The following is a 72,089-nucleotide window of genomic DNA, read 5'->3' as shown; positions in this document are numbered from 1 at the left end:
ATTCCAGATGAATTTGCAGATTGCACTTTCTAATTCGTTGAAGAATTGAGTTGGAATTTTGATGGGGATTGCATTGAATCTGTAGATTGCTTTTGGCAAGATAGCCATTTTTACAATGTTGATCCTGCCAATCCATGAGCATGGGAGATCTTTCCATCTTCTGAGATCTTCTATAATTTCTTTCTTCAGAGACTTGAAGTTTTTATCATACAGATCTTTTACTTCCTTAGTTAGAGTCACGCCAAGATATTTTATATTATTTGTGACTATTGAGAAGGGTGTTGTTTCCCTAATTTCTTTCTCAGCCTGTTTATTCTTTGTGTAGAGAAAGGCCATTGATTTGTTTGAGTTAATTTTATATCCAGCTACTTCACCGAAGCTGTTTATCAGGCTTAGGAGTTCTCTGGTGGAATTTTTAGGGTCACTTATATATACTATCATATCATCTGCAAAAAGTGATATTTTGACTTCATCTTTTCCAATTTGTATCCCTTTGATCTCCTTTTGTTGTCGAATTGCTCTGGCTAGGACTTCAAGTACAATGTTGAATAGGTATGGAGAAAGTGGACAGCCTTGTCTAGTCCCTGATTTTAGAGGGATTGCTTCAAGCTTCTCACCATTTACTTTGATGTTGGCTACTGGTTTGCTGTAGATTGCTTTTATATTATTTAGGTATGGGTTTTGAATTCCTGATCTTTCCAAGACTTTTATCATGAATGGGTTTTGAATCTTGTCAAATGCTTTTTCTGCATCTAACGAGATGACCATGTGGTTTTTGACTTTGAGTTTGTTTATATACTGGATTACGTTGATGGATTTCCGTATATTGAACCATCCCTGCATCCCTGGGATGAAACCTACTTGGTCAGGATGGATGATTGTTTTGATGTGTTCTTGGATTCGGTTAGCAAGAACTTTATTGAGGATTTTTGCATCAATATTCATAAGGGATATTGGTCTGAAGTTTTCTATCTTTGTTGGGTCTTTTTGTGGTTTAGGTATCAGAGTAATTGTGGCTTCATAGAATGAGTTGGGTAGAGTACCTTCTGTTTCTATTTTGTGGAATAGTTTGTGAAGAACTGGGATTAGATCTTCTTTGAAGGTCTGATAGAACTCTGCACTAAACCCATCTGGTCCTGGGCTTTTTTTAGTTGGGAGACTATTAATGACTGCTTCTATTTCTTTGGGGGATATAGGGCTGTTTAGATCATTAACCTGATCTTGATTCAACTTTGGTACCTGGTATCTGTCTAGGAACTTCTCCATTTCATCCAGGTTCTCCAGTTTTGTTGAGTATAGCCTTTGGTAGAAGGATCTGATGGTGTTTTGGATGTCTTCAGGATCTGTTGTTATGTCTCCTTTTTCATTTCTGATTTTGTTAATTAGGATGCTTTGCCTGTGCCCTCTAGTGAGTCTGGCTAAGGGTTTATCTATCTTGTTGATTTTCTCAAAGAACCAGCTCCTTGATTGGTTGATTCTTTGAATAGTTCTTCTTGTTTCCACTTGGTTGATTTCGCCCCTGAGTTTGATTATTTCCTGCCGTCTACTCCTCTTGGGTGAATTTGCTTCCTTTTGTTCTAGTGCTTTTAGGTGTGTTGTCAAGCTGCTAATGTGTGCTCTCTCTAGTTTCTTTTTGGAGGCACTCAGAGCTATGAGTTTTCCTCTTAGAAATGCTTTCATTGCGTCCCATAAGTTTGGGTATGTTGTGGCTTCATTTTCATTGAACTCTAAAAAGTCCTTAATTTCTTTCTTTATTCCTTCCTTGACCAAGGTACCATTGAGAAGAGTGTTGTTCAGTTTCCACGTGAATGTTGGCTTTCTATTATTTATTTTGTTATTGAAGATCAGCCTTAGTCCATGGTGATCTGATAGGATGCATGGGACAATTTCAATATTTTTGTATCTGTTGAGGCCTGTTTTGTGACCAATTATGTGGTCAATTTTGGAGAAGGTACCATGAGGTGCTGAGAAGAAGATATATCCTTTTGTTTTAGGATAGAATGTTCTGTAGATATCTGCCAGATCCATTTGATTCATAACTTCTGTTAGTTTCACTGTGTCCCTGTTTAGTTTCTGTTTCCATGATCTGTCCATTGGTGAAAGTGGTGTGTTGAAGTCTCCCACTATTATTGTATGAGGTGCAATGTGTGCTTTGAGATTTACTAAAGTTTCTTTAATGAATGTGGCTGCCTTTGTATTTGGAGCATAGATATACAGGATTGATAGTTCCTCTTGGAGGATTTTACCTTTGATGAGTATGAAGTGCCCCTCCCTGTCTTTTTTGATGACTTTGGGTTGGAAGTCAATCTTATCAGATATTAGAATGGCTACTCCAGCTTGTTTCTTCATACCATTTGCTTGGAAAATTGTTTTCCAGCCTTTCATTCTGAGGTAGTGTCTATCTTTTTCTCTGAGATGAGTTTCCTGTAAGCAGCAAAATGTTGGGTCTTGTTTGTGTAGCCAGTTTGTTAGTCTATGTCTTTTTATTGGGGAGTTGAGTCCATTCATATTAAGAGATATTATAGAAAAGTAATTGTTGTTTCCTGTTATTTTTTGTTGTTAAAGTTGGCATTCTGTTCTTGTGGCTGTCTTCTTTTAGGTTTGTTGAGGGATTACCTTCTTGTTGTTTCTAGGGCGTGGTTCCTGTCCTTGTATTGGTTTTTTCCTGTTATTATCCTTTGAAGGGCTGGATTCGTGGAGAGATAATGTGTGAATTTGGTTTTGTCGTGGAATACTTTGGTTTCTCCATCTATGTTAATTGAGAGTTTGGCTGGGTATAGTAGCCTGGGCTGGAATTTGTGTTCTTTTAGTGTCTCTATAACATCTGTCCAGGATCTTCTGGCTTTCATAGTCTCTGGTGAAAAATCTGGTGTAATTCTGATAGGCTTGCCTATATATGTTACTTGGCCTTTTTCTCTTACTGCTTTTAGTATTCTATCTTTATTTAGTGCATTTGTTGTTCTGATTATTATGTGTTGGGAGGTATTTCTTTTCTGGTCCAGTCTATTTGGAGTTCTGTAGGCTTCTTGTATGTTCATGGGCATCTCTTTCTTTAGATTTGGGAAGTTTTCTTCTATAATTTTGTTGAAGATGTTTGCTGGTCCTTTGAGTTGAAAATCTTCATTCTCATCCACTCCTATTATCCGTAGGTTTGGTCTTCTCATTGTGTCCTGTATTTCTTGGATGTTTTGAGTTAGGATCTTTTTGCATTTTACATTTTCCTTGATTGTTGTGCCGATGTTCTCTATGGAATCTTCTGCACCTGAGATTCTCTCTTCCATCTCTTGTATTCTGTTGCTGATGCTGGTATCTATGGTTCCAGATTTCTTTCCTAGGGTTTCTATCTCCAGTGTTGCCTCATTTTGGGTTTTCTTTATTGTGTCTACTTCCCTTTTTAGGTCTAGTATGGTTTTGTTCATTTCCATCATCTGTTTGGATGTGTTTTCCTGTTTTTCTTTAAGGACTTCTACCTGTTTGATTGTGTTATCCTGTTTTTCTTTAAGGACTTCTACCTGTTTGATTGTGTTATCTATTTTTCTTTAAGGACTTGTAACTCTTTAGCCATGTTCTCCTGTAATTCTTTAAGTGAGTTATTAAAGTCCTTCTTGATGTCCTCTACCATCATCATGAGATATGCTTTTAGATCCGTGTCTAGCTTTTCCGGTGTGTTGGGGTGCCCTGGACTGGGCGAAGTGGGAGTGCTGGGTTCTGATGATGGTGAGTGGTCTTGGTTTCTGTTAGTAAGATTATTACGTTTACCTTTCGCCATCTGGTAATCTCTGGGGTTAGTTGTTATCGTTGTCACTGTTTAAAGATTGGAGCAGACTCTGTGTTCCACTCACCCGAAGTCTCAAAATCCTGTGGTGGGTGTCCTGGGTAGCTGGCGGGTGTCAGCCGACCCTGCGCTCTAGCTACCCCGGTGCTGGTCAGACCGGATGAGGCTTGTGGCCCTACTCAGGCCGGATTTCTGCCTCCCCAACCAAAGCAGTCTCAGGTCCCGCGCGATTGGACTGGAGCAGAAGCTGTGTTCCACTCACCAGAAGTCTCAAAATCCTGTGGCGGGTGTCGTGGGTAGCTGGCAGGTGTCAGCCGACCCTGCGCTCTAGCTACCCCGGTGCTGGTCAGGCGGGAAGAGCAGCTTGATTCTTAAGATGATGCTATTGGGAAGTGTGTGACCTTGGAAAGGTGGGGCCTGATGGGAGCATTTTTGGGCATTTAGCCTTTAAGGGAAGTTTGGGATCATAGATGTCTCTCCAGTTCTTACTGCCCTCACAAGAGCTCAAATGAATGGGGTCTAGACTTTCATACCTCCCAAACTTAACTAAGTAAACCTTTTCTCTTTATAAATCTCCGACTTGCCACAGGTGGTTTATCTTAATGACAGAATGCTGACTAGGTCAGGGCTGCTGGGGTATTTCACTATGCCCACTCTGCATAGATGAACCCTGCAGCAGCAATGAGGTCAATGCTGAATGAATAATTAAGACATGGAATCTCAGAACCCACCTTTAGGGATCTATCACGGCTCCAGATCTTTGAGAACTTTAAACACAGAGTATAAAAAAGATAACCAACTAAATAATGCAGAGAGAACTGTCAGCAAGAAAATGGTCACTGCCCACTCAGAAAGGAAGGGCAGGCCCGGCCAGGATGTCGGTGTTTCACTCAGGATGTTCCCAGAGTGTACATGTGGAGTGTGGCATGAAACCTTCCACATTAAGGTGATCACCAAACAAGGGCACCCCTACACTGTGCCAAAGCAGAGTATTAATTATAAACTTTAAATTTCAGAAATGTGTTTTAGTAAATCATGATCTACAAAAAGAAAAAAGAAGGGCCCTGTGATATTTTGGAATAAACATTGCATAAAATATAATATGTAGGCACATGTAGCCACAACCAATCTTTCTACCATATTTAAAGCATGGAATGTGGTTCATATGTATGGCTCTATGATGGTCTGATGTGTGACAAAGCTTTTCCAGGGGAGATGCAACATACATGTCTGCTCATCTCAAATAGGGAGCCCAGAACAGACCAAAGTATAAATGCCACCAAAGTCCCACTTGGTGAACCATGAGTTTTATTGTGGCTACTTACAGGTATGTGGGTGAGAGGTTACTTACAGGAGCAGAAATAACTGGAAATCAGCCCACCCCAGAATGGGTGACAACTCACAAAGTTGGGAACCTGGATCACAAGGAACAGCCTATAGGCAGCTTGAAGAGTGTCCTTCAGATGTTGACACAGGTTGAAGAGTGTCTTTCCAGGTGTTTCAGTTGGCCTAAACCTCTTCCAGGGTGGCTGTTTTTTTACTTCTTCCAGGCAGCTGGTCTGGTTTCAGTGTCTCTATAGCTGGGCTTGTAGAAGAGTCTTCTTTGCAGCTCAGCTGAGCTCCATCTAAGAGAGACCCTAGGTGTTAGGGAATGGGGGTGGGGGTGGGGAGTGGGGCAAGCTAATGAGTCTGGTCCGTTTCAGGAACTTCCTGAATGTATTTTGAGTTGTTTACCTTCCTGCTTAAGGAGTTTTCCTGGCTGATTGAATGTTTCAATTCAGAGGGAACTGTTGTACAGCTTGGCTACGAGGCTTGCATCAGGTGGTAGGTCTGTGTGGCCCCCACAGCACCACACTGCCTCAAGGAAGTCCTTCAGACTCTCCAGAACCCAGCTCAGCCCCTGTGGCATGAGAATCTTGCACAGAGGAAGCACCTGCTCCTGTTTTGAGTCCTTGAAGTCCTTTTAAGAGCAAGGCATCCAAATGTCCTTAGGTCTTAGAACTGTGCCTCTACTTCCCCAGCAGGCAGAAGCAGATAGATCTCTTGATTTCAAGGCCAGCCTTGTCTACAGAGTTCCAGGACAGCCAGAGCTATCATAGAGAGACCCTGTCTCAAACACACACACACACACACACACACACACACACACAGAAGAGAAGAGAAGAGAAGAGAAGAGAAGAGAAGAGAAGAGAAGAGAAGAGACGAGACGAGACGAGACGAGACGAGACGAGACGAGACGAGACGAGACGAGACGAGAGAAAAAAAAGCAGACATGGGAGCAAGCCAGTAAGCATCATTGCTCTGTGGCCTATGCCTCAGCTCCTGCTAACCATTCCTTGACACCATCATTAGTCACCAATGGGCCATATATGAATGGGCACATTTCAGAGCCTTATTCTTCCCCACTGATCTGTCTAGACTGCTATAACTTTATACTAAGTCACAAAGCCAGTGTAAATCTTCTTATGAATTCCAAACAGCAATTTTGGGTCTCTGTGAGGTAAGTACAATGCTGGCTCTTTTCTTTCGTGGGGAAGGGTAGTTAAGCTCTCCCAAAGGTCCCCAGCCTGTTGCTAGTGTGTAGCACTCCTAATGTGGGCTCTAGCTCAATCTCTTTTACTCCTAGAACCAACTAGCTTTTGCTATCAGTGGTACCTTTCATGTCCTTTCTCCTGAGCCCCTGGCTGATCAAGTAGGTCTTGGAACTGGAGATCAAAATCAGTGGTAGGATGGTCGACTTAGTTTCTCAAGTGTCAATCATAGGATGCTTGCCCACCCAGTCTCTCAAGTTTCCTTGCTTTCTTCCAAGCCAAAGATGAGTGGCATGTTACACACACACGCACAGACATCTATCTACCAAGGAATAAGAAGCCAATGTGTTCTTTATGCATCTAAGACCACACTCTGAGACTACATTTTGTTCCCCTTGTCAACAAGAAAGTGTCCCTCTACCCCCAGCCTGTACCCACAGGCTGTTGAGGGAAGCCTCTACAGCTCCCCTGCCCCATCTGTCCTCAGAGTTCCAGTTGTGAGAGACTGAAGACAGCACAATGCCAGCTGGGAAGACAGGGATGGGTCTGCAGCTCTTCGATAAGCAATGAGGGGGGTGTTACTGTGTTGGGTTCAGAATGGAATACTAAAGATCTCTAGGTCTTCACCCTTGGCCCTGGCTCATTATTCCCAGGGTAACAGGAAAAAGCCCTTTAAACACTCCAGTTACACACAATTCTGTTCTTGTTTGTTTTATCAAACAAGGTCATGCTTTAATATGTGGTCTAGGCTGGCCTCAGAGCTTCTGAGTGCTGGGAACGTAGGTGTGAGTCACCACACCCAGACTGTGACCCACCGTTCCAGTGATCAGTGATGATCACACCACAGCAGCCCACAGCACTCTCCAGGCAGTGCACCCGTGTCTCTACACCATCCACCCGTTCAGCCCGCCCTCCGCAGTGGCGTTCTGAATCTGGATCACTAGACTTTCCAGCCGAGGAGACCACGGAGGAAGAAGTAAGTACCTATGTTCTCCAGCTAAGGAACCAGCAGACTTTAATTTGACTCTGCAAACTCAGGCTTGGGTTCATCCTGCTGGACACACTGGGCATATCCCAGAGGTGAGGCAGAATCCTCATGGGACGTTACCACAACAGCCCTGGTTTTGCTGCATATTTGAAACTAAACAGGAGCAAGCAAAGATCAGGAGTGAAAAGGTATGAATGTCAGCTCATCCCTCTGTCTTACAAGCCAGCATACTGACATACACACTCCCTTCCTGCCCTTAGCACTCAATGGACGCCCCTCCTATAGCTGACCTACCACCATCTGCCTACCTAGCACTACCTCCCATGACCTAGTGTAAGGGGCTCAGCCTCCCACCTCGCACCTTGAATCCTACGTGGGACACCCCTCCACCTCCCCCCACCATCCTCCCACCCCCACATAGGATGAGTTCTCCTGAGGCCACATGGCTAAGCCTAATAATCTAAGACATATGTGTGACAAGAGAGTCAGGGAGTCAGGTCATGCGCCTGAGCAGAGGCTAGCCTGTGGGTAAGCCTGAGCTTGCGCTCCACTGCTATTCAATCTAGTCAACACGCAGCCAAGCAGGCACACAGCTGCCATCAGGGTAGCAACCCAGCTTGGCTCGGCTGTGGACAGAGAATTGTTACAGTCCACAAGTATGGATGGGACCAAGTGCTCTAGAGCTGGATGGACCGAGGTCCACTTGGGAAACCACTCCCAGTCTTTAAGCCCCACTTTCCCCTGCCAAGTGCTAAGTGCCACGGATAAATAAGATTCTAATTGGCAAGTCTGGGTCCAGAGTGGCTCGGGGCCAGGCACGGCATATCCCTGGAGCTCTTAATTTCCATTGTTAAGATGAGGAGGGCGCACAGCAAACGTGTTGAGCTCTGCAAATTATTAAATTGAAGGAAACGGATGGCCACTCAAGCAGCTCATTGCACACACTTGTTGTGGGTGCTCTGTGGAGAGCCGGGGGGGGGGGGTGGGGCGGTAGTAGATAACAGTGCTCAGAGAACCAAGGGAGAAGGCATGGAGGTGTGTGTGTGGGGCAGTGGCTCATATTTCAAGAGGAGATTTCCCAACTTTATCTGTGGGGCGTGTGGGGTGATGTGCCTGAGGGGGTGTGAGTAGTGCATGTGTGTGATGCATGTGATGTGTATGCTATGTGTGTGTGGTGTATGCGATTTGTATGTGATGTGTGTAATAATGCTTGGGATGTATGTGTTGTGTGTGTATGATGTGTGTATGATATGTATAATGTATGTGTGTGTGTGTGTGTGTGTGTAAGTGGGTATCAGTGAGCACACCAAGGCACATGTAGAGACCAGAAGACAACTTTGAGAGTCTGATATCTTCCTCCCTGTGTATTCTGGTGCTTGAACTCAGGTTACAGGCTTGCCCAACAAGTGGTTTTGTAGGCTGAACCATCTCCCTGGCACTGAACTTGACCTTGAGGAATGAGATGGGAGGGGGGAACTCCTAGCAAAGGGAGTGTCTGGAAAGCCTGCACCGGGCATGTGCACGCCTGGAGAGCTTGGGAACAGCTGCTGGAAGAGGGCAGTGCTGTGAGAAGGTGGGAGGTGGGAGGCAGTGTGGAGGCCTTGGAAGCTTCCTCATCTGCAGCCGTGGAAAGCACGTGAGCGGAGGGTGTGCAAGCCCTGACCCATGTCAGATGTACGTGTCAGTGAAGTCACTAGATCAGGAACCGGACAGGAACTGGAATGTTGGAAGAAGGAGGTCAAAGTCAGACTTCCAGGAATAATTAGGGCCCGAAGGAACCTTGAGTGTGGAGGGGACAGAGAAGGAAGCAGAGTTTCAGAGAGACTTCAGAGATCACCGTTGCCAAGCTCCGGTGGCTCCAGGTTAGAGTGGCGTCTGGGACAAACACCTGCTGCAGTCATTAAGACAGTTGCGTGCCTATCGGGAGCAGATCTGGCACCAGGCACACGCATCAAAGATGCAAAACCTAGAAAGGTCTAGCCTACGGTGTTTGTAGTTGAGTAGGATAAGTGAGCACATACATGGATTTTATCTTTTGTGAACAGAATTCTAGGTATCTTCTATCTTCCCTTAAGACAGAGGGTAGAGAAGGAGTGGGCCCTGAGCATCAGGGAAATGGGAACCTCAAGCCAGAGGTACATGCACTGGTGGCCAAAAGGTTGTGAATGGCTCCAAGGACAAGAGCAACACTCAACCACCCGACCCCTACCTCCACTGTCTCTGAGACAAGCTCCCACATGTAACTCTGAGGTTGGTTAGGAACTTGATATGTAGACTAGATTGGTTTTGAATTCATAGAGATCTTCCTGCCTCTGCCCCCTGAGTACTGGAGTTAAAAGCATATACCCCCATACCTGGTGCATCTCTCTCTCTCTCTCTCTCTTTCTCTCTCTCTCTCTCCCTCCCTCCCTCTCTCTGAAAGAGTGTATTTGTGAGTGTGTGTGTGTATGTGTGTGAATGCTTTGTCTGGATGTAAGTCCATGCATGGTGTGCCAAGAGGATGTCAGATTTCTACAACTGGCCTCACAACCAGTTTGTGACCTGCTTTGTGTGTGTTGGGAATTAAACCTGGGCCCTCTGGAAGAACATTCAGAGCTCTGAACCACTGAGTCATCTCTCCAGCCCTCACAAGTCAATTTTTTTTAAAGGAAGTAACAATAAAGGTTCATCCTGAGTTAATTTATACATTATTCTGACGCCAGGGAAATGCAAATCAAAACAAAGAATGGCTAAGATCAAAAACTCAGGTGACAGCAGATGCTGGCGAGGATGTGGAGAAAGAGAAACACTCCTCTATTGTTGGTGGGATTGCAAGCTGGTACTACCACTCTGGAAATCAGTCTGGCAGTTCCTCAGAAAATTGGACATAGTACTACCTGAGGACCCAGCTATACCACTCCTGGGCATATATCCAAAAGATGCTCCAACATATAACAAGGACACAAGCTCCAGTATGTTCATAGCAGCCTTGTTTATAATAACCAGAACCTGGAAAGAACCCAGATGTCCCACAACAGAGGAATGGATACAGAAAATGTGGTGCATTTACACAATGGAATACTACGCAACTATTAAAAACAGTGAATTTATGAAATTCTTATGCAAATGAATGGATCTGGTGGATATCATCCTGAGTGAGGTAACCCAATCACAAAAGAACACACATGATATGCACTCACTGATAAGTGAATATTAGCTCAGAAGCTCAGAGTACCCAAGATACAATTTGCAAAACACATGAAACTCAAGAAGAAGGAAGACCAGGGGCCGGGTGTGGTGGCGCACGCCTTTAATCCCAGCACTCGGGAGGCAGAGGCAGGCGGATTTTTGAGTTCGAGGCCAGCCTGGTCTACAAAGTGAGTTCCAGGACAGCCAGGACTATACAGAGAAACCCTGTCTCGAAAAACCAAAAAAAAAAAAAAAAAAAAGAAGAAGAAGAAGAAGGAAGACCAAAGTGTGGATACTTCGATCCTTCTTAGAAGGGGGAACAAAATACCCATGTAACAAGTTACAGAGACAAAGTTTGGAGCAGAGACTGAAGGAATGACCATCCAGAGTCTGCCCCACCTGGGGATCCATCCCATAAACAACCACCAAAACCAGACACTATTGTGGATGCTAACAAGAGCTTGCTGATAGGAGCCTGATATAGCTGTCTCCTGAGAAGCTCCACCAGTGCCTGACAAATACAGAAGTGGATGCTCACAGCCATCCATTGGATGGAGCACAGGGCCCCCAATGAAGGAGCTAGAGAAAGTACCCAAGGAACTGAAGGGATTTGCAGCCCCATAGGAGGAACAACAATACGAACTAACCAGTACCCCCAGAGCTCCCTGAGACTAAACCAAAAGAAAACACACGGAGAGACTCATGGCTCTAGCTGCATATGTTGCAGAGGATAGCCTAGTTGGTCATCAATGGGAGGAGAGGTCCTTGGTCCTGTGAAGGTTCTATGCCCCAGTATTGGGGAATTCCTGGGCCAGGAAGTAGGAGTGGTTATGTTGGTGAGCAGGGGGAGGGGGGGAGAGGATAGGGGATTTTTGGAGGGGAAACTAGGAAAGAGATAACGTTTGAAATGTAAATAAAGGAAATATCTAATTTAAAAAATTATTCTGGAGCTTTTAGTGAACTTTTTTTTGTCAAAATTAAAATGTTCAAAAAGTTACCAGGATGGCCTCAAACTCAAGGATCTGCCTGCCACTGTTTCCCAAGTGCTGGGATTAAAGGTGTGGACTGCCACCACCCAGCTGCATTTTCTTAATTAGTCCACATAACTTCCCATGTGTTCAGTATAATCATTACAATTTTTACTAAGAGGGAATTTGAGGCCAGGTAAACTGAGGTATGTAGGTACACAGAGCTGGAGCAAGTAGACTGGGAGGATTGATGTGGGGTCAGGTTGGTGAGACTTTAGTGGGGACCTTCCACTGTGACGCAGTGACAGAACTAGACAGTGACATAACTAGAAAGGAGGGATGACTTATCTGTGCCCAGAGTTCTGCCATGACTTCAGTTTCTGCTGCACCATGGCAAGGTAGGACATTGTGAGGATTAGGAGGTGTGGCCTTTTTAGAGGATAGTTATCTCTGGAGGTGGACTCTGCCTCATGGTTGTGTCTCAAGATGTGCACCCTCAGTTATTGCTGCAGTATTGCATGCCTGTTGCCATGCCCTTGGTGATTGTGGACTCTAACCTCTTGTAACCTTGAGTCCCAAACAAATACTTATAGGTTGCTTTGGTCATTGTGTTTTGTCACAGCAATGGAAAAGTCACTAAGATAGACAGAAAGTAGTCCGAGACAAAACTCACGGTCTCCAACTACCTCACTCAGCCATCCCAGCTCCTGTATGAAAGGCCAGGAAATGATAAATCCAAGTCAGAGCTCTCAGGCTCCATTCAACTCTGAGTGGCTGGGTCTGCCAACTGGGCATCATGCCTTCACCGTGTGAGTCTCTGCAGACACTTCATAGCCAAACCATAGCAGCCGCGCAGGTGTAAAGTTCAAGTGAGGTCACGGTGAGGTAGTCACTGATTCAAGATCATTTAGCTAGGAGAGGTGGAACCAACATTGGAACTCAGTCCATAAGGCCTAGAAGTTTAGTCCTTGACTGCTGGGTACTTTCTTCCCTTATTTCACTTGGCTTTGATATCTCACTGGATCAACACCCTAAACCATCAGCTTTTAAGACTTGATGTCAGAGTAAAATAATTTATACAAGAAAGATGCATACCACTCCAATAATTAAGCCAACTAAGAGTATAAGAGCCAGCCAGGTGTGCTGGCACGTGCCTTTAATCGCAGTACATGGGAGGCAGAGACAGTTGGATCACTGAGTTTAAGGCCAACCTGGCCTACAGAGTGAGTTCCAGGACAGCCAGGGCTACTCCAGTAAACCCGGTCTCAAAACAACAAAAACAAACAAAGTATCAGAGTCATTTAATTTTTGGCCAGTGACCAATAGTGGACTAATGCCTCAGAAAATCTCTTAGTGTTGAAGCTCAGGGGTATAGCATTTTAAAAGACAAAACCCACAAAATCCCAAATTACATCGATGTCAGGTGAGGCTCAAAGTAAGATTGCCGTACATATTTCAGATACAATATGACAATTAATTTTGAGTTGTACCTTTTTCAGTTATTTTATCTTGCACAGATATTATTTTGATTAATCTAGACCATGGGATTTATAAATAAATTGCCAGACAGATATGACTCTTGTGTGTAGAGAGCTGAGAAGCATCTAAGCAGACACAAAATGGAGGATTACCTCTGTCATTTCAGGAGCAGAACTAAAATATGGATAAGGGAAATTTTCTGGTCAAGAGAATAGAATCTCTGGCCTTGTGAAGATAAGTCAAGTAGGGCATGTCAAGTGGAGGGACTAAAGGACCACTCCTGGGAAGGCAGATCCACCTTAAGCCATTCTAAGGAGATGGGAGGGATAATAAGTTCTTTAATGAGATATGTAATTTTCCATCTCAGAATCCTCATCTGAACTGCAGTGGTTTAGCAGGCTGTAGCATACAGCTTCATAGCTCATCCAGCTTTTCTAAATTATCCAGAAAACCGTATCTTCTCCTTTTCTCCCTCCCATCTGTGTTCTAAGTGTGCTTTCCATAACTCTTTGGATTTCTTTACTTTTCTCCAAAGGAACTCCCCACCCCAATCCCAATAGATGCCTCTGGCTGCCAGCTGCTGGGTGGTAGGTGGTCTGCCTCCTCTCGGAAATGTCTAGAGGGTTCTGAGATTTACATCTTTCCTGACTTGAAGGCTTTTCTTTTAAACTCTAATAAAATTGTCCTTGAGTTTTCATTAACCTCAGAAGAGAACCCCAGACTTCCCTAGTATCTCCTGGCATCAAGAAGAAACTCCTCCTAATGTCAGGAACATGTTGCTACACATTTTCTCGTTCAGGTCTTGCTCCTGTGCAGAGAGTTCATTTTTTCCTCCATTTATCTGAAGTAAGGGCTTGTTTGGAGACTTGAAGGAGCACACATACATTGGACTACCCAGAGCTGCCCATGATAAGAGAGTGGTTAGCTTGGCCTCTGCCCTCAGAGGACAGCACACATGGCTAAGGAGGTGACATTACAACATGGACAGAAGAGGGAAGTACAGGGAGCTAGCAGGTGGAGCCCCCCGGCACTGCTGGAGAACAGCCCAGTATGTGCAAGGATGATCATGTCTCGATACCGATCTCAGCCAAAAGACTAAGAAGGAACGGTTTTTCTAAGTTCATATCTCTTTTTGTGAAAAATGAGTTTCAGTAGCAGGGGGTCCTTGAGAGTTCTCAGCCTCTGGTCCCGCTACTTCTCCCAGCTTCCTATCGTACACAGGTGCCACTTGAGTCTCTGGCCTTTACGGCTCTTGGGTCCCACATGGTTTAACAGTTTAGAGGAGTCTGTGGTGCTCATTACAGGAGGAAAGCAAGTGCATTGCAGATAACAGTCTGGAGTGGGTGGAGGAGCCTGTGGCTCCCAGAGGCAGTCTTAATTTTTTTTCTGAACTGTATTTTGTAAGATTCCTGGTAGGTTCATCTGGCTTTTGTTTGTTTGGGGTTTTACTGAGGAAAAGTGTTGCTATGTAGCCCCGGATGGCCTAGAAGTAACTAGTAGCCCAGGCTAGACTCAGGCTTGCAACAGTCCTCCAGCCTCTGCCCAGGAGTGCTGGGATTACAGTGTGAACTACCATGCTCAGCTTTATCCGTTCATTTGGCTAAATGAAGCCATTACTGGTGACTGTATGACTGGATCGGCAAATGGACAAGACACTGGCTGTAATGAACACCCAGCTTCACTGTTGTTTGTTTCCTTGAGGTTTGGGGACACAAAGTCAGGGTGTTCCACTTCGAGCCAAGTGCTCTGCCCACCTGTCTGGATATACTACTGTGCTTTTTTGTAAAACCTTCCCAGTGCTTAAAACTTGTATGTATTTGTTTAGTGTGTCTGTGGATGTGTGCCACAGTGCCAGTGGAGGCCAGAGGGTAACTTACAGGAATGGGTTCTCTCCTTCCATCCCTGGGTCCCAGGGACAAGCTCAGGTCCTCAGGCTTAGTGGCATGCACTCTTACCCACTAAGCCATCTTACCAGCCCTCAGATGCATTTAAATATCAACTGCTCTCAGCTACAGATGGAGGAGAGTTAGTATAAAGCTTGCCTAGTATGCACAAAGCCCTGGGTTCAGCACCTAGTATTATGTAAACTGGGCATAGGGGCAAGCATCTGGAATCCTAGCACTTAGAAGTTAAAGGCAGGAGGATCTGAAGTTCCAGGCCATTCTCAGCCACATAGCGATTAAGATCAGCCTTGGCTACATGGGGCTTGGTCTCATAAAAGAGAAAACCTTCTTCCTTGAATTGAGTTTCCCTGAGATGACAGTGAACTTTGGCCTGTGGTCGTTTTGCTCGAGGTGACGTTAATGCACCATAAGCCCTCCAGAACAGCGACTGCCAAAAATAACAGCTGTGAAATGATTTGTGACACCAATCAGGATAAACACCTTTGTCTCTCTCCACTTTATGACCAGCAAGTGTAGAAGTCGTTGGCGTAAGTGTGCTTTTCTCCTTAACATACTTCTTAGCACGAAGCAGACAGGCTGACACCCTTCGCCTTAGTTCTCGTCTGCGTCATGAGTTTGGGCCGGGCCAGCCTTGACTGTTAGCTCCTGTAAGATGGACTTTCCTGTTTTTGTCATTCTCCAGTGATGGCGTAGACACTTCGTGTAGGGGAGAAAAATACCCAAGAAGGAAGCTCCCAAGGAGGTTACCAGTTGCACAGTTCAGCCAAGTGGGTGACTCGGTGGGATGCGTCTCTTTGTGTTTGCGTGGCTGGGAAAGGGGGACTGGGCCCAAGGCCAAATCACTTTAGCACCTGAACCTGAGGCAGTTCCTCCACTGTGGCTTGCTGCATCCAAAATGGCTAGACAGACAGATGGAGTGTGGAGAAGACCTTGCACACCCTGCATGGTGATTTCCAGCCATTTACCATTTGGGGGGCCTCTGAAACACATAAGCGTTTCTCTGTGGCAGCATTTATCTCCTTCTACACTGGGGATCTGTGAGCGAAGGAGGAAAAGAAAGGAAAGCATAGCATGCCTTGTACACTCAGCAGTTGATGGGGGTATTCCCAGGTCTTGTTAAGAAGTTGGAAAATGATCATTAAAAACCTAGACAGGAGTAACTGCCAATCACTTTCTGTCCTCTCGTTATCTGTTACAGGGCTGTTGTGTGGAGTATGAATGGCAGGTGAAGGGGTGGTGTCTACAGAGAGAGAGGTGAGCCTGGATGGTAGTGTTGCTCATCTGCAGGGAGGGAACTCTAGAGCAGACGGTGACTCCAGTAAAGCAGGAGAGAGCGTATACACATTCCTAGTGCAGATTTGGTGTCTGGTATGAGCCTTCTAGATACGTCTTCCCATACACATGAAAATAAACTTAAAGAAAATCTCTCTCTCTCTCTCTCTCTCTGTGTGTGTGTGTGTGTGTGTGTGTGCCTTTCTCTGCCTCTACGACCCTCTTAACTCCCCTTCCCATGCCCTGAATAAACTCTATTCTATACTAAGAAAGAAAGAAAGAAAGAAAGAAAGAAAGAAAGAAAGAAAGAAAGAAAAGAGAAATAAATAAATAAATAAATAAATGTGGCACATGCACACACAATACACAGAATTGAGTTTTATTTAAACATAAAGAAAAGCAGAACTGGGCAGTGGTAGCACACACCTTTAGTCTTATTACTCAGGAGGCAGAGAGGTCTCTGTGAGTTTGAGGCTAACCTGGTCTACAGAGTGAGTTCCAATAGAGCCAGAGCTGTACAAAGGAACTGTGTCTAAAAAAAAAAAAAAGGAAAGAAATGGAGAGAGAGAGAGAGAGAGAGAGAGAGAGAGAGAGAGAGAGACTGCCTGGCATAGTGGAACACACACACTCACACTATAGAAGTAGAAGCCCTGGAAGCCCTGGGTCTAGCTCAATCAAGAGAACACTTTCCTTGCAAGTGTGAGAACCAGACTATGATGCCCAGAACTCATGGAAACATTCTGGGCATGGAGGGCTTCACATGCTTGTAATCCCAGTAGTAGAGAGGTAGAGACAAGGAGATGGGCTTGCTGGGCAGCCAATCCAGCTACCCTGGTGGTGAGTTCCAGGCCAGTGAGGGACCCCACTTCAAAGGAAGTAGACAACATTCCTGAGGGTGAAACATGAAGCCACCCAAGACATGTGCACACAAGAAAAGGGACAGTTTGGGAAGAAGTACATAAGTACCTGTGTAAGCTATGAGAATATCCTCACAAGACCATCTTATGGCTTGCATGGAAAAGATGCCCCACAGGCTCAAACACTTGAGCCTCACCTGATGGTCGTGATCCAACGGGAAATGAAACTTTTTAGAAGTGGGGCACAGTTTGAGGAAGTGGGTCAGTGAGTGGGATGCCCCACAGGCTCAAACACTTGAGCCTCACCTGATGGTCGTGATCCAACGGGAAATGGAACTTTTTAGAAGTGGGGCACAGTTTGAGGAAGTGGGTCAGTGAGTGGGGAGGGTCATAGTCCAGTCCGGCTTCTAACACTCTCTCTGAGGCCTGACCTGGCTGCCACATGAAGAAGCAGGCAGAGATGCCTCCTGCCACAGACAGGAGTCAAACCACCACACCTTCCCACCAGGAGCCAAATAAAACCTTCTTCTCTGTAGCTGTTTCTGTAGGTGATGGCAGCAGTGGGAGTTACTGACATCATTTTGTACAATTAATTATACTAACAAGACAAATGAATAAAATGTTAAGCCAATAAACTAAAAATAGTATTGTAAATCTGAGGCAGAACTGGTTAGTTTAAAGCTAGCCTAGGCTGCAAAGTGAGACTCTGTTAAAAAAAATATATATATATGTAGTGCTTTAGTGAATATCTTTGAGTGTGATCTTTTTTGTGAATGTTTGTGGGCTGGGTTTCTCCAAGCCAGTTATTGGGTCAAAGGAAATCACATGTGTTTAGAGTTTTAGCAGATGTTGCTAGCATCTGAGAACAGCTATTTCCCCACACGTTCACAGTCCTATCGTGTATTTTTAATGAAAGGTTGCCTATCCATACTTTAATTCAAATTCCATTGATGAGTTGTGGTTTTGAGCATCTTTTAAAATGCCTACTAGCTGTCTTAGTTAGGGTTTCCATTGCTGTGAAGAGAGACCATGACCGAGGCAACTCTAATAAAGGACAGCATTTCATTGGGGCTGGCTCACAGGTTCTGAGGTTCAGTCTATTATCAACAGATGGAAACATGGCAACTTCCAGGCAGGCATGGTGCAGGAGCTGAGAGTTCTACATCTTCATCCAAAGGAAGTCAGAGGCAGACTGTTTCCAGGCAGCAAGGGGGACGGTCTCAAAGTCCACTCCCACAGTGACACACCTACTCCAACAAGGCCACACCTCCTAATAGTGCCACTCCCTGGGCAAAGCATATTGAAACCACTACATTAGCTATGGGTAATCTTTGAGAAGGAATTCAGTCTTTGCCTATTTTTATTTTGGTGTCTTTTCTTGATTGAACTGCCATCTTCCTTCCTGATATGTAGATATGTATATATTGCTTTTTCTATTGCCTTGATAAGGCACCATGACCAAGGTAACTTAAAGAAGGAAGGATTTATTTTGGCTTACACTTCAAGGGGGGTGAGAGTCCATCACCATCCAGTCTTAGAAGTATGGAGCAGGTAGGTTGCCAACCGGAGTGGCAACTGGGAGCTCACATCCTGTTCCATTAATGGGAAGCAGAGAAAGCTAACTTGAAACAGTAGAGTCTTTTGAAATCTCAAAGCCTGCCCCCACAGTGACACACTTTCTCCAGCAAGCTCTCCAAACAGCCCTCAACTGGGAGCCAAGTATTCAAATACCCAGGATTTAGGAGTATGTTGCAGGATTTTCCCTGTCCTATCCCATTAGGGCAGTGGGAGGCCTGTGACTGGACAGGGAAAAGGGAGGCGGTGCTAAGAGGAGCAGAGAGAGGAGCATCTCAGGGTAGGAGGAGAAGGAAGATGGTTACAGAGATGTTCCTGCATCGACTTCCCAAGTGCTGGGACTAAAGGTGTGCATCACCTTACCCTGCAGTTGTCTCCTCTTGACTACTCTGACTGGGATCAGCTTTTGTGTGTGTGTGTGTGTGTCTTCCCAGAGCTGTACAGCTCTTATATTCTGTTAATGTCAAGACATTTGTAGCATTCTGCAAAAAAGCCCCGTGACCTTTTACAAGAAGACTTTATGGACCCACCTGCACTTAAATAATAACACAGAGACTTATTAATACTTATTACAGCTTAGGCCTTAAGCTTGGGCTAGCGCATCTAGCTTAATCTTATCCTAGCCACAATGTGGCTAGTTCTTTGTTGTTGTTGCTGTTGTTTTGGTTTTGGTTTTTTCGAGACAGGGTTTCTCTGTGTAGCCTTGGCTGTCCTGGAACTCACTTTGTAGACCAGGCTGGTCTCGAACTCAGAAATCCATCTGCCTCTGCCTCCCAAGTGCTGGGATTAAAGGCATGCACCACCACGCTCTGTTAGTTCTTTTTTTAATAAAATATTTTTATTTCATGCATATTGGTTTTTTTGACTGCAAAGTATTTCTGTGTAAGGGTGTCAGATCTCCTGGGTCAGGAGTTACAGACAGTTGTGAGCTGCCATGTCAGTGTTGGGAATTGAACCTGGGTTCTCTGGAAGAGTAGCCAGTGCTCTCAACCACTGAGCCATATCTCTCCAAGACCCGTGTGGGTAGTTATTTACCTTTCTCTCAGTCCCAGTACATCCAAGGAAATCCCCACCCCACCTCCAGCCCAGTCCAGAAGTCACGCCTTCACTCTCCTGCCTAGATATTGGCCATCAGCTCTTTATTAAGCCAATCAACAGGTGAGGGAGAAAGAGTGCTCACAAAATACGGAGGCAGGCAGGCGATGATGCCTAAGAATAACAATACCAAAACCCTGGTCAGTCCTCAGCTTGCTGCCCAGTAGAGCAATCAACAACTGACAATTCAGAGACACCGTCACACAATGTACCCCAACAACCTGTACGTGGTCACATCTCCCACCTGACCCTCTCAACCTCTAACCTACTCTGTCTCTCTCAATTTGCCTTTTGGGGATTTCACTTCAGTTGACGATTGTTGATGCAAGGCTAGTATGTAGAGCCCTGGGACTGACTGACCCTCAGCACTACATAAACTGGACACTGGACACATCTTACACCCTGTCCTTGGGAAGTAGAGGTATGAAGGTCAATAAGTTTAAATTCATCCTTCTTTACTTGTTCAAGGGCAGCCTGGGCTACATGGGATAGAGTCTCAAAGAGGGGCATAATTAACCAAGTGTGATGGAGCACACGTTTAATCCCAGCACTCAGGAGGCAGAGGCAGGTGGATTTCTGAGTTACAGGTCAGTCTAGTCTATAGAGTGAATTCTAGGATAGCCAGGGCTACACAGAAAAACCTTGTTTCAAAAATCAAGGAAGGGAGAGAGGGAGAAAGGGAGGGAGGGAAAGAGAGAGGGGGAGGGGGAGGGGGAGAGGGGGAGGGGGAGAGGGGGAGGGGGAGAGGGAAAGTTAAGGAATGGCCCAGTAGATATAGTGCCTGCTGCCCAAGCACAGGGAGAGCAGGGCATGATGGTGCATGTCTGTAGCCCTGGGGATGGAAACATGGAAGACTCCAAGATCAGTGAGAAACATTGTCTCAAAAAATTAAGGTGGAGAGTCAAAGAAGAGGAAACCAATGTTGACCTCCAGCCTCTGTGTGCATACACACACACACACACACACACACACACACACACACACAGGCATGCTTGCATACAAACATATGCATGCAGAAACCATGTACGTACATATGTACACACATAAACATGCACAGGCACACACAAAGGCCATTTTGATAGAACCCAACTACATGGTTCCCTTCACAATGACAGCAAAAGCCAGGCAGCTGCTATTTGGCTCCATGGTTTACATGTCTGTGTTTGTATCCTTCCTCACCTGGGCTTCTTTTAATGTAGGGACTGGAGAGGTGGGTATTGTATTAATGACTATGAGGTCAGCATGTACATCCACAGCCACTTCCCCGAGGTGGCTTAGTCAGAGTTTGGGTGGGGTCCCTTGTATTCCTGCCTGGGTGGTGCCCAGGAGCTGGAATTTCCTAGGATTCAGTCCCCAAGCAAAGCATCTGGAGCAGGTCAGAAATCCTCCTGGACCCTGATGAGCCAGTTAGCCTTCCATCTCTGAGGACTGAGCACAGTGCGTTGAGTGGATGGGAACTGCAGCATCTGTAGTAGTCAGGGCAACACTCTGACATCTGGAGAGACTTCCAAGTAGCCTGGACCCATAAACGAACGATGTAAGAACGCTCAGCCTCTCTCTATCCCTCAAACTCCCTGGCCATGTCACAGCTTTGCTAGGGAAGTTGTGGGACACTAAGGTCACACAGCTGATGTCTGAGGTAAGCCATGACCCCTGTGGATCACACCCCTCCTCTCCCCAAACCTCCTGTGGCTCCCACTTCCTCACAGCAACAGTCAGTGATCCCAGTGTGACTGTGCCCTCTCTCTTTCCAGCTCCTCCCCACCATCACTGGCCATACCATGTACCACCCCCCCCCTTTCCCCCAGTAGAGCAGGCACACCCTACCTAGCCTGGGAAACTTTGAGCTGGTTGATTGTCTGGCATGGGTTTTTTGGCTTCATTCACTCTCCAAGTCTGCTGAGATACCACTTCCACAATGTCTGCCAAGGGAATAGACATCCAGGAAGCTTCCAGAAGTGTGAGTGATTCTAGCAGGCATTTGGACAGTCAAGCCCATGAAAGATTTACTGCTCCTGCCCCACCTCCCCTCCCTGTCCCCAAGAGAACTGTTATAGGCTCCGTTATGCCCAAACAGTTCAGACCCACTAGGGTTTGGGTGAAAGGGGGCCTGGGAACGGGCAAAGCGCTGGAGTCTCAACTCTCCTCACCCCCTCACATGTACTCTGAAGCCAGCCTTGAGGCTGGATACCTACAGGGCCACCACCACCACCACCACCCAAGCCTCTGAACTGATACGAGGTCTCTCTAACCCTGAAGCATAGTTGGTACACAGTAAGTGGGCCCTGTGTGAGCGCAAACAACGCATTTCCTAAATACAGGTCTTGTAACAAGCAGGCCCCCTCCCCAGCCTGTGGTCTGCTTCCCTCCTGCTGCAGTCAGCCTTTCTCTTCCCAGGACAAGAGCTCTCATAGCTCCCGTGCAGCCGAAAGTAAAGCTGGAGAATAGGAAAGAGTAGAAGGTTCCAGAGATTAGCACAGGAAGAGTAGCAGAGGAGGCAGCCTGATCTGCAGACACAGGAGGTAAACCCTGTCTCACTTGGTGTTTGGTTTCAGACCCCAGGACAAGGGACTGGGGTGCATATTTTACATATCAAAGCAGACCTGGCTTCCAGGTTCACCCAGCATCCCTCAGTCCCCTCCTGGCAGACTCTGTCCTCAACCCTGAACTTTCCAGCCCAGGGGCTGGGCTGCCCTTCCCCCAGAGGCTCTTCTCTATATAATCCAGACATTTTGGTCTCCTCTCTGTTGGCATTCCTTCTATGCTCCGCCCAACAGTGACCTAGCAACAGCCAGGTAGGCTTGGCTTGCAATAAAAGGAACTGTTTGGCCTCTCTGACTCTCTGATTCCCTTCACTCTCTCTGACCCCTTTCTCCCTCTCTCCTTTTCCCCCTCCTCCTCCTTTCTCCGTGTGTTCCTGGCCAGCCTCATCTGTCTCTGTCTCTTTCTGTCTCTGTCTCTCTCTCTCTGTCTCTTTCTGTCTCTCTCTGTCTCTGTCTCTCTCTCTCTGTTTCTTTCTGTCTCTCTCTCTCTCTGTCTCTGTCTCTGTCTCTCTCTCTCTCTCCTTCTCTGTCCCCTCTCTTTCTCTGCCTCTACTCCCTTCCCATGCCCACAAATCAACTGTATTCTATACTAGACCTGTCTAGTATATGACTGGTACCTCGAGGAAGCACGGAGAGATGCTTCAGCGTGGACCACTGAGTAAAGTACCCCCTCCCACTGTACTATACCTCCCTTCTATAAAACATAGCCTTGGGTTTTTAAAAACACATTGCTCTTCTTTTTCTTCTCCTCCTCCTCCTTCTCCTCCTCCTCTTCCTCCTCCTCTTCCTCCTTCTTCTCCTTCTTCCTCTTCCTTTTCTTCTTTTTCCTTTTCCCCTTCTTCTCCTATCTCTCTTACCCATGCCCTTTCTCTCTTTCTCTTCCTCCTACCTCCTTCTCTTCCCATGGTGACTTCCCTGGCCTCAGTCCTTGGAGCCAGTCAAATCACCCAAGAGCAGCTTCCCAATAAACATGCCTGTAACATAATCTAATCTGGTTTGAATAGGCTCATTTCACCAGCAGAGAAATAATTTTATCACCTGGGTTTTATTCAAGCCAGGGAGGCCTGCTCGGAAAAGCCCTCCCCATCTCCCTCCCTCACCCACTACAGGAACAGAGAGAGGCAGACACTGTCACTGGCCTTTACAAGTCCTTTGCCAACCCCCCCCCATCCTTTCCCTTATTTTTGTCCTCTTGGAGCCAGGCCACAGGTTGGCAGGCTCATCCCCAAGCCCTTGTGTCTCTCTCTTAATCTGCTATCTCTTCTCCTGTAACTCTCCATGTGTCTCTGGAAGCCCCAGCAGCCACTCAGGTGGGTACAAGGGGACCCTGAGTCTGACTGGATGGGTCCAGTATACCAGGTGGAAGAAGAGAGCAAGCTCTGGCAAGTTGTCCTCTGACCTCCACATGTGTTGTGGCACACACAGAACCAAGAAATGTAAAATGCTTTTTAACAAGATTACCAGTGTTGAAAACAGACTCAGTATTTCAGTGTTGCACTTTAAAACATTTTTTTTTCTTAAGGACTTATCCATCTTATTTTATGTTGTATTTTGCCTGCATGTATGCATGCTCATCATGTGTATGTATGGTGCCTGAGGAGGTCAGAACAGAACATCAGATCTGGAACTGGAGATGATTGTGGACTGCCAAGTGAGTGCTGGGACCCAAGCCCAGGTCCTCTGCAAGAGCAACAAGTGCTCTGAGCCACTGAGCATCGCTGCAGCCTGCACCTTAGGTTTTGAGACAGAATCATTGAACCCAGGGTTCAACTAGAACTAGCCTGCTAAAGTAGCTGGCCAGTGAGCTTCAGGGATCCTCCTGCCTCTGCCTCCACAATGCCAGATTACAGGTTCTCACAGTTACCTTTCCTTCTATGCTCCACACAACAGTTACCTAGCAACAGCCAGGTAGGTCTGGCTCGATATAAAAGGGAGTTTGCTCGCGCTCTCTCTCCCTCCCTCCCTCCCTCCCTCCCCCAATCCCTCTCCCTATCTTTTTCTGTCTCTATTCCCTTCTCAACTCCCATTCCTATGCCCTAAATAAACTCTGTTCTGTACTATCCCCGTGTAGTATATGGCTGGTACCACAGTGGGTAGTGATGCTTCAGCATGGGCCAGCAGGAGACATGAGGCACCCTTCCCACCTCACCATATCGCGCTCTACAAAACGTATTCTGATCTTTTTAATAAAACACAGCATTCAACACTGAATAAAATGGGTGCGGTAACGAAACCAACATAGCAGCTCTGTGGGTTAAAAGGAAAAAAATTACAGCAAACAACCAAGACTGTGTCTCAGGAAAGAGGCTGGAGGTTCCAGAGCATGGATGTCCAGGGTTATAAGGGAACAGGTACCTGGGAGGAGGAGAACCCATAAACTGGGGTGGAAGACTTTGAAGTGTGTAGCAGGTACTAGTGACTGGGAATTGAAGGGGCCTAGAAGTTAGCGTGGACCTTGACGTGCAATAGACACCACAGGTGATTGTTAATGGAAAAGCACCCTTATGCCAGAGAGGAGGAGAATGGTTCCTTTTAGCAGGTAGAAATTATTTTCTCAAAACCCTGAGGGGACACTGGCTTTTGTCTAAATGCCAGACTTTGGGAAGAGAGATTTCTTGGGACCAGAGACAACTGCTGAACCAAATTTTTGTTGTTGTTTTTACATTTACTTCATTTTTATGTGTATGAATGTTTTGCTTACATGTTTGTCTGTGCACCCTGTACATGCCTGGTGCCCACCGAGGTCATAGGCACTGGATCCCCTGGTACTGGAGTGATGGGTGGTTTTAGGCCTCCATGTGAGTGCTGGGAGTTGAACAGTAGTCCTCTGCAAGAACAAGTTCTTTTAACTATTGAGCATCTCTCTACTTCCAAGCCTGGTTTTTCTAGGTGGGTATGTGAGAGCCACAGTTATGTTTAAGTTTTAATTACTGTGCCTAACATATCCATAAAACAACGTCCCTCTAGCCTATAAGCCATTTGCCCGAAGACAGATACTTCCCGAAACACTGGAGGTTGTTTATGGGAAATAAGGCACGTGGACCTCCTCCCTGGATAAGCGTTTTTGACCCAACTGCTCCAGCTGTGCTCGATCACATCTGTAGGTAGGAAATATGTCACGATATATGCTTGCCCCTGATTGGACCTGCTGGGAAATATATAGCCTTATAGGTTTGCTTTTATAAGCCTCATCAAAATGTGACTTGTCACCATTTTTCTGGGAACCCAGAAATGGACCTGATCAGAGTCCATCATTCTAGCCAGTATTTAATTAAAGCTTGCTTCAAGTTTGGCTCAGAACTGTGGTTGTGGTCTTATTCCCGAACAGTGGGACCAACAGTAGCTAGGGATCAGAATTATACAGATCCTAGTGCAAGGGCTTTACTGAGACAAGCCCAGCCCTATCCCCTTTTTAATTAAAAATTTTATTTTATGTGTATGACTACTTTGCCTGCAAATAGGTAGATAGATAGATAGATATAAAGAAAGAAAGATAGATAGATAGATAGATAGATAGAAAGAAAGATAGATAGATGATAGATAGATAGTTAGATAGATAGAAAGAAAGATAGATAGATGATAGATAGATAGTTAGATAGATAGAAAGAAAGATAGATAGATAGATAGAGTCTTTGAGGGCCAGAAAAGACCACTGGATTCACTGGAACTGGAGTTGTACATGGTTTCAAATTACCCTGAACCTTGGTCCTCTGAAAAAATAACAAAGCTCCTAACCACTGAGCAATCTCTCCGAGCCCCTAGCCATCCTTTTTAAAAACAAGTTTATTATGTGGTGCAGTGGTGCACACCTTCACTCCCAGCCCTTGGAAGGTGAAGACAGGCAGATCAGGAGTTACTTCAAGATTATTCTTGTTTACATGCTAAGCTTGAGACTACATGAGACCTCGTCTCAAAGACGCCAAAACTAGGGCTGGAGAGAAGGCTCAGCACATAAGAGCACGTGTTGCTCTTGTGGAGGACCTGGGTTTGACTCCAGTACCCACGTGGTAGCCCACAACCATCTGAAACTGCAGTTCCCGGAGATCCTGTCTTCTCTTGACCTCTGTGAGTACTGGATGTACATGCTGCTCAGACATACATGTAAGCAAAACACCACACACTAGAAAATAAAATAAACCTCAAAAATGTAAGAACTCGAGACTAAAATAAAACCAAGATTAAAAAAAAACCAAGTTTATTATAGAAAAATACAAGTGTGGTCACAAGCAAAATGACCCTCAATTCTCTATGGCCCATGACCCAGCTTCAAAAGGTCCCAAATAATTTAACAGCATCTTGTTTGGTCTTGTCCCTCATCTGACCCCTAGATTAATCAGAAGCAAACCCCGAGTGGCAGTCTCTGATATTAGTATTTCAGCTTCTGAAGGGTAAAGTGATTTCTTCCAGGTGTGACAAGACGATCAGCCATCATGGGGTAGAGGCTACGAGTGTTCCCCTACAAATGTGTGGCTCCACAGCCATGCAATGAAATATGCAGAAAATCAGAGAGACCCGGAGGGCTCAGGTGAGGTAACTTTCTAATAGAAGGAGAAGGAGAGGCTCAGTGGAATCTCACCTGGGGTCCCAGCCATTACTCATTACTGCCTCCCAGCTGATCATGATTTAGTGGTGCTGCATTCTGTGGCAGGTGGATGGTTAACACAAGGCAGCGCTCCAGGGATGCCATGTTCATGAGTCCTGAGTAGGGATGGGACTTTCCAGTGATGCAGCTGCCTTTGATTTGCCTGTGAGTAACCCCAACCCATGCTCTTGTGAATAATGCCAACAAACTCACTGCTTCACAGGCTGAACCAGGGTGAGACTGTTCCTTGGTCTGTTGTTGGTGGTAAAGAGATGCTTGTTCATGACTCCCAAGGACAAGTGAGGCAGGGACAGACAGGGTGTGGGGATGAGAACTTCCAGAAGCCGTGTTACCAGCCTGGGTGGGTGGGTGGGACATCACTCAGTCTGAAATCACAGTGCAGCCCCTGTTTGCATGACATCCGAATGGGGCCAGCCTGGCTCCTGCTGCTGTGCAGGTGTCCTGGGTCATTTCCTTCCTGTTCGGACAGAGGCGTAGTGACTGGCTTCAGACTCCCACGTGTTTTCCCCCTTTCCATTTCCTGTCACTGTTTTGAAGCTGAGAGGAAGAGAGGATCTTCGATCTGATAACAGGGTTTATGATGAGGCTGATGTCACTGCTTAAGAGGAAGCACAGCCTGCGCTCACGAGCGTCAGTGGCTGAGGTCAGCTAATGTGCTGGCCGGATAGCAGGGACTGGGCAGTTTCATTTTAAGGCTGGGCACACAATGCTTTCTTTGCTCAGGACTGAGAGAGCGCCTGTGGTGCCTTAGATCAGGGGAAAGCGTAAACCTCATCCCTCTCTGTAGCGAAGTCTTGTACGGAATCCAAGTCTTTCTGTTAAAACCAATGGTGGCGGCTTGAAAAGCAAGGCACGTTTAAATATGGTTCGTTAATCTCTGTTTCTACTTCTGAAGTTTAAAAGAAAACAGGTCTCAGTCATTAAAATAAACCAAGGTGAAATTCATTTTTTTAAAAATCTGAAACAGGTTAGCAAAATGACCCAGTGGATAAAGGTACTTACCTACCTCAAGTCTGCTGACCCGAGCTCAAGCCCCAGCATCTACATGGTATGGTGGAAAGAGAAAACACTCCCACAAGCTGTCCTTTGACCTCCACACCCAAGTCATGTCACACATGTGCCTCTACACACACATACAGAGAGAGAGAGATTAAATGATTGTAGCTTTAAAAAACGTCAGATCCTTAGAAGGGCATACTGATACATGCCTATTTCTTAGCACTTTAGAGGTAGAAACAAGGCCTGAATTCAAGGTCATTTTTAGCTAGATGTGTTCAAGGTAGACCTAGACTATATAAGATTCTGTCAAAAGAAAGAAAGGGGGGCAGACTGAATATACATGCATTTTTACATACACATATGCATGTACATATATATGATTTTTCAGACAAGGTTTCTCTGTGTAGCCCTGTCTGTCCTGGAATTCACTCTGTAGGCCAGGCTGGCCTCAGATCATAGAGATCCACTGCCTCCCAGGTACTGGGATTAAAGGCATGCATCACTATAACCAGATTAAAAATACATATTTTTAAAAATCAGGACTTGGTCAATATGGAGGGCATTCTTGGTTGTTCCTTTGACTAGATCTGGAATTAACTCAAACTCAAAATAGGGCTCACCTGTGAGGAGTTTGCTTCATTTGAAGTGAGAAGGTCCATTTCTAACCTGCTGGAAGCCTATATAGGACACGGAGGAAGGAAGCCTCGCTCTTCACTCTTGCCCTCACCTTACTAGCTTCAAGTCCATCCCTTCACAGCCTCCACTCCAGGACTCTGGTGTACGCTGAAGACCAGCTGAGATATCCCCCTGTGAACTGAATAAGGACTGGATTCTTGGACTTTCTGTCCACAGTCTGCCATTGTTGTATTAGCTAGACCACAGCCTGTGAGTAATGCTAATAAATCTTCATTCATTCTATGTGTTCTGTTAGTCTAGAGAACCCTGACTAATACAACCAGTCATGATGGTTGCCAATTGAACCCAAGGCCAAGTGGATGGTGAGCTTTAATCTGAGCACTCTGGAGGCAGAGGTAAGTGGATCTCTAGGAGTTTCAGGCCAGCCTGGTCTACAAAGGGACGCATCTAGTCACTAGAGAGAGAGAAAAAGAGGGGCAGGGGGTGGGGGAGAACTTAAAAAGTGATTTAAACATGGACATGTTTGTCCAAAGAAGATGTAGAAATAGCCCAGCAGTCCATGAAGAGCTGCTCAGTTCCTACTTAGTGGAAGAATGCACATTAAGCCAAACACCAAAGGCCAGTGAGATGGCTCCTTCAGCAAAAGCACTCACTGCATGAGCATGTGGGGCTGAACTCAAATCCTCACAACCCCTGTGAGCCAAGGGTGGCTCCTGCACTTGTCACCCAAACACTGGAGCAGGAGGATTGCTGGGGCTTGCTAGTTGCCAGCCCAGCAACATGTCCAGTGAGCAATCCAATCAGAAGGGACTAAGGTGGAGAGTGACAGAGCCAGACGGCTGACGACCTCCCATGACCTCCTCGTGCATACCCAATGGGCACTAGCACATGTACCATGCACACTCACACACGTCTACACACAGGAAACTAAATAAAATGCGAGCCAAGGCTGATGAGTGGCAGAGCACTCACCATACAGTTGGCGTTGGGTGCAACTGGCAACAAAGAACAAAGCCAAAGCCAGCTAAGGTACTTTCTGTCACCAGTGGCTTGGCTCTTGGTCCCCACGAAGGTGATCCTTACAGTGTTTGTCCTTCTGTGCCTGGGTTCTTTCTCTGTGCAGTTGTCAAGGCCACTCCATGTGCTCAGACTCCTTCCTGCTTGAGGCTGCTTGATATTTTATTGCACATTTTCTGTTCTGTTCACACCCTCACCTGTGACAGGCACACATCTCCTTCTAGCTCTTGGCTCTGTGCCTAGTGTGGCCATGAATGCACGTGAATGTGTGCAGCTATTCCAGTTCCTGGTTTCCAGTCCCTCTCGGGTTTGCTTTGCAGTGGAATGCTGCTTCATATAACTGTATTTAACAGTTGAGAAGTTGTCAAACTGTTCTCTATGGTGCCTGCCCCATTTTGCCTTCGCACAAGCAACACACAAAACTTCAAAACAGGGTCTAGTGAACGACAGCAAAGCACTTTGTCTACCCTCTGTGTGAGCATGCTTGTGATGAAGTGGGTTTCAAGAGCAGCTCTTTGTTTTGCCTGCAAATCACAGATGTGGTGAGGGGACTCTTACTCTCAAGGTAGTTGTTTGAGAGAGCAGATTGGTGTAAGCGCTTAGAACAGAGCCTGTAAGCACAGATACCATTGTCATCAATGTCAGCTTCTGCCATTGCTGTCTTTCACTCATTGAACCTGCAACTTCACCCTCCACACCATTCTCTGACCTCATGAGGGAAGGGCTAAGGGCAGGGCAGGTCTCCAAGCCGAGCTCAATCAGTTGAGTTCATGAGATATGAACATATTAGCTAATTTTACCACAGACACACAATAGGGAGCCATGGCAGGGAGGCCACATAGCCTGCATTGCTTCAGAAACCCTACTATCCTTAGACTGTGACTCCACACAGCTCAGTCCCTTTAACTTTGGGCACAAGAAATGAGGCCACAGAGGCTGGCTGGGGTGGTCCTCCAGCTCACACTTCTTGTGATGCAGCTAGGACTTGGGCAGGTCCCTACCATTCTTCCTCTCTGTCACCCCTGCTTCCAAAGACCCCAGGAGCAAAGCCAGGCAGACTCATGAAAACATAAGTCTGAGACAACATAAGACACACATGCGTACACCCTTGTGTGTCTCTGGATCTGAACTTTCATTTACACCTGGTTGTCCTAATTACTGTTGGTGATTCCCTCAAGATCCCATAGAACAAAATCCCAAACAAACACCACTTGTGGCCTAGCACATCATCCTTCAGGTCCCTGGTTCATACCAGTTTTCTCAAAAAGAAGCCCTGGGGCTGGGATATAGCTTAGTTGGTAGAATGTTTGCCAGGAAAACATTCTTAGGTTTAATCCCAACACCACAGAAACAGGATGTGGTGGTGCACAACTCTAATCCCACCACTCCAGAGGAGAAGGCAGGAGGACCAGAGACTGAGGCCTGTCTGGAGGACACTGAAACACAAGGAGTTAGGGAGCAGGGATCGAGAGGCGTGCAACCATGTGAAATGTCCACGCTAAGGAGATTCTCCTTGCACCAGGGATTTCCAAGTCCATCCAAGTTTAGACTTTCATTTTCAAATCTACAGGGACTGAACTCAGGAAAGAGGGTGTGCTTGAGGCCGTGTGCAAGCCTTTCTACCCCCTGGGCTGCCTGAGCTTTGCTGCCCTCTGGTAGGACCACAGGAAGCCTGCCAAGTAAGCCTTTGCTTTCGTGGGAACTGGTGGAACACTTCCTAGTCCTTGTTATCCCTGTGTTGAGTTGGAAAAGTGCAAGGCACTGGCATGACTCAGTTTCTCTTCAACTTGATTGTTAGTTATAAAAGGCTTGCAATGGCCGCTCACAAGTCTCGGGGTACAAGTAGGAAAACCTGACACTCATTTCCCCTCTGTCCTACACCATTGTTTTTTTTTCATTTTGAGTTTGTTCCAGACTTTCTCCTATTAACATCCAGCTTATGTTGTGTTCAGTGTATCTGGATTAGTTGGGATCTTTGTGCTGTTGTCGCTGACAGAGACATCTACGAGGTCCCCAGGTCAGCACTGTGCCCACTGCTGACACAGCACTTGTCCTATAAGGTGTTTGCCCTGACTCATTTTGCTTCCCATCCTACTGGAGCATTAGCAAGTTCACACGGAAGGCAAACAAATGGAAGCATAGAGATGTCTCCGATGCAGGGCAGAGAGGAGAGAGACATCTTTAATTTACAGCTAACAGATTTTTTAAGTGGAAAAAAAAATCAGTACAATCTGAACATCAGCTAATAAAATGCAAAAATAAAAACCCAGCAGCCAAAAAACAGATGCTGAAGTGAAAACACTTCCAAGTGGGGTGTGGTGGTGAACACCTTTGATCCCAGCACTTGGTCTACACAATGAGTTCCAAGGTGGTTAGAGCTATGTTTGTCTCTGTTCTTTGTTTGTTTGTTTGTTTGTTTGTTTGTTTTTTTGACACAGAGAGAGAGAAACATGGGACATGGGTTACTTAGACAAAAATCCTTAAAAAATATATGCAAGATCTAGATCTTGAAAATTATAAAAGTACAGATGAGCCGGGCGTTGGTGGCACACACCTTTAATCCCAGCATTTGGGAGGTAGAACTTCTGAGTTCAAGGCCAGCCTGGTCTACAAAGTGAGTTCCAGGACAGCCAGGGTTACACAGAGAAAACCTGACTTGGAAAAAAAAAAAAAAAGGACAGATGAAAATAACCAAAGATTTTTTTCCCCCCAAAAATGAGCAGTGGACCATGTCGGTGGAGGCGTCTGCAAGCCTTGCACCACAGAGTCTGAGGCAAGCTCTAGGCCAGCCGGAGCTCTGCAGTGGCACCGGCTCAGACAGAGCAAGGGCCCCCCACAGGCTCCTGTTTTGAACACCTGGTTCCCAACTGCAGATACTGTTTCCGGGTACTGTGGAGTCACTAGGAAATGAGGCCAAACTGGAGAAAGCAGATCACTAGGAAAAGGTCTTTGGGTTACTTCCTGTCTTGCTCTCTGCTTCCTGACCTGACAAGCCAGGAACTGAGGTGTTCCACCAAGTCTTCCCTTCTGTGACAGATGATCCCTCAGAAACTATAAAGTGAAATAAACCTGTCTTCTTTCACGTTGTCCACCTCAAGTAAGTTGGTCTTGGCAATTAGAAAAGGGACACATTGGCTCAGTGGGTAAGAGCACCCGACTGCTCTTCCGAAGGTCCAGAGTTCTAATCCCAGCAACCACATGGTGGCTCACAGCCATCCGTAATGAGATCTGGCGCAGTGTCTGAAGACAGATACAGTGTACTTACATATAATAAATAAATAAAAAAATCTTAAAAAAAAAAAAAAAAGAAAAGAAAAGGGACACATTTTCTACTGAGATAACAACGTTAGAGGCAAGCAGCCTGCAACATGGAAAAGGATCGTTTCTGCTCACATCGTTAGAGATCCAGCTATTGATCAGTGGGCCCGTTGCTTCTGGGCCTGGGGTACAGTGACACCTCTCAGCAGGTGCACGTGGCTAGGAGACAAGGGAGAAAGAGGAAGGGTGGGGTCCAAGAATCCTTGTAAAGCTCCCAGAGACCTGAACTCCACCAGTTGGCTACACCTCTCCAGAGTCTCATAGTGGTGATCAAGCTGCTACCATTTAGACACTTTAGGGGTGCTCAGGCTGTGCCCATGGACTGACATAAAGATTAAACCTAGTCTCAGACAAAATCCCAGCAGCCTTTACTATAGAAACTGACAAGCAATGCTGAAATTTACAAGGAAAGGCAAGAAGGTCCATAGCAGAACAGCTTTGAGGAAATATGGTGGCCCACACCAATAATCTCAGTGCTTGGGGGCTAGAGCCAGGGGGAGTGAGAGTTCAAGGTCAGCCTGAGATATAGAGAGAATTTAAGGCCAGTCTGGGCTATGGGAGCTCTTGTTTCATAAAACAAAACAACAAAAATCAAACTACCACAAAGATTTTATATTACTATAAAATCATTCAGGGAGGGTGTGGGGACACCAACATCTGTGTAGAGATCTATGTCCATTTAAAGAAACACCAAAATGACCATGTGTAAATATGTATGCCTGATTAATTTTGCTATTTAGTGGAGAGTAGGTTGTTTGGAGTTCAAGTTTTTTTTTTTTGTTTTTTTTTTTGTTTTGTTTTTTTTTTTTTAAGATTTACTTATTTAGGGCTGGTGAGATGGCTTGGTGGGTAAGAGCACCCGACTGCTCTTCCAAAGGTCCGAAGTTCAAATCCCAGCAACCACATGGTGGCTCACAGCCACCCATAATGAGATCTGATGCCCTCTTCTGGGGTGTCTGAAGACAGCTACAGTGTACTTACATATAATAAATAAGTAAATCTTTTTTTTAAAAAGATTTATCTATTTATTTATTATATGTAAGTACACTGTAGCTGTCTTCAGACACCCCAGAAGAGGGCATCAGATCTCATTACAGATGGTTGTGAGCCACCATGACATTGCTGGGATTTGTACTCAGGACCTTGGAAGAGCAGTCAGTGCTCTTAACTGCTGAACCATCTCTCCAGCCCCTAGAGTTCAATTCTTGCAAGATACTTCAAGGTAGCTGGAAGAATGTAGGGCATGAGACTCAGGGAGTGACTAACTTAAAGGTGAAAATCTTAGAGATGGAAATGAAAGCTGTGGGGAGGCACAGAGTTTTCTGAGGACATAGAAAGACTAGGAAAACACCAGAGGGCCTAAGTTCTGATTGAGAATTGGAGAGAGACCACAACAAGAGGAAGCCCACAGGTGAGATGCTGGTGTCCCCTCAGTAGTGAGCAGGCCTGTGACAAGAGCTGAAGTGTAGGGTCATTGTCTCCCTGCACACGAGGAGCTAGGCTGGAGAAGGGCTCAGCAGTCATGGAGAGGAACTGGAAGAGAATGGTCAGTTTGACAGTTACTTTTGCACTGTGCCTTAGTTATTCTATTTTTGTGAAGAAACTGTGACCATAGGCAACTCCTATAAAAGAAATCATTTAATTTAGGACTTGCTTTCAGTTTCAGAGGGTTAGTCCATTATCATCGTGGTGGCTAGCACACAGACAGAAAGGCACTGGAGTGGTATCTGAGAGCTTTACATCCTGGTTTACAGGGGGGGGGGGGTAGTGGGAAAGGGAGGGAGGAAAGGGGGAGGGGGAGAGGAAGAGAGGGGGAGGGGGAGGAAGGGAGGAGAGAGGAAGGAGGAGGGGAGGGGGAGAGGGAAGAGGAAGAGGGAGAGGGGGAGAGAGAGAGAGAGAGAGAGAGAGAGAGAGAGAGAGGACTGAGTTTGGCTGGGCTGTTTTGAAACTTCAAAGCCCACCCCTCAACACACCTTCTCCAACAAGGCCACGCCTCCTGATTCATCCAAACTCTTCATTAACTGGGGACTAAGCATGTAAATATATTAACCTATCAGGAACATTTGCAATGCAAACCACATAGGACCACAATACTGGACAAACAGCTCAAGAGGATGAGGACTTATCTTGGCTCATAGTGGTTTTTAAAACAAAATCATTTGATTTTACCAAATGGAGACTCAGGAGCCAGATGCTGGGGTGAAAGCCTGCTAGCTCAGAGAGTCAGAGAGAGAATCCAGCTGACCATCCTCTCCAACCAATGTCCCCAAAGGAAAAAGTGTGTTCTCGTTCTCCACATTGTCTTAAAAACACTTCAAACTGAATGTCCCTTCTTTCTACTCCCCATGTCTCTCTATCCATCCACCTGACTTCCTCTTACTCTATGGTCCATGCCCGCCCCCCATTTCTCTCCCTGTCAACTGGTTGTTTGCTCTACTCTTGACCTATAGTTGACCTTATTTAATCTTGTTTACAATAAATGGGAAGCTCTTGAATTAAAGGTGTATACTGGAGCTGAGCTACATCACAACTAGAAATAGTTTTTTTTTTCCAAGTACACAATCTCAGTGTGATCATATGTCCTGCAACACTCTTGGATTAAAGGTGTGTGCTAGGGCTGAGCCCCACCACAAGGAGAGATAAGTTTTTCCAGTATACAATCTCAAGGGTCATAGTATGATCCTGCAACAGGCTCTTGGGTTCTGATCATTGTTGTGAGGAACGAGGCAGAGCGGCTCAGCTCAGGGCAGGAGGCTGATGAAGAAGCTGTTCACACAGTGGTGGGCCAGGAAGCAGAGAGCACAGCGGGGAAACAGCAGCTGCTGCGTATCACAAAGACAACACAAGTTTCCCAAATGGTACCTCCAGCTGGGTAGGTAGCAATCAGCCCGTGCCACCCTGGTTATGGCAGAAGACACACAGTGTTCCTTCCAAGAGGACATTTGTCACACACAAGCCAGGGTATTCTGACTTTCCAGTATCTAGAACCAACTTAACTTTAGTATGTTCAGACTATTTTTTTTTTTAATAGAGACTTTTAGCCCAAGCTAGGATTGAATTTTCAAACTCCCTGCATAGCTAATGATAACTCTGAACTCCTGACACTCCTACCTGCCTGCCTCTACTTCCCACGTGCCAGAACTACCATCATCCCCGGTCAAGGTAGCTCCCTCTGGTCAGTGTCCATGTGGTCCTGGCATGGGAAGGAGGCAGATAACGCTCAAAATTAGAGCAAGCTGCAGTGTCCCGCCAAGGGCAGCCCTCAGGGAGCGCAGCCAGTAATAGTGAGCTTGGAAAGAAGAGGTCCACAGAAGCAAGAGCCCACTGATGACTACCACCATGGGTTTATGTTTGCATGAATACACCTGCTTGTATCTTTTCCGTGTACACTAAGATACACTGTAACAACGTAACACTCCCAGTTAGCCCAGAGAGAGGTTATGTAGGCTGGTGGAGCATGCCCTATGCAGTGCCAAGAGATGGACTCCACCCATATTGTGTTATCACACAGGATTTCACACATGCTAGGCAAGCATCCTACCGACTGAGCTATAGCTGCAAACCCTCTTTGCTACAATGACAAGCCAAGTGAGGCAAATAGTTGCTGATCAGATGGGCTCCTTGCAAGAAACACAGAGGCAGAATCAACAAAAACAGGCAGGGGGAGTATGAAAACTGGGCTCAGAGAGCCAGAGTAATCCAAACAGCATAAACCTGCAAAAGAAAGTGCACATGACGTCTCACGGGAGGCACTTAGGTGGTTGGAAATGCCAGCAAAGTCTAGGAGGGCTCAAAGGACAATCAGAATTAACAGTACTTAGATCCTGAACAGGTGTCATCTTGGGAGGGAAAGGTCTTAGATACCCACTACTTTGTCTGCTGTCCCCTGAATGCTGAGGCCGTCAAGCACTCAGATATAACCACATTGAGCATTATTTAAAATGCAGTTTACTTAGACACAGGAGAGAGCCCAGAAGACAAGTGCATACCAAGGCTAGGGTGTGGCCAGCAGCACAGCCCTTGACTGCTACATTTGTTACTGTCTCCTTGTGTGACAACATACATGGTAAAAATAGCTTAGGGAAGGAAGGGTTTATTTGGCTCCAAGTTTGAAGATACCATCTCTCATGGTAGGAAAGGCATGGTGAGAGAGGAGGGGGCAGCTGGTGACACCACATTCATGGAAAACAGAAGGGATGAACATGGGTGCACAGCTCACTTTGTAAAAGAACTAGATTCACTTTCATTATTTTTGATTGTGTGTGTATGCACATGAGCTTAATGCTCTGGGATGCCAAGAACATCAGATCTCTTGGAGCGGATGTTACACGTGCTGTGAGTAGCTGGTAGTAGGTGCTGGGAGCCAAACTCAGATCTGTGAGAACAGCAAGTGCTCTTAACTACTGAGCCACCTCTCCAGTCCACTGTTTCTAGTTTCTTCTGTCCAGAATCCCTCTAGCTTAAACTTCTTTGCTGATGCCCACAGCATTGTTTCCATGGTGACTTTAAATCTAGTTTAGTACTTGCTGTTGGATCTCCTATCCCAGCTTCCCCTCTGTGAGAGGCTAACATTATTCAAGACCTGAAGTCGCTGCTCTGACAGCAGTTTGGAAAGCCACCGGCATGGCAGCTGAGGGCTAGATAAAGAGCTCCAGAGAACATCTTTGTGTCCTGATTACAGCTGGGTTCCTTTCATCTCATCCTCTGTATCAGGTCAGTGTGTCAACTTACAAACCCTAAGCCCTACATGCCTCCCACCTTTGGATCAGGACCCCAACTGGGTCTCCTCACCACTCACCCTTTCTGCTAAGCCCTCCAGCTTCAGTTCATCTTTCCTGGATAAAGTTGGCTGTCAGACTACAAGGACAGTGTATCCCACCCTTAAATCAGACACGAGCTCATCACCCTTTCCCCACAGAGGTCTACTATATAGCCCTGGCTGACTGGCCTGGAACTTACTTTGTGGACCAAGATGACCTTGAATGTCCAGAGATCTACTTGACTCTGCCTCCTAAGTGTTGGGATTCTGTAATCCAAGTTCAAGGCCCGTGGATTTCAACTCCTTATCCCATTCTAAAGGATCACCTCAGAGAACCAGCCTTCAGCTGACCCCACCTGTGGCCATCTGGGGACCTCAAACTCCTATTCAGAATCAATCAACCCCTTTCTAGTCTACTAACCCTTCACACACAGCACAATTCACCATGCTACACAGACTCACATGAATAACATTCTCTTGGTATACGAATATAGATACCAGTCGCCATCTCAGGGACTGCTGAGGGCATGGAATGAAGAGGGTGGGGTTGAGCTTACCTCCCAGATGCCTCAGTTTCATCAGGAACTAACCAGAATTGAAATTGATGCTCATAAAACCAAAGGGCCCCACCCCCTTTAACTCCTGCTTCGTGCAAGCATTTCTCTTTTTAACATAAAAGGCTGTGACCTTTATGTTAGATCAGTCTGCTAAGATCAGAGCTCCCTACCCACTAGAGCTTCAGGACGCCTCTGTTCTCCAGCTTTTCCCTGATGTGAGTGGTCACAGTTAAAGGACCTGCCCTCCTGGGGGAAAGTTGGCCAATTTGACAATTAGGTCTAACTATCATATCGCACCTAGAAAGTGCTTCGACCCGGAATCCATGCCCAGCAAACTGAAACAACCCTCCCACCCCTCCAATTTCACACTGGGTGGTGCCAAGGTATGATTTTACTGCCCAAAATTCTTCATAAGTCTCTTTCTGTATCTCCCATTTCACAGACAGAACTAAGACCCTGTTCCCAGATTCAAGTCCCAGTCGGGCTGGAGAGATGGCTCAGAGGTTAAGAGCACTGACTGCTCTTCCAAAGGTCCTGAGTTCAAATCCTGGCAACCATGTGGTGGCTCACAACCTTCTGTAATGAGAGCGGATGTCCTCTTCTGGTGTGTCTAAATAGATCTTTGGATAGGAGCAAGCAGAGGTCCTGAGTTTACAACCATCTGAACAGTTACAGTGTATAAATAAATAAACAAATAAAATCTAAAAAAAAAAAAAGTTCCACTCAGTGACTCTAGACTCAGGTATGCTTGCTGAGGTGACAGCAACAGAATGCTGACTGACTGACAAGCAAGGTTCAGAGGTGTGTGCCTACTCCTGACCCCCTGTGGGTGGGCAGGGAAGCAGCGTGACCACCCAGCTTGTAGGCTCTCCACTATCTATCTGAAGGCCGCGTGGACTGAGAATTAGGCTTCTGCCCCTCTTTTCAGTCTGTGCCTCTCTGCTGCTCAGAAATAAACACCACTGGCATTCCCTGCAGAGTGGCCCGGGGAACCCCTGGCACTGTGAGCTATCCATGTATCCCCTGAGAAGGTTTTAAACTAGCCAACTATAATGCGGAGGCTGTAGCTGGACAACTTAAGTACAGATTTATATTTGAAAGAGGAAAAAAAGGTTGATTCTACATTTATTTGAACAACTTGCCCTCTGACTTAAAGGAAGCACATATTTCCGAACAATTTTGAGCAGGGTTGTGCTGTCCGAGGCTCCTGCTTGGGAGGCCTTCAAGTGCACGTGGGAGACCGTTATTTGTTTGCTTTGGGCTTATAAAAAGACAGTCCCATCATTTCCAAGTCACCTGTTATTTTTGGTCCTCTGTGCCTTTTGTAATATCCCCTAAATAAGAGGAAACATGGTCTCCAGTTATGTTTAATTTCATTTAAACAAATCAAAGCAGAGACTTCACTTCCTGCCCTGCAATAGGGGACGGCAGGCAGCTTCAAAGGGCTGAGCTGTTGTGTTCGTGGGCAAGCTGGCTTCTGTTGTATTAGATTATAAACAGTTCAAAGTAGAGCATTGTGCAGTAGCAAACGGAATGTTCGAGATCTTTCTCCCAAAAAGCGGCAGGGAGCTTTGCATTTGCCCTGTGTTGATTTGTAAAGTGTTAATGTGTACAGAATATATACTCACGTAAAGCCATAGAGCTTCCATTCGTGTTCGCTACAGCATGGCTGAACTTGTTCCCTGGCATGTTTATCACAGACGTCGGGCGGCGCTTAGGAGAAGGTTCCAACTTTGTTCTTTGGCCAGTATAAAAAAACATTTGTTTTTATACTGGGTTTTTGTTTTGTCTTTTATACCAGAATCTCACGTAGCCAGGGCTGGGCTTAAACTCACTACATACCCAAGCCTGGCCTTGAATTCCTGATGTTCTTGCTTCTACCTCCTAAGTGCTGGTATTTCATGTGTGTACATCCGTGCCTGGACAGTAGATTATTATGTAGGACAGGGGAAAGAAAAAGAATCAATCAAAATTCTTGTTTAGTGCTTTGTTTTCCAGCAGATGAGTCAGCTTTCAAATCTTGCTCGTTTCCCACGTACCTCTCTCTAGAACTCAGTTCTTCAGGCTGTGGGGTTTCAAAACCAGCGTCCTCCACAGCTTGCAGGGTTTCAAAACCAGTGTCTTCGCAGCTTTAGAGTTTTTGTTTGTTTTGTTGGTTTTGGGTTTGTTTGTTTGATTGATTGATTCTCATTACATATAAAATGTAACTATGAAAAAGAGTAGCCAGTCTTTTTTTTTTTTTTTTTAAAGATTTATTTATTTATTATATGTAAGTACACTGTAGCTATCTTCAGACACTCCAGAAGAGGGCACCTGATCTCGTTACAGATGGTTGTGAGCCACCATGTGGTTGCTGGGAGTTGAACTCCTGACCTTCGGAAGAGCAGTCGGGTGCTCTTACCCACTGAGCCATCTCACCAGCCCAAGAGTAGCCAGTCTTAGTGGCTTACATCTTTAGTCCCAGCACTTGGGACTCAGGGGCAGGTGAATCACTGGGAGACTGAGCCAGCCTGCTTTACGTAGTGAATTTGAGAAGAGTCAGAGCTGCATAGTGAGACCCTGTCTCAAAAAACAACTAAAAAAAAAAAAAGAATAAATGAAAATTGACTATAGTCTAATACAATAAGCCTTTAGCACTTTGGGGTGAGTGTTTTCAGACTCATTTCTTTATGTATCAATATATGGCTATAGACATATATCTACCAAAAATTTTAAAAGTTTTTTACTCCTTTTGAATCCTACCCCTCCCTACCCACCAAACTTTCTTCTCTCTCCTCCCCCTCTCTCTCTCCCTCCCTCCCTCCCTCTCTCTCAACACTAAAGAAACACAAAAACACAAATCAAAGCAAAAAAGTAATAAGCAAACAAACAAACAAATAAATAAATTAGACAATAATAAATGCCAAAACAAAATGAAATTTTACACACATACACACACTCACACCATAGAGTTAACTGTATTGGCCAACTACTCCTGGCCATGGAGCCTACACTCCATTCTTTTAAAAAAGATTGATTTTTTTTTTTTATTTAATGTATACGAGCACATTATCACTGTCTTCAGACACACCAGAAGAGGGCATCTGATCTCGTTACAGATGGTTGTGAACCACCGTGTGGCTGCTGGGAATTGAACTCAGAACCTCTGGAAAAGCAGCTAGTATTCTTAACCCCTGAGCCATCTCTCCAGCCCTACAACCCGTTTTAAAAAACTGATTTTCCCCTTTTCAAGTAGGTATCTACTGCAAATAGCTTCTTAGTTAGGGATGGGACCCTGTGTCTACTTTTCTTGAGCCTGAGTTCTTTTCAGAGATGTACACTTAGTTGAAGCCAGGATCCTTGACTTTGACAAAGAAAACAAATTTTTAAAAAAGATTGATTTATTTATCATATGTAAGTACACTGTAGCTGTCTTCAGACACACCAGAAGAGGACATCAGATCTCGTTACAGATGGTTGTGAGCCACCATGTGGTTTCTGGGATTTGTACTCAGGACCTTCGGAAGAGCAGTTAGTGCTCTTAACCACTGAGCCGTCTCTCCAGTCCCAAAACAATTTCAAGACAAGTCAGTACGAGGCTGAGGTGGAGTTTTTGAGAAGAGACCTTAGCCTAGATTTTAATACAGAGGTTAATAGAGACACTTCGGGAAAGGTTCAAACACACCCAGGGATGAGTGTGTGGACTTCTCCAGAGAGTCACGTTTCAGTGTCTTTACAATAGCCTTGTGTAGAGTCTAACTTGGATGATATAAAGTAGTTCATAGAACAGATGTGATCACAGCTGGAGTAAAGCCCTGGGTCACAGGTTGCAGGAAAAGTTAAGGTGTTAGTTTGCTTTTGTTACTGTAAATGAAGAGATCATGTTTGTAAGATTCCAGAAAAATCCAGGTCCATATCTAGGGAAGGAGCAAGGCTATACGCTGGGTCATTCCTGTTGTTCTAGCTCAGCATTCTTATTTGAAATAGCTCTGTCTGAAAGGGATCCAGCAGCGTAGCAATTTGGCATAAGAGTGAGTGTCCAGTGTCATGGTGCCACAAGCTCAGACTTAACAGAGCATGCCCCAGTCTTCCTTCAGGAGCACAACTGGGAGGACTCAGGTGCTGTCTGACCTGACATGGTAGGAAGAAGGGCCGTAGCACTTGGACTTAAACTTCCATGCGTTACTGGGTCACTTTCCTGCCCAGGTCCAGGATGGCTGTGTCCTGTCTCACTGAGACACAGCAGGAGCCTCCCTGTTTGCCCTGCTCCAGGTCCCTGCCAACAGGAAGTGTGCTGGAGGCCACCCCAGCTCTTATCTTCTGTTCATCTTTGCCGGGTTGCTGTGAGAGGTACAATTGCTTGTTTCTGCTTCTTTGGAAGTGCTGATAAGATGGAACAGAATAAATCAAATGCAAACTTGCACATTTCCTGGCTTGGGAAGCAAAAGCCAAGGATGGCCTTGGAAGAGCTCCCAGATTTTTATTTTTCTACTTCTTCAGATTTTATTTTTTTCCCCTAGGTAATTTTTCCTTTGTTAAAAAAATATGCTAAAATATCTGTCGTATCAATTTTATATTGTTATCAAGGTGTTGGAAGTGGAAGCTGGGGTCCCATGCTTGCAAGGCAAATGCTCTGTGACTAAGCTGTGTCCCAGCCCCTTTTTGTGGCATGGGTGAGCTGCCCTTCTCACCATCCATTGCCACAAGCCCTTCATCCTCACTAGGAAATGCTGAAGGAGGGCTTGCTCCCTCCTTTCCTTCTGTCCTCACTTCCTTCTGTCTCTGGTTTTGTAAGACAGAGTCCAGGCTGGTGGTAAACTCTCTAATAACTGAGTATGGCCTTGAACTACCAATATTCTCACCTTCACCTCCTGGCCGCTAGTATCACAGCTGTGATAACACTGGTCAGTTGTGCCATGCTAGAGATCACGCTCAGAGTGTTTTGTTCAGTAGGCAAGCACTTTATCAGTGAGCTGTGCCCCCAGCTCTAAAAACATACCCTGACTCCTTTATGGGTCTTACCTGATCAACTGCATCTCAGGAAACAGCCACTGATATCACTTGATGCTGTGGGGTGGGGTGGGTGGGGGCATTTATCAGGTGAGAGTACTTGCCATTGAGCCTGGAGGCTAGTGTTCAGTCTCTGGGGATCACATGATGGAGAGAGAATATCAACTGCTGGAAATTGTCCTCTGACCTCCAGAGACCTGTGTGTCACAGTGTGCGCCCGCGCCCATGCGCGCACACACGCTGAGGTAAAAAAGAGGTTCCTTAGCAGCTCTTTTACATGTAACAACCACCAATAATCATATGGGGTGGGGGCAGAGGAGGACTTCCTGGCTCCCTCATTCTCTGCCTCACTCTCTTGAGGCAGAATCTCTCCTTGAATCTAGGCTGGCAGCCAGCAAGTCCCAGCCATCCTCCTGTCTCCTCACCTCACAGTCAGATTACCCCTGTGAAATCATGCCTAGCTTTTTATACCTGTGTTGGAGATTCGTACTCAGGTCCTTGTGCCTAAGCAACAAGTACTCTGTCCACTCAGCCATCTCCCCAGCCCCTGAAATATTTCCTTGCTGTACTCCTACCTTTCATTCATCTTGACAGCTTTTCTTGTTGCAAAGTCAAGACTCCTGCCTGAGTGGAAAACTCTGAGATCTACATGGGCTGCAAATGACAGTGTAGAGCAGTGTCTCCACCCAGTGTCCTATAACTGCCAACACCCAGAACCCACCACTCTGGCATTCCACACCCCTTTGTTTTTAGCTTACAACATAGACCCCCTTAGGAAGCTGGTTTAGCTGACCCCTGACCTAGGTGGAGTCACGCCTAGGTCTAGACTCAGCCTCTATTTTACTGTGTGGTCTTCCATCCCCACAAGCATCCACAAGATGCATAGATATTTCATCCTCATTTGTGAGCAAGAAAACCAGCACAGAAACCAACTCAACAGCTTGGGTCTAAGATCCTGATCCCCTTAAAAGTGAGACTGGAGATTCTACCACAGTGGCTGTCCTAGCACCATAGACAAACTGAAGCAGGTGAGAGGGTCAAAGAGCATGAGGATGGAGATGTGGGTCTAGAAGCTGTTAAGACCCAGGAGGGTACCCATCAGACAAAGGTTCTCAGGCTACCCCTGTTGGATACCTCTGCTACCTGTATTACAGGGTTAGAATTCTGAGTATGAATTTGCCTATTTCATCAATGCCTCTGTGTGCCCGAGTGTGTCTTCCCTCCCAGGTAGGGTAGCTGTGTAAATGTTTGGGGCTTTTCTAATGCTACCCTAGCTCTGAAATAATGACACGGAGACCTGGTATTTTGGATGTAAGCTTCTTGCACTGTAGCTTGGCAGAGTTCTTGTCTATTCTAACCAGACTATGCTGGCTTGGCCTACTTCTCAGCAGCTTCCCAGCCACGGGCGTTACCTGCCATGGTAGGCTGGCTCTGGCTGCTCCTGCTCCATCCATCCTCTCCACAGAGTGACTCTCTCATAGTGACCCAAGGTGACCCAAGGTGACCCAAGGTGACCCAAGGTGAGTTGTTTCTCCACCCTCAACCCCACTAGGGTTGGAAGTACCATCTCATTCTGTCCTGCCTTGCTATTGGCTTATCAGCTCTTTATTCGCCAATCAGAGGTGATGGAAAACAAGTCTTACACAATGTTGAGAGAGGAGATACTTCAATAATAATGACAATGTCAAGTCCAGACTGCAACCAGATATCTGGGCACAGAAATCAGCATATGAATACATAGAGCCCCAAACCATCCCTGAACATGGCTGCCTTCTGTACTTTTGGGTTCATTTTTCTGGTGAACTGGATCCCCTATGTTTTGAGAGTTTGAACTATGTAAATGACCTTGGGGTTAGACAGAGAAGGCTGTGAAGGGTGCCAAGGCCAGAGCCCTTCTGAGGGGCATAAGGCCAGGCTGGAATGTGGGCTGTGACCCTTGCCCTCTCTGCCCATTTATGCTTGCTCCTCCCTCCACAGTTCATGCCAGCTTGGCTCTTTGGGGTCATGGAAGGGGCAGTGAGGAACAAGTAGGGGGAGGGCAAGAGTAGATGCCACCATCACCTGACCCCGTGGCTTAGTTCAGTGGGGGCAGGGAGGGGCAGAGCAATAGTAGATGCCGCCAAGACCCTACGGTTTAGTTCAAAATCAATTGAAAAATAATCAAAGCTTCCGAAGCATGTGAAAGGGCTGTGAAACTCCAATGTCAGGGTCGTTAAAGTGTTGTCAGAACAGTCACTCCGCAGGTTTCCCCGATTGCACTTGCTGCTGTTTCTACAGTGGTGAAGTTGAACTGTGAGACCACACAACCAGCAAAGCTGAAGAAAGTATTCACTGTCCAACCCTTTCCTCTTCCTAAGCTCAGTTGTGGAACCGCCTGCCTTCCTGTGATGATGGAGCTCTGCATGTGGTGACATCTCACACAGTTGTCTCCGGCCTTTGTCATTAATCAGCCTGAGAGTGGGTGGTCTGAGTCAGGTGCTGCTGTAGCTGAACCTGTGATGCTCACCTTGCCAAGGCCTCTTAGGGACCATTTGAGTCATGACCTGGAAGACCAGGGACTGCTGTGGGTCCTATGTGCTTTTCAGGCAACAGTGATTGGAAATCCAACTGCTTAGGCTATCAGGTGACCTGTTCGTGGGCTGGTGGCCTTGCTGTGTGTCTTGGCCAATGTTCTATTGCTGTAAAGAGCACCATGACAACTCTTGTAAAGGCAAGCATTTAACTGGGGCTGGCTTACAATTCCAGAGGTTTAGCCCATTACCGTCATGGTGGGGAGCATGGCAGCATGCAGGCAGACATGGTGCTGGAGAGTAGGTCAGAGTTCTACATTTGGATTTGTAGGCCACAGAAAGAGAGAGACTCGGGGTTTAGAATAGGCTTTATGAAACCTCAAAGCCCACCCCGCAGTTACATACTTCCTCCACGTAAGGCCATACCTCCTAATCCTTTCAAATAGTGTCACTCTCTGGTGCCTACACATCCAAATCTACGAGCATATGAGGGCCACTCTTATTCAGAGCACTACCCTGTGTAACACTGGTGCCAGGAATTTGCATAACATTGTCTTCTTCTTCGTGTGGCTATCTGCATTTCTCTCAGACAAGTGACACCTCCATCCAAGATTAGAGGAGAAACAGAGTCCTCCAGACAACTCCAAACCACTTGAATGAGAAGCAAGCCTTGTATTAGCCTCTGGGGATCCCTGGGCTTCTCATCAGTCTGCCCTGACTATGAGAAGTCTTATGTCAACTTGACACAACTCAAGTCATCTGAGAGGAGGGAACCTCAATTGTGAAATTGAGGCAAGCCTGTATGGTATTTTCTTAATTAGTGATCAATGGGGAAGGGCACAGCCCATTGTGGGTAGTGCCATCCCCAAGACAGTGGTCCTGTCTTTATAAAAAAGCAGGCTGAGCAAGCACGAAGAGCAAGCCAGTAAGCATCTGTCAGAACTTGTTTAGTATGTATGTATGTATGTATGTATGTATGTATGTATGTATGTATGTATTGAGACAGGGTCCACTATGTAGCTCTAGCTGGCCTGGAACTTGCTACACAGAACAGGCTGGCCCCAAGTTCTGTAATTGAAGGCATGTACTCTAGGAGTTTACTTGTTTTTAAGACTGGATAACCCATGGAAGCACAGTGCCTTTTCTCACCCTGTCACCCTTTAACAGACACTGGTTGGCCGCTACCTTTGGGGGTTGTGAATAATTCACTGTGCACATATGTCTTTCTGCCCCTGATTTTAGTTTGTTTTTCTCTTTACAGTTGGGCATGGAGCCCAGGGCTGTGTGTACTTCACCACTGAGCTATACATCTCCAGCCTCCAGCTCTCTGCTCTTCAGTCTTTCAAATATATTCCCAAAAGTGGGTTTCTGGGTCATAGTCATTCTATTTCCTTAGGGGAAAAAGAAAAAGAAAAAAGGAAAAGGAAAAGAAAAGGAAGAGAAAAAGAAAAAGAAAACAGAAAAAGAAAAAAAGAAAAAGAAAAAGGAAAAGAAAAAGCTAGTCCAGGTTAACATCCAACTCACACATCCTTGAACTTGTGATGCTCTGTCTCTAGCTTCCAAGTGCTGAGTTTCAAACATGGACCATCACACCTGATTTATGTGGTGCTGGGATGGAATCCAGGGCCGCATGTGTGCCAGGTGAGCCCAGACTGTTTTGTTTTGGGGGGAGCCACAAGAGCAATGGTCCCAGTTCCCAGGGTGCAAGGTTCCAACCCCTACACACCCTGTCCCAGTGCTTGCTGTTTTCTGTTTTGCTGACCCTGCCTGTGCCAGTGGGTGAGAGGTGGTTTTGTTCTGTTTGGCTTTGCCTTAGATAACCTGTAATTTCCACTGAAACACACAGCAGCCTCCCGCCCTGAAGGGGTGTCTGACAGATGAGACACACATCTCTCCCAGACCAAATGTTTTGGTACCCTGGAAAGTTCTCTCTCATCCGTTCCCCTCAGTCCTTCCCCACCCACCTTCAGGTGTCTGTCACATGCAAGAGAGATACCTGTCCTTGCCCTTAATGCTCCCAAAAATGAGGAGCAAAAAGGCTTTGGTTGGACTAGCATCCTCCTGCCCTAAAGTGTCTAGGAAGCAGAAGGTCCAAATCTGCAAGTGTGTTCTGACATGGCATTTCTCTGAACTGCATCCCCCTCTGCCCACACCCAGGCCTGCTCTGTTGCTTTTGGGGGACCTAGCACAGGATGTAGTGTCCTCTGCTCCATAACAGTTGGATGGTATCAACCAGGCCAGGTGCTTCCGGGAGGTTGATCAAGCCATGCTGGGGGAGGGTTCCCAAACCCAGGCTGGGGCTGCAGCAGCTGAAACTTCCATTGCTTTGCTGACCCGTTCCCAGACCTCCAGCTGCTTGCTATAAGTTGGTCTATCCTCAGAATCCACACCGAGCGACTGAGAAACCTTCTACTGAGAAACCTGAAAAGAAAGCTGCATTCCCCACACCCAGGCTGGGACTACTTGGTGAGGGGAGGTCAGCACTCGGAGGGGATTTCTACCTCCCCTTAGGCTTGGATACTGAGTAACAGCAGTCTGTGCAGGTAGCAAGAATGCTTTGTGTTTTATGTAACCCTCAGCAGCTCTTTCTGGCTGGCACCAGACACAGGGTGCTGAGTAGAGCAGACAATAGGGAAAGACTCAAGCAATAACAACACAGTGCACAGGCACTAGCAGAAAGGCAAGGGTAGAGAAGGGTCTCTTTACAGTGTGGGTAAGTGTCCCCAAGAGGGGAGTGAGGTCTGAGTTGGTTTCTAGTTCACTTCTTTCCGCTAAAAAAAAAACCCTGCTCCACTGCACTGGGGTGGCTACCTCACTAATTCCTTTTCTCCCAAGATCTGGTATCAGACTGAGTCTGACCCCGAGGGGACATGAGCACCCATCTTGTTACCAAGCTGCCAGGCCTCCGCAGGTCTTGCTGCTGAACTTGGCCCCCATTCTATGGGCTGAGTTTGAATGTGGGTAGCCTGTTTCACCCTGTTTGTTCTCCACAGTGTCCCTTGGGAGCTCAACACCTCCAGCAGCTGCCCCAGATCTGCAGAGGGCTGTTATGACCTCCTTGGAGAATGGCTTTTCAGAGCCAGAGATGGTTAATTGAAGAGAGCCACCAAGAGAAAGTGGGTTATGCCGCTGGGGGGGCAGTGAACTGTTGGTACTCTGCTGTTGAGTGTGGTTGTTGTTGTTGTTACATGCCTGTGTATTTACACATGTGAGTGCAATGACCCAGAAGAGGGCATTAGATTCCATGGAGCTGGAGTTACAGGCAGTTTCGAGCCACCCAATATGGAGTTGGGAACTGAACTCTGTCAGAGCAGTAAGCACTTTAATGCTGAGCCATCTGACCAGCTCCACTTATCCCATGTATTAGTCAGGGTTGTGAACAGACACCATGGCCAAGGTAACTCTTTTTTGTTTGGTTGGGGGGGGGGGGTTTGTTGTTGTTTTTTGTTTTTTGTTTTTCGAGACAAGGTTTCTCTGTGTAGCCCTGGCTGTCCTGGAACTCACTCTGTAGACCAGGCTGGCCTCGAACTCAGAAATCTGCCTGCCTCTGCCTCCCGAGTGCTGGGATTAAAGGCGTGTGCCACCACTGCCTGGCCTCCAAGGTAACTTCTTAAAAGGACAACATTTAGTTGGGGCTGGCTTACAGGTTCAGAGGTTCAGTCCATTAGTATCAAGGCAGGAGCATGACAACATCCAGACAGCCATTGTGCAGGCTGAGCTGAGAGTTCTACATCTTCATCTGAAGGCTGCTAGCAGAAGACTGGCTTCCAGGCTCTAGGATGAGGGTCTTAAAGCCCACACCCACAGTGACACATGTACTCCAACAAGGCCACACCTCCTAATAATGCCAGTCCCCAGGGCAAGTGTATACAAACCATCACATCCCACTAGTGAAGGCAGAAGGATCGGAAGTTCACGGCCCAACTAGGCCTTGTATATAAACTCTCATTTCAAAAGAATGAAGAGCAACAGCAAAAACCAAAGCAAAGACATCTTTTTAGTTGTGGTAAAGCAAGCGTGAACTGAAAGGTCTTAGCTATCTCCCTCCTGCTCCTTGTTCCCTGCCTCCTTCTTCTTGACAGGTGTCATCCAGGCCAGCCTTAAACTTCAACTCCTGATCTTCCTGCTTTAGCCTCCCAAGGATTGGCATGTAGGGGTTTGTGCACTGAGCCAGCAATCTTAATATTGTTTGGGTTTTGGGGGGTTTAAGTTTGTGTTTCTGTGCGCACATGAGTGAATGTATGTGTGCGTGCATGTGTGTGTGTGTGTCTGTGTTTGTGTGTGAAATTATAGCTATAAAGTAGCAATGAAATATTTTTACAGTTGAGAGTCACCATACCATGTTGTGGATAGCCCTGGTGCTGTTTGTATTTTGATGCTAGTTTAGCTTCTCGAAGAAGGGCTACCTGGGACTAGGAGTGTATCACATACTCAGGACTTCATATGACCCTTCTAATGAATAAAGAAATGTGGCAGGATTTTCCCTGTCCAATTACATTAGGGCAATGGGAGGCCTGTGATTGGACAGAGAAAAGGGAGGCAGAGCTAAGAGTTGCAGAGACAGGGAGCGTCTTGGGGTAGCGAGGAGAAAGGAAGATGGTGGCGAATGTGAATCAACATGGCTATGACCAGCCACAGGTTGTTATGATATCATAAAGGTTAGAATATTGGGATAATTTGTCTAATCCAGCTTTTATCACTATCTGACCTTATTGAAATTATTATTGGTTCTGAAATCATTGTATTGACATCTTGTGTATTAAGAATTTATTGGGGCTGGTGAGATGGCTCAGTGGGTAAGAGCACCCGACTGCTCTTCCAGAGGTCCAGAGTTCAAATCCCAGCAACCACATGGTGGCTCACAACCATCCGTAACGAGATCTGGCGCCCTCTTCTGGAGTTTCTGAGGACAGCTACAGTGTACTTACATATAATAAATAAATAAATCTTTAAAAAAAAAAAAAAGAATTTATTGATATAAATCTGATTGATAAACTGTAAGCATTGAGTCTTGTTTTTACTGTGTTACTGGGTATTGTGTTATCAAACTGTGAGGATGGCAGATCTATTTGGTTATTGGAATGTAGGACAGAGCCGGAACACAATGTTGTAGCCTGCTGGTGCCATTGCTAGAGCAGGAACGTGGCTCGGCAGGGCTGGAGAGTTGGTGGGTTCATTTTTTAAATATTTCCAGAAAAAAAGAAACCAATCACTGGGCGAGTAGGCTGGACTTCCAGGCCAGACAAGGGGATGAAGAGAGGGGAGGAGAGAAGAGGCTGGAGGCTGGGAGATGGAGGTGGAACTGTAGATAGCAGAAACCCCATTTCAGGTGGTGGATCCATTTGGATCTGCTACCAGAGGAGTTAACTTAGTATGACTTATAGTTAGATGTTAGTTGTTGTGCCCAGCTATTGAGTTACCACTGATTCTGAACTAAGTTTGTGTGGTGTTTTCCTTCAACTGGGTTCTAGAGAGAAAAGGTACAATGACAGGGCACCCCAATCAGCCACAGGAAATTAGAAGTGTGGGGCTTGCATGGCAGTGACCTGCTGTGGGAACTTAGCAAGCCGGGTGGAGAGATTTCGGACCTCTGAGTCAGAGAGTCTCCACAAGATGAGAACAGGCCGGCCATGCCCACCAGGGCCTGATAGCGTGGAATATCGTTTTCAATATTTCCCACTACAATAACATGAAGAACTATATTAAAGGATCGCACCATTAGGAAGGTTGAGAACAACTGCTTTGAACCAAAGTCATCCTAGTGCCCAGTTACATCTGTTGTCTCTCTGCAAATCCTTGACCAGTTTTTCAACAGGGTGATCTGATTTTGGCTGCTGCAGTGGTCCAAGCCCTGCACATACCCTGAATGTGAAGTCCCTGTGTATTTATACAGGTTGTATAATTTGAAAGTATCTTTCTCAGACTGGATGTTATCTTTACTTTTTGAGTCCTTTCAGGATTAAAAGGTTTTGTTTTTGGTTGGTTGGTTGGTTGATTAGTGTGGCAGTCTGAATGAGAAGTGGTCTGCAAAGGTTCAGGTACCTGAACACTTGGTCCTCGGCTGCTGGCTGTTTGGGGAGGTGGTGCAGTCTTGTTGGAGGACGTGTGTATCACAGGGGTGGGCTTTCAGAGTTCACAGCCTCACCTTACTTCTAGTTCACTCTCTCTGCCTCATGCTTGTGGCTGAAGATGTGAGCTCGCAGCTTTTTGTTCCTGCTACTGTCACACTTGCCCCATCATGATGGACTCTTGCGGCTCTGGGACTGGAAACCCAAATAAACTCTTTCTTCTATAGGTTGCTTTGGGCCATGTTGTTTTATCATAACAGGATATCTATTATATTTTGACATATTTATGACAAGGTCTCCTGTATTCCAGGCTGAGAGGCTATGAGAGGCCCCCGTGCACTGCTTAGTTGTAATAGTCTCTAATGACATTTGAAAGCCTTTCCTGATTTTCTTCTAGTCTGGAACTCATGGAAATGGAATTTCTGAATACAAATGGCCACCAAGTAATCAGGGTTAGTCTTAAGCCTTTGACTTCATGATGGCATCAAAGTGATATAAACATTCAGTGAAAACCATAGTTTAATATTCATTCTGTCTTAGTTAGTTAGGGTTTTACTGCTGTGAACAGACACCATGACCAAGACAACTCTTATAAAGGACAACATATATTTGAGGCTGGCTTACAGGCTCAGAGGTTCAGCACAGTATCATCAAGGTGGGAACATGGCAGCATCCAAGCAGGCATGGTACAGGAGGAGCTGAGAGTTCTACATCTTCATCTGAAGGCTGCTAGTGGAAGACTGACTTCCAGACAGCTAGGGTCAGGGTCTTAAGCCCACACCCACAGTGACACACCTATTCTAACAAGGCCACACCTCCTAATAGTCCCTGGGCCAAGCATATACAAACCATCACACGTTCCTTCCTTTCTAACTAATTTTGTTCTTATTTCTTTATTTGCATGTGTTCTTTTCCAACCGTTCCAAAGGTGAGTGCTGGGAATCATGAGCAGTGCATGCTCTTAAGCATGGATCCCTCTCCCCAACCACTCATTTAGTTTTGAGAACAGATAGCTTCTCAGCCTTTTGGCTAAGACCAAGTGTAGTTTTGAGAACAGAATCTAATGTAGTCCAGGCCAGTATCTAACGTTCTCACTTGCTATGTAGCCAAGGAGGACCTTGAACTTCTAATTCCCCTGTGTCCTTCTCCCAGTGTTAGGATTACAGGTGTGTACCACCACGCCAGCTCAACTTTTCGATTAGGATCTTTTGCTGATCTAGCAATGTGGGACACAGCCAGCAAAGCCCAGAATGCCAACATCAGGAGGGACAACGGGAGCAACAAAAGTTTCCCGAGTGTGAGCTGGGTGACAGACAGCAAATGAGTAACACCTTTTTCTTCCCCATAGCACTTACTGATGGCAAAGTGAGGCATGGTCAGCCGTGCCCCTCAAATGTCACACTGCCTGCTCCTCACATCCTCACCTACCTTGAACATCCAATGAACAGCCTGTCCCCAAGACTGTACACATTTTAGATGGAGCTATGTGGCAGCCCAAAGTGCTATCTAGACTGCCTGGTATGTGGCCAATCCCCAAACTAGCAAGAGAGTGCTGTGGACGGCAGTGCTCATCACTGGGCCATTGCAGGTATATGTATATATACACAAACATATAATGCCTATAATCCCAGTACCTGGAAAACACAGTCAGGAGGGTTGTGAATTTGAAGCCAGCCTGGCCTGCATAGCATAACCTCATGTGCAGGAAGAAAGAAGAAGGCCAGGGGATTGGGGGTTGTGAGCGTCCGACTCACCAGCAAGAACGACGCCACAAAAGGATCCTTCCACACACGTTTATTGGGAGAGCTCAATTACAGAGGCGAAAAGACCCTGAGCCCAGAAATGGCGCTGCTTATATAGGCCTAGGAGTGACGTGTCCATACCTGATTGGTTATGCTACCATTACCTCATTAATATGCCTCGGGACAGGCAGTGACTCCGCAAAAAAACTCTTTTTTTTTTTTTTTTTTGGTTTTTTTTTCGAGACAGGGTTTCTCTGTATAGCTCTGGCTGTCCTGGAACTCACTTTGTAGACCAGGCTGGCCTCGAACTCAGAAATCCACCTGCCTCTGCCTCCCAAGTGCTGGGATTAAAGGCGTGCGCCACCACGCCCGGCCGCAAAAAACTCTTATGCACATGCGCACATTGGTTGTTTACCCATAATCATGGGCGGTGGCCAGTGGTAGCCAGCGCCATCTTGTAATGGCGTTTGCGGCTTCCCACAGGGGGTATAACTTTGAGAGAGACCACAGTCATATAATTTCCATTACAGTGTATTATTACTATGTTCTAGTTTATTGCTAGCTATTGCTGTTAGGTTTTACTGAGTCCAATTTCCAAATTAAACTTTGTCATAACATGTATGAGAAGTGGTCTCTCTAGGGCCTTGTGCATCTGAGGCTGTGGCCTCCCCTGGGTTCTTGGGAGTCAGAGCAGCAGGCTCTGTGCTCCTTCTCCCCCTCACCACTATAGGAAGAGAAGACAGAGCTGGGCCAAGGCCCTTTTCAGATGCTTACATTCATGACTGAAATCTGAGCTCTGCCAAGGCCTTCAGTGCAAAACCACTCCTGCTTCCCCCATTTATCGCTCCTGAACATTGAGGCATCAAGCATAGGGAGTAGTTTAGTAACTGAATTTCCACTTGGTTTAAGCTATGCACACATGCATGCCCTTCTACTAATACATTTGGCACCCTGACACCCTTGCCTGCACATACTATGCATGCATACCCTACTGCAGACAATGCACCTAGCGACCTGTTAGTAGCCAAGGACCCTTGTCGGCACTGAGCTATACACACATTCCACTTCAATAAGAAGTTTAACCCAGGCAGTGACCAGAGGCCCTTGGGCATCCTCACTTGACAGTGTTGACTTTCTAATCTGTGCTATTACTTTGCTTTAGATAAAGTATTCTTGCTACTTTGCAACCTGCATGCATCTTATTTTCATTCTTAAATGAAAGAACCTGGATGATGCCAAGAACCTGGGACCACCAGGCCCAGACACAGGGAGCTCTACTCTGTTCTTCTCCTTTCCACCCAGCTCCACCCTATAGGCCAAGAAGACTCATTACTGGGCTATCCCCAAAGATGGCCCTGGTGCGCTGGAGGAAGAAAGTCAGGCGCTGAACCCAGCCCCATGCTTAGCTGCAGGGAATCAGATCTCCTGGGTTGTTTACCCAACTTGTCACTGTCCCCACTTCCACCCCTGACCTTCTCCATCAGCAAGAAGTTTCCTGCCTCAAATACAGTCCTCTACCAGCTCATTTGCCCAGCACTCACCACTCTATGCTAAACTGTCAGATTCCCGGCAGGGCAGCTTTTACACAACTGACTCAGCTAAAAATGAATTATGTCTTAATGGGTCATGGTGGTTCATGCCTGTAACTCCAGAACATAGGAAGCTGCAGCAAAGAGATAAATATGAATCCAAAGCCAGAGGGGCTAGACAGTGAGGCCATCCCAGGAAAGAACACAACAACAAAAGAAACAGAAATAAAGGCTTTGAAGGTCAGCCCACAAATAAGGGCCTGACTCTGAATTGTAAGTAAAATAAATAAGAGAATAATAAAAATAAAATAAAGCCATCCGTTGTGGCACATGCCTGTGTTCCCAGCACTCAGCAAGCTGAGCATAAGGATCAAAACCTCAAGGCAAGCCTGAGGATAAGACGGCCGACCCCTCTCAAGTAAATAGGTTCTGAGTGTGTTCTCATTGTGTTACCTCCAGTTGTGAGCAATACAACTGGTGTGGTTACAAGAGGTACACTCAGCTGGGTGTGGTGGCGCACTCCTTTAATCCCAGCACTCGGGAGGCAGAGGCAGGCGGATTTCTGAGTTTGAGGCCACCCTGGTCTACAGAGTGAGTTCCAGGACAGCCAAGGCTACACAGAGAAACCCTGTCTTGAAAAACAAAAACAAGAAAACAAGAGGTACACTCACACAGAGGGAAGACCCATGTGAACATAGAAAGACGGCCATCAACCAGGCCTCAGGAGCAGCTGATCTTGCCCAAATTTACCTCAGGCTTCCAGTGTGCAGAACTGGGAGAAAATAAATGTGTGTCATTCCCATGGGGCAGTCTGTCATACTGGCATGTCGGTTATGGCGGTCCTGGAAGCTAACACCCACCCCAGTCTTCATTCTCCAGATATGAGACCATGAGTCACTTGCTAACCCCATTAGCACTATGTCACTGTCATGTGACTGTGAAACTCTGTTGGCAAGTGGTCCGGAGCCCTGAGCTCTGCATCCGGTCCTAAACGGGTGTGTTTCTTGTTGAAATGGCACTTGTAGTCCTCTGTTTCCCAGAGTCCTTGGCAACAGCCCAAATTATATTCGAAATAGGAAAAGGCAGTTTGATTTAAAGACTCAATCTTTTCAGGCGTCACCTTGATTTATGAGAAGCTGGCATTAAACAGTTGAATAACAGTGGCCTGTCACTCACCTGTGTGTGTCTGAGAGGCCAATAAACCACACATCCATCTCCATTGTGATGGCATGAGTCCACCCCACCCTTCTCCGAAGCTAAGACGTGTCATGTTGTTCCAAATGTCCTTTTGCTAAGTGTGTTAAGTGGATCCAAAAAATGAGTGTGTGTATTTTCTTTTCTAAGGAAATTCTTGTATATTATTTTAACTCAAAACATTTCTTATACACAATGACTAATCAGAGATTAAAAAAAAAAAATCAAGGCTTTGTCCCGCCCGCACAGCTGGGAGTCTGCTGCCTGCAATGTGGCCCTCCTTAACTGCCAGTCGGAGCAGGTGGGGTGCACTGTTCCCCTGAATTCAGGCCAGGCAGAAGTAGCCATTTCCCGGGTTTCAGAAGGAAGCCCTGCTTGAGGCCATTCCTGTTTTGTCTCCCTGGGATTCAAAGATAATTTCTAAGCCTTTCCCTGACTCCGGGTTGAAACTCCGGGTGGGCATGGGGCTTCGAAAGTCAAGCAGCGCAGAGCTCCCGAGGAAGCGTTCTACAAGGAATGACCTCATGAGAGGAGAACTGATATTTGCTTCCTAATTTCCCAGGGGAAGGCTAATCTTTGGAAGCACAGAGCCTCTGGAGGCCAATAAACTTGAGGGCAGAAGAAGCAAGATTGTTCTATTGTTGCCTCTGTGAAATGGAGTTTGTTTTTCTTACTGTTCTTTTTCCCTTCAGGAAAGCTCTGCCTCAGCAGCCCCTACAGTTTCTCCTCAAACCCCTGGTTCTGGCTTTCCCCTCATTGTTCTTGCTGCCTTCTTAATCGCTGCCATCTCTGTCAAGTTCAATGCCAGCCTGTTTCATGTGCTCCTTCCCACTCTGCCTAGGTAGTGACTCGCCACACTCGCCTCTGTGCCGTGTTCCCATCGGACTAGTGACCAGCCACATGCTGGTGAGCCTGGGGCCAGCCTCGGGTGCTAGTGGGACTGCAGGCAGATGGCATCCCACACATGCGTGGTCAAGGAACACCTCCCACCTGTTTGACTTCAAGAGTCCCACTTGTTACACGAACCATGGAAACCAGAGACAAGAACCACAGACAGACAGAGCAGCTCAAGTGCAACCTACTAGACAGAAGTGCTAACCCTATAGAAAAGTTAGGCAGCTCTCCAGCGGAGAGGGTGTTTATGCACAGGCGAGTGAAGGGATGTCCCCTGTGGTATGTGTTCCCTTCTCCAGAGAGCCAGCCCCTCAGCAGGTGGAGGCTGCAGGTTCCCAGAGCGGGTAAGGTGACCTCCCTTCCTGCTTATCAAGGCTGGGGAGGTTTTCATTCTGCAGCAGAGGATAATGGTTGAGATTGTGCCCAGTTCTGAAGCTTAAATCCCAGAAACAGAGTAGAGCAGGTGGCCAGGCCCCACACTAAGCCTTCACCCCGCCTCTGTGCCACCAACACCCCCGTCCAAACTCTATGTGTCTCTGCATTTCCCAAGACCTGAAGACACTTCTCCCATGCTCACAGAACTGTAGAAGCGAATTTCTCAGAATCACATTTTCATACAGAAACTTTTACTGATTTCCAGCAATTATGGTTATCAACCATCTTTCTTCCTTCCTTCCTTTCTTCTTGTTGTTGACAACAGAAAAAAAATATCATATGAAATAAAATACACACCCAAAAGAGCTAAGGGTCTGGGGCAAGAAGGAACGCATAGGAGCACCAAGCAATCCCCAGAGGAGGGCGGTGCCTCTCTGACCCCTGCCCCTCTGCAAAGGAAGGGAAAGCCTTATAAGCCTGAATCAGACTGGAGCTCACTATCACTACTGTAGACCAGGCTAGCCACAGCTTCGCAGAGCCCCACCTGAGCACTGGGACGAAAGGCTTCACCACCACGCCCAGCTTCGCTCTGCACAGAGTTCCCCTAGGGAGCTCTGTGAACCATGATCTGTGCTTCTCATACCATCTAGCTGTTCTAAAGAATTACAAACTGGGCAAAGTTGGAAAGTCAAGCAAAGCTTATTCAAAGAGAACAGTTTTATCAGAGTTAAAGAAAAAAATCCCGGGGTCCGGGGTGGGGGCATCCAAGTGGTGATGGTGTGGGATGGGGAACAGGTGTGGAATGTGAAGCAGTTGGAAGGTGGATGGGGAGGGGTGGGGAATGGAATATGGAGTGTAAAAAACGGATTACAAATAAATTTAAATTTTAAAAAAGCAAAAGAAAAAATAGTAAGCTTTAAAAAATAGAATAAAATTCAATTCATGTTAAAAAAAAAAAAGGAAAAAAGAAAAAAAAAAAAAGAAAGAAAAAGAAAAAGCCCTGTGCAGGAGAGCTGTGCCAGCAGCTGCCTGCAGGAGGCGATGGAGGTGAGGATGAGGACAGGAATTCTAGGAAGGAAAAGTACAATAGTTTTCATTAAAGGGATAATTGTGTTGCCCAGCTTTTAAAGCATCATTTAAAGTAAGCTCACCTTGCAAGGAGTGAGTGGCCTCTGGCCCAGGAAATAAAACACGACTGGATTATTTGGGAGGAGGTGGGGTGTTCTTGTTGGCTCTTTGGTTTGTTTGTTGTTCCTGTTTGAAAACTTTCTCTGTATAACAGGTCCCTGACTGTCTGGAACTAGCGTTGTAGAGCCTGGCCTCGAACTCACAGAGATCCACCTGCCTCTGCCTCCTGAGTGTGTGCTACCATGCTTGGATCTGTTGTTTGTTGTCTTTAGTGTCTTGGAACATTAGGTCTCCACCTTGTCCTTTGCATGACTCTGTCCCCACACCTCAACACAAGGCTGTCCCTTATCTGCACCCTTTCACTTTTCAGTTCCAGGAAGACTGAAAATATGAAGTGGAAAATCCTAGAAAAACAGTAGTATGTTCTATTGACACAGCTCCAAACAGTGTGCTGAACTCTCAAATGGCCCTCTCTAGTTGGCCTACAGTGTGCAGCCACAAGTTAACAGACCTATGGTGAGCCCCCAGAATGTCTGTGCTGGTCACACTGTTCTAAAATAAAGACTGGCTGGGAGAACAGAAGCCTACATTCAGCATTCTTTGGTAATCTTGTAAGGTGCCCATTTGCCAGGAAAACCGCTGCTTCCCTTATCCACCACAATGGCAAACTACTGCAAACAAGGACATCTAGTTCTCAATTTCCCCCAAAGAGCCTGCATTGGCTCAAAGATCCTTGCTCTGCTGTCTGGCATATAAAATCTGTTTGCTGTTCTCTACCCCCAGAAACAGTCTTGGCAGTTTGATTCACAAGAAACCTGTGTTTCTATCCATCGAATGGTCTAGTTCAGTGGTTTCACTGTGCCCTAACTTATCCTATTGCTGTGTTAGAGGACTGAAGTTCAGGAAACCTTACTTTGTTTGATAATGACTGTTATGAAACATAATTGCAGTGAGGGGTACCCGGCAGGCTCATGGCCCTGATTAATTACACCATGGGACAGATCTGTATAAAGGAGGTCTACTGGGGGAGGTAGGGGAGAGGAGTGAGGACCTGGAGAAGGGGTAGAGGTAGTCAAGTGGACATGTAGGCAGGCAGACAGACAGACAGACAGACAAAGCAGGAGCAAAGCCTTGAGGGCAGAGAAGGGGGCATGGGGCAGGGAAGGACAGAAATGTGGAGAGAGAGGGAGACAGGCCGGGAACATGTGAGAAGAGAGAGAGAGAGAGACAAAGACGGAGACAGTACTGGAGTGGCAAGCAATCTTGTTATATGCACGCAGCCCACACCTGGCACACCTACTGGTGGAGGCAGATGATGTGAGCCATTGCCAGGTCCCTGGGAGAATCCTAAGCTAACAATTGCCCCAAGGTACAAGAGTGAGGTCCCTGGCACTTAAATGGCCGGTGGATTTAACCTAAATGAAAAGGTGAAGGTTCCTAATGAGGCCAGAGTGCAACGAATACAGTACAGTTGCTAAGATCTATGGCAAGAATTCATCCCTCAGGTCTGGGGAGATGGCTCAGCGGCTTCAGTAGAAGCACAGTGACCTGAATTAAGACCCCCAGCTCCCACACAAAGCCACGCACAGTGCCACATCTATAATACAGCACTGGGAAGACAGAGACAGAAGGATCCCTGGTGCTTGATGGCCAGCCAATCTATCATGAGGGCTAGAGTTATGTTTAAATTACTGTGCTTAGGAGATCTATAACATAGAAATGCCTCTAACCTGTAAGCCTCACTTGCCCAAGGACAGGGAACCTCCTGAACCGATGCGGGCTGTGGTTCATGTTAGACAACAAGCCAAGTGTTTTTACTCCTGTATACAAGGTTGGTTGCCCCAGCTGCACAGGCTGTGCTTGTCACACATAGGTGAAGTCGGCTTGCCCGCAATTGGACAAAGGCAGAAAGTACATAGCCTTGTGGGTTATGCCTTTATAAGCACCAACTAACATAATTCACGGCCATCCTCTGGCAATCCTGGGTATGGACCTGGCCAGTGTCCCTTATCCTGGCCAATATTTACTAAAGCTTGCTTCAAATGTAGCCCAAAAATTGGTGAAGTGGCCTATTCTCCCCCAGTGGGATTAACACTAGACATCTGATTGTTACCTCTCAGAAGCAGCGGCAAATGATTTAGGTGCCTATTAACATATCAAAGCAGATGATGGCCAGCTCTCCCAGCACCCCTCGGTAACTGTGGCTCCTCCCAGCTCTCCCAGCATCCCTCAGTACCTGTGGCTCCTCCCAGCTCTCCCAGCATCCCTCAATACCTGTGGCTCCTCCCAGATCTCATCACCCCCTCCCCTCCCTACTCAAAATCCCTCCCTCCCAGGGTCTGTGCTTCCCTCAGCCTGAACCCTATATAACTCAGCCATTTTGGCTCTGCCGCTTGCTCTCTTGCTCTCCCTCCCAACCCTCCCACTGGCCTTAGACTCCATATGAATCCTCTTGTCCAGTTTAGTGTGGTGGCCATTTTCAGCCCGGACTCTGCCTGCTCTCTCCCTTACATCTTCCTACTTTAGGAGTCATGGCCTCCTCCTTTCCTTTTGTTTCTTCATTCACTGATGAGCTCTGTGTTCAATGAAAAAGTGACATCATTGGTGGTGTATGCATGGGCACGTGTACCCACACACACACATGGGTATACCACACACCAAAAAAAAAAAAAAAAAAGATAAATATAAACTTAAAAACAAAAAGGAAAGCAAGTTCACGTCGAGTGGAAGTGAGGGTTGTGTGAATAGTAAAAGCTTAGCTTAGCTAAAAAGACACCAGATAATGCATCCACATAGGAAGAGACAGTCACAGTGTCACAGTTTCAGGCATCCCCAGGGATCTGCAGATAAGGGAGCAACTGTGAATGCTGATACCCTGACATTGAACTCATGGCCAACTGTGCTATGTATAAAACACTAGACATCTGATTGTTACCTCTCAGAAGCAGCAGCAAATGATTTAGGTGCCTATTAACATATCAAAGCAGATGATGGCCAGCTCTCCCAGCACCCCTCGGTATTGTATTTCCTCTCCTTTGCCCTCCTGTCTCTCTCTGTTTTTATTTTCCACTTGTTTTAATTTTTTTTTAAAAAAAGGTAATTTGTTCAGAAAAAGTGAGAAAAATCTTCCAAGGGTTAGCTCTGGCTGGCCTCAAAGTCCACATGTAACCAAGGATGACCTTGAACTCCTGACCCTCCTGTCTTTACCTCCTGAGTGTTAAGAATGCAGGGATATACCACCATCCCAGATCCTAGCATAAAGTTTCAACACATCATGAGGGAGCAAACATACATGCTAGTGTTACACATCATCTCTCCTCCTCATTCAGGGCCCAGACTGTGGATCCCAGGAGCTGCCTATGTTCAGGGGGGTGGGTCTTGCCTTCTCAGTTAAGTCTTTCTGGAAATGACCTCCTAGACAGACCCGGTGTGTTTCCATGGTGATTCTAAACATAGTCAAGTAAACGCTGAAGGTGAACCTCCATGGCAGACATGGAAGAGCCTGCAGGAGTGATGGTGGTTTGTTCCTTCAAAAGTTCACGTTGAAATTTGATGGCTAACCAGCTAACCAACACTTGGGAGGTTGAGGCAGGAGAATCACAAGAAATTTGAGGCCAACCTGGATTACAGGCAGGCTCTTAAAAAAGAGCACTTTGGTAGCAGTGCCGAGGGTAACAGGAGTCTGGGATGGTGAGCAGATCTCATACTGGGACTAACCCTCTCTTACTGGGAGCTTGCTCTGTGGGCCTGGATACTTATCAGGATCCTCAGATCAGGAGAGCAGGGGACCCTTCTGTGACTTTGCTATAGCAAAATAACTATCCATTCTCTAGGCATTCTATTATAGCAGCAGAACGTGGACTAGTGACTGGGTCTTCACCTGGCCAGGAATGGTGCTGAGAGCAGCTGTAAGTCTTTGATGAAGAAGCCAGGAAATGGGGACCAGGAAGGAGGCAGGTGGCTGCAGAACAAACACTGAGCACAAGGGCAGCCTGAAAGGGGCAGGCCAAGCCCACTCCTCTGCGAGAGAAAGTCTAGAATGCTTTCTAGGGCAAACTGCTGGTTCTCTGATGTTGTGTCCCCATTGTAAGACCCTGATGAGCTCTAGCTTACCAGGACCTCTGAGTGAACAACACGGAGCTGGGGATCGATGCAAAAGCAAGAGGAATTTACTGTTCCAGCATGCTGGGGTCGTCATCCTGCACCCGAAGGAGAGGCAGCATCCTGGGTGGCCCGTTTAGCAAATTTTTATACAGTTTCCAGGGGCAGAATAGAGCACCAGCAACTAGGCACAATATGATTGGTGGAATAGTGCTCCCTTTAAACTGATTGGTCTTTAGGGAATAAGGTAGTAGAGTCTTAATTAGCCTCTTCCTTCTGGTCTATGTGCTCTCTGACCCGTTTCTTCAGAAGGGGAGGGGTGCCTGGTGGAATTTTCCAACGGCTCTGAGCTGACATCTTCATCATGACATCTATAATGTCACATGTGTGTCCCTAAACTAGCAGAGGCTGAGAGGATGGTACCTGGTCCCCTTCCATGTGTCCTGCCTAAAAGAGGAGGATCCTTTGTGTTTTAAAGTTGAAGTAAAATATACATAGCATGAGATTCATTGTTTTACCTATTTTAAGTGTACAATTAAATAAGGCTGTGAGCATTTGCTGCATGCAACAGGCACAGTCTTCCATTTCCAGAACTTGTCATCCCAAACTGATCTGTTCTGCACCCCAAACTTGCCACCTATCCAGTCCCTCTGAACCAACACTCCGTGCCTGTCTCTATCTAATTTGACTACCGACTTGAACTGTGACAACTCCCATTAAAGGGACTATATAATTTTTGTATCCTCGGGGTGGTAACATGGTGGGCACATGAGTACCAGGTGCCTTCAAACACCAAAGGTGTTGAGGCCCATGAAGCTGAAATTATAGGTTGTTGTTAGCCACATGACATGGGTGTTGGGAACAGTGCACACTCTTGAGACCAATGGACTGGAGACTGACTGGCTGGCCAGTGAGCCTCAGAGGGCATTCTGCCTCTGCCTCCTCAGGTTATTGGTGTGCTGCCATTACCGCGCTCTTCGCATGGCTGCTGGGGATGGAAACTCAGGTTTGCATGCTTGTGCAGCAAGCATTTTACCTCCTGAGCCAATCTTGCAGCCCACCCTGAGCACTACAAAATAAATAACTAGCGAGTCCTTGCATCCAATACACCTATCCTTCATAGGAAATCTCAGGACAGTGGGAAATTGCTTTTGGTTCCCTTACTCACTCACAGCCATCTCTCATTGGACACTCAGATGAAAGATGCCCCAGTATGAGACCAGATTTTTAAATTGTTCCAGCAAAGCTAGGCCCAAAGCTCACCTTGGACTGCAGGACAGAAAGCATAGCAGGGCCGGTATCCTGGGTTGACACGGAAACACCTCCTCTCCCTGGAGGGTTCGGGAGGGGGAGCCTGCAGCACTCTGCGCTTCACACACTACATGCTCTGGCACCCGGGAAGCCTCAGTCAGAAAGGGGATGAGGGTAACTAAGGCCACAGGGATCAGGGCAGGAACAGCCAAAAGAAGTTGCTTCACTTTAGTAACGTCTTTGAATCTTTCTGTGTCTCCTGCAGCGATGATCCTGAACCTGACAACTCTGCATATAGTGTACGCGGTGAAGAGCCTGGGTGGAATGGCTCTCTCTCCTAGGGACCAGTGAGAATCAGCTTCTGGACTTGCGAGACCTGGTGTGGTTTCCCCATAGAGTAGAACTAGAGCAAAGGCAACACAGAGCCTGTGCCGGCTGTGCAGCCTTGCAGGTCCTAGCCCTATGGTGAGCAAGCGGTGCCATCTCGTGGACGGCCGAGGAGCCGCAGGGGCAGCCGGGCACTCCAAAATCTGCTGTGCGCATCTACTCAAGAGCCTGGGAAATAATTTGCAAATGAGAGTTGAACTGTATCCCCTCCCAAAGTCATACGGAAGTCCTAAACTTTGGTATCACCGGATGTGATAGGGTCTTTAAGGAGGTAATCTATTCAAATAGTGCCTTGAAAGTAGGCAATTAATATGACTGGGGAGAAGACAGAGAAGATAGCTCCCCCCCCCCTTTCCCCCCCCAATCACCAGGAAGCTCAGAGCCAACCAGAGGTATGCACAACCAGGAGCCCCTCCCTCCACGCACAGGATGGGAGTGGGGCTTAAAACACAGCTTCTTACACTGTGTGTAGCAACTCCAAATGGGGGTCACACAAATAAATGTGGCCCCGAGAAAAAATTGGCAACAGTTAAAGAGTGTATCACACAACCAAAAATTAATTATAACTCAACTGAGTAGTTTGCCAAGTGTTTCTGGTGGGCTCATCCGTGTGAGCCTGGGGAGACTTCTCTGCAGACTTGGTTCTGAGCACGCAGCTCTGCACCTCCCGTGGCCCACCAACAGCGTCGCCCAAACGCATGGGCGCAGTTTTGAGGCTGCACACACACACAGGCTTTTACACTCACAGAAACATAATGCTTTTATTAAGGAGGACAAATATTTTAATATTTTCCTGCCACCACGACTCATGTGTCTTTGGATCATATTGTGTTAAAATGTTTTTCAGTCTCGGCTGGTGAGATGGTTCGGCAGTCAAGAGTACTGACTGCTCTTCCAGAGGTCAATCCCAGCAACTACATGGTGGCTCACAACCATCTGTAATGAGAAACAAACAAACAAAAAAAAAACCTATGGGCCAGAGCAAGCAGGGCTCCGGAGCATGAGGGAGAAAGGGAAGAGGGGGAAAATGATTAAAAAAAAATAATAAACCATGTTTTCAGCCTGATGTGGTAATGGCACAGGAGTGGAACTCAATATGTAGACCAGGCTGGCTGTGTTGGGATAAAGGTGTGGACACATAGTCAGCTAAAGTCAATTTCTTGACTATTCATAATCAGTAACTGAATTGTATACCTCTTTTATATAGCTACATGTCTAGGGTCACAAAAATTTCTGAGGTAGAGAGAGGAGGCATAAATAGGAAGCTAAGGAAGGCCTGACTGAAGGTCTGATGGCCTTTGTCACCACGTCACACATGGCCTCTGTTCTTCAAAGACAAAGTTAACATGAAAGGACAACAATGGGGACATCAGCAGCCACCGGGCTCCAAAGCCAGGCCGATTGTATCCCGCCTGTGTAACAGCCTCGTGTGGGGCCATCAGAGGTTGGCCATACATGATATACATGCTTGGGGGTGGGGTGGAGGCAGGAAGAGTGGGAATTCAGGTCCTTTTCAGCTGCATAGTGTGTTTGGGGCCAACTGGGTTACCAGGTACCCTGCCTAATAAAACAAAGCCAAAGGCAGCAGGCTCAGGACCCCAGATGATCTCAAAGCTGAAGGCTTCAGTCTTGTTGGGAAGGCTTCCCCGTTAAGGCACATGCCCTGCAGAGAGTGCTGGGTGGGAGTGGTACTGTTTGGGGTTTGGATTTATATTTCTTTTGTGTTTTTCAGAAGCACCTAGAAGCCGGAGGTGGGGGATGAACCCAAAAGCCAACAAATGACATTTAGAATCCGACAAGGTGGCACAGAGTTTGTGGATCCCTTAAAGAGAGAAGGGGGCTGCCTGGGCCAGAGGGAGCATCGGCATGTGTGCTGGAGGGTGAAGGGACAGCTTCAGTGGGGAGTGAGGCAAGTTCTGCAGGGAAAGGAACCAAACCTGTGAGTACCCCAGAGTCCAAGGATACAAGCACCAGGTTCAGTATGAAGAAAGAGGCTATGACAAATGTCATGGGCACGCTTGAACATATCTGAGTTCATCCTTACCACTGACAAGAAAGGGAATGAAAGAGCTCAAGGAAAGTGGGGCCAAAACATGTCCAGACAAGCAAAAAGAGGCCAGCTGACTGACAGATATCAGAATGAAGTCACTGTTAACTGCTCTAGTTGTCCTCCTGAATCTGGGAGAGGGGGGCCTAAAAATGAGGCGTGCTAAAGTCTCATGCAATAGCCAACTTTATTGGATATATCAGACAAATTATACATTAAGGATTAAGAAAACTCACCTGGACTGGAGAGATGGCTCAGAGGTTAAAAGCACTGAGTTCAATTCCCAGCAATCATGTGGTGACTTACAACCATCTGTAATGGGATCCAATGCCCTCTTCTGGTGTATCTGGAGATGGCTACAATGTATACATAAAATAAATAAGGGCTGGAGAGATGGCTCGGTGGTTAGGAGTGCCGACTGGTCTTCCGAAGGTCCTGAGTTCAAATCCCAGCAACCACATAGTGGCTCACAACCATCCATAACAAGATCTGATTCCCTCTTCTGGAGTGTCTGAAGACAGCTACAGCGTACTTACAGATAATAAATTAATAAATCTTAAAAAAAAATAAAATAAATAAAATCGTTGAAAAAAGAAAAAGAAAGAAGGGTCACGAGGTAAAGTATACAACGGAAAGAACAAGCCACGTGTGGTAAAAACATATTACTCTATAGAGGCATATGGATACCAACAGTGGAGCAAACTCACTCCTATCTGCTACATGGGGAGGAGCACAAAAGTACATTCCAAGAACAACTCTGCATTTTAAAGAAACTGAGGGAGGTCACAGGAGTTCTTGTCCTGTTTTCTTGGAGTGTTCTCACAAACACTCAGAATTCTCACATGACTCCATTCTGGGACTGTGTTCTGACACTAACGAAGATCTGTCTTTGTTTTTGGGTTTTTTTTTTTTTTTTTTTTTTTTTTTTTTGGTTTTTCGATGTTTTTGGTTTTAAGACAGTCTCTCGCATCCCAGCTCGACTGTACTAAGTATCTGAGGATGGCCTTGAACTCCTGATCCTCCAGCTTCCACCGCCCCAGTGCCACGCCCTATGCTGTTTTGGGTTTGTTTGCTTGCTTGCTTGCTTGCTTTGTTTTGCTTGAGGCAAAGATTTGACTGGCTGACCCGGAACTCATAGAGATCCACCTGCCTCTACCTCCACATGCTGGAATGAAAGGCATGTTTAGTTCTTTAACTTAAGAATAAAATGTTTTTAACAATTCCAAACGAGTTGAAAGAACTTAGAGAATAATTATAATAATTTAAAATTCATCTTAGAGATGAATATAAACTTGAAGAGAAATGACAAGAAGAGGGGAAGGAGACAAGCACTTTGCTCGCTTTGTTTTTCCTGCGGTGTTGGTGATAGAACCCAGGGTCTCACCTGCAGCTGCTAGACAGGTGACCAGAATGTAAGCGAAGACAGAAACACACCTCTGCCTGCGCACACTAGCGGTACCCAGCATTCTCATGTCGATATATATGCCTTTGACTCTCCATTTAAAAATGCCTCCCACAAATAAAAAAGAATCCCAGTGGGCAAACGGGCACGTGTACCCGTGATCCCAGTGGAGGCAGGAGGATCTCCAGCTTGAAACCAGACTAACGTATATGGCAATAATCTGTCATTTAAATTTTTTTTCAAGATCTGATGTGGTGGTTTGAATATGCTTGGCCCAGGAAGTGGCACTATTAGGAGGTATGGCCTTGTTGGACAAGGTGTGGCCTTGTTGGAGGAAGTGTGTCACTGTGGGAGGTGGGCTTTAAGGCCTTCTTCCTAGTTTCCTGGGAGACAGTCTTTTCCTAGCTGCCTTCAGATGAAGATTTAGAACTCTTGGCTCCTCCAGCACCGTGTCTGCCTGGATGCTTCCCACCATGATGATAATGGACTGAACCTCTGAAACTGTAAGCCAGCCCCAATTCAATGTTGTCCTTTATGAGTATCTTGGTCATAGTGTCTCTTCACAGCAATGGAAGCCCTAAGATAGCTGGTGCGGGTGTGGGTCCGGTAATTTTCCTCCTTTTGCTGTGAAAAACAGCACAACCAAAGGTAACTGGGGGTGGAAGAGTTTACTTTAGCTCACAGTCCTTTGTGAAGAGAAGTCAGGGCAGGAACCTGGAGGCAGGAACTGAAGCAGAGGTCATAGAGGAACACTGCTAACTAACTTGCTCAGCCTGTTTTCTCATACCACCCAGGACCACCAGCCTCACAACAATCATTTATCAAGGAAATGTCCTGCATACGAGCCAAAGGACAGTCTGATGGAACCAAATTCCCTCTTCCCAGGTGACTCTAGTTTGACAAATCCAGCCAGTACACAGAGCCTATGCCCTGGCCAGAGCATGCAATGATTCAGCCAGCGGGATGGGAATTCTTTACTGGAGGGTGTGTTAGTTAGGGTTTTTCTGCTGTGAAGGCAGCATGACCAAGGCAACCCTTATAAGGACAACTGGCTGTAAGGGGCTGGCTTACAGATTCAGAGGTTCAGTACAATATCTTCAAGGTGGTAGCATGGCAATGTCCAAGCAGGCACAGTGTAGGAGGAGCTGAGGGTTCTGCATCTGGTTCGTAAGGCAAACAGGAAAAGACTAGCTTTCAGGAAGCTAGGATGAGGTCTTAAAGCCTATGCCCACACTTTCTCCAAAAAGGCCACACCTCCTAATAGTGCCACTCCCTGGGCCAAGCGTATTCAAACCACCTCATCCAGGAAGAGATGCTCTCCTCCCCTGCCTCACCCCACATCACCTATGGCAGGAGGGAGAGCTGGTTCCAGATGTCAGGAGATCAGGAGACTTAGTGGGCTGACCCTGGACCTTACCAGCTGCAACATTCAGGAAATCGGGCCCTGTCCCTCACCCAGACAGCACAGTAAGCTGACTCTAAATTCAGGGGGACAGGGTTTGAGTAAGCCAGCCCCTTGCCTCCTGTAGCACTCAGGAGATCTGGGCTCTGTACCTCACCTGGGCAGCACAATAGATTTGGCCTTGCAGTTGTGGGCATGGTTGAGCCTGACCCCAGTACATGAGAGCTACATGTGGGTCTGAGAAAGCTGGTGGGCCAACCAGCTCAGCTACCACCCAGGTACACACACACACACACACACAGAGAGAGAGAGAGAGAGAGAGAGAGAGAGAGAGAGAGAGAGAGACCCACTATAGCACATATATATCTCGAGGACACTGTGTGTAATGACTTGATCCAGCTACAGAAGATAAGAATTGTGTGACTCCACTTGTCTAAGCTCTCTGAAGTGGGGGAATGGTGGGCATGGAGGAGGGGGGATGGGCACAGACTGAGCTTCACACCGGACAAAGGCCTAGAGGCTGATGAGTCAGTCACCAGAGAAATGAACAACAAAAGAAACAAAACATAACAAAACAAGACAAATCAAAACCCAAAAACCAACCAAACAAACAAAAAAAAAGAAACGAACTGAAAATAAACTTGTTCTGTCAGAATGGTGCTGCCAGGCTTCTGGATCACAAGTTCAAGGCCAACCTGAGCGTCATAGCAAGATCCAGTCTCTAAGCAAGCATGTGAGAGCTGATTTTCTACCTTCTAAACAGTTACTGAGATCCTCCATGGCCCATCCCACAGCCTAAGAACTTACTGTGCAGCCCACAGAGAAAATGTCTGCAAACAGACCCTCGGAAGTGGGAGCTTCAAACTTACAGAGGCAGAAAAGCTGCTCACAGGGAAACACAACCAAGCTTCCTGCCTGTCCCTGCGTGGACCATCTAGCTGTGCAGACCCCTTTCACTGCCTCTGGGGCCAGACTCACCCCAGATTCTTACTCTGTCCCCTTGTCCTGCCAACTGTAACCATCCTCTCATCCATAGAGTGATTCAAATCTCCAAGCCTCAGAAAGGGTCCTTCAGCCATGGTACCACCCAGCCATGGCTCCACCAAGACATAGCCCCACTCAGCCATGGTCCCACCCAGCCATGGCCCTACCCACCCAAAGTCCCAACCACCCATGGCTCCACCAAGTCATGGCCAAACTCAGCCATGGTCCCACTTAGCTATGGCCCTATCCAGTCATGACCCCACCCAGCCATGGCCCCCCACCTAGCTATGGTTTCACACAACCATGGCCCCACTTAGCCATGGCCCCACCCAGCTATGGTCCTGCTCAGCCATGGCCTCAGTCAACCCTTTGTCCACACTTGGTCAAATCCCACAGCTCCGTGCCTTTCCCCATCTATGTTTATGTAACCTGTGACCCTGCATCTCATCAATAAGCAACGGTTACCCACAATAGATGCTGTGTCTGACTTCTGCCTTTGATCAACCTGGAGCAGGTGAGTCTCTAAGTTCTTTGGCTCCAGAGAGCCAGCCAGGCCATCTTCCTGCTCCCACCTGAAGCTACATCCCTGTATAACCTTTCTAAGTGCTTTATACATCTCACAGCACGGGAAGTGCAAGGTCAATAGGAAGGAGTGCCTGGCTCAGTCACTTACCCTCATTTGGTTTCCCTCCTTATAACAACATGGTTGCTGCAGTTCCAAGCACAATATCCAGTCCCAAGTATCCCAAGAAGAGGCTAATCTATCCCTTAGCTATCTGCTTGGATGCCTTTCCAGCATACACAACTTAGAGTTAGGGCAAAGGCCAACAGGAAGCTCTCTGGTCAGAGAACGGGTGTCATAAAACCTGCCAATTCACAAGTGAAAGCAGACACCCACAGAGCCATGAGTGCATATGTACCAAGGCACTGGAGCATCCTCACAGAGCAGACCCTGGCATCTACAGACCGTGTCAGCCCACAGTGCCTCCTGTGTGTTCTGGAAGAGCTATAATGCTGTTTGTTTGTTTGTTTGTTTGTTTGTTTGTTTGTTTTCTTCACAAAGCCCCCTTAGTTCCAGTGACAAGACCTCCAATGTCCTTGGCACTTTCTTCTCAACACAGGACACACAACCCTGGCTCCCAGGCCTGCCAGACCCTTCCTGCTTATGCTCTGGGGGATGAAGTTGCAGCAGGGCAGGTGAGTAGGGCTCCAGCACAGCCTTTGTTCTTGACAGCTTGAAGTAAAGAGACCTAAGCTCATGGGAACAAATGCCGCACTGGAGGAACACACATGGCTGAGAGTCCCTTGAATTTGGCTTAGAAGGGAGAGTGTGGGGCATTCAGCTAGCCAAAATCAGCAAACCCACCAAGCAATGTGCAGGGCAAGAGAGGGTATAGCACCTCCTGTGTCCAGTGGCCTCTTTATCCTGGGATGCTCACCCCTGGATGAGGTGCTTGGAGCTGCAAGCTCAGCTGGGGTCAACAAAAGTTGCTTCTCAATATATATATGTATGTATTATGGGTGCACAGCAAAGAGAGAGAGAGAGAGACAGAGACAGAGAGAGAGACAGAGAGAGACAGAGAGAAAGACAGAGAGAGAGAGAGAGAGAGAGAGAGAGAGAGAGAGAGAAGCAGAGGGTGCACACATATGTGGGAGCCAGAGGACAACCTTACTTGTTCTCTACTTACTGAGATAAGGTGAGATAAGGTCTCTTACTGAACCTGGAGCTTGACCAATCAGCTGGGTGGATTGGTCAATGAGTTCCAGGGACCTATCCTATCTCCTTCTCCAGCTCTGGGGCTAGGTACAGGTACAGGTACAGGTACAGGTACAGGTACAGGTACAGGTACAGGTACAGGTACAGGTACAGGTACAGGTGCTTGCAAGCACTTCGTCCAGCGAGCCATTTCCCAGCCCTTCAGTTACTTTTTAAGATGGTGTTCCTGAAGTCTGACTTGCATAACCTAAAATGCGCGCAGTCCACTAGGACATGCACTCAGCCATCCCAGAGCATCGCAGCACTCCAGCAAGGGGTGCCCTGC

This window comes from Mus caroli, unplaced genomic scaffold (genome assembly GCF_978045245.1).
Source record: "Mus caroli unplaced genomic scaffold, Mus_caroli_1 scaffold_17, whole genome shotgun sequence".
Classification (NCBI taxonomy): Eukaryota; Metazoa; Chordata; class Mammalia; order Rodentia; family Muridae; genus Mus; species Mus caroli.
Note: the sequence above shows the minus strand (reverse complement) of the source record.